This window comes from Lactuca saligna, chromosome 4 (assembly GCF_052625555.1).
Source record: "Lactuca saligna cultivar CGN05327 chromosome 4, ASM5262555v1, whole genome shotgun sequence".
In the NCBI taxonomy this organism is placed as follows: domain Eukaryota; kingdom Viridiplantae; phylum Streptophyta; class Magnoliopsida; order Asterales; family Asteraceae; genus Lactuca; species Lactuca saligna.
The window spans coordinates 239,954,905-240,026,993 of record NC_136420.1 but is presented as its reverse complement, the minus strand read 5'-3'; the positions used below and the strand labels follow the sequence as shown (position 1 = coordinate 240,026,993).

General features: G+C 37.3%; 2 protein-coding genes across 2 annotated transcripts; both read left to right on the top strand.

Annotated features, from left to right (window-relative positions):
- The first annotated feature begins 30,503 nt into the window (after positions 1-30,503).
- Positions 30,504-31,515, top strand: LOC145039066 (myotubularin-like protein). The gene is made up of 2 exons (XM_078987206.1): positions 30,504-30,569; positions 30,642-31,515. The coding sequence occupies exon 2, from the start codon at positions 30,670-30,672 to the stop codon at positions 31,369-31,371; it is 702 nt and encodes a 233-aa protein (XP_078843332.1). The 5' UTR covers positions 30,504-30,569; positions 30,642-30,669; the 3' UTR covers positions 31,372-31,515.
- A 5,415-nt stretch (positions 31,516-36,930) lies between these two features.
- On the top strand, positions 36,931-47,457 carry LOC145040555 (uncharacterized). The gene is made up of 3 exons (XM_078988470.1): positions 36,931-37,515; positions 46,640-46,890; positions 47,214-47,457. The coding sequence occupies exons 1-3, from the start codon at positions 36,931-36,933 to the stop codon at positions 47,455-47,457; spliced, it is 1,080 nt and encodes a 359-aa protein (XP_078844596.1).
- Positions 47,458-72,089: the final 24,632 nt, after the last annotated feature.

Sequence of the window (72,089 nt, the reverse complement as noted above, 5' to 3'; positions counted from 1 at the left end):
CTCGGACAGAGTTAGGATACTTTTGATTCTATCATCAGTATCTACACTAGGAGGAGCTAAAGAACTTGAAGGCTAAAAAAGATCAAACAAAATAAGAAGTGTGAATTTTAGGATTCTTAATACAGAAAAAGGAACCCTTATCCTTTTTAATCCAAGATTGTGATAGAAGATTTCCATCAGGAATCGATTTATAAGCTTGTACTAATTACTCGTTAAATCATACACAATAGCACGTTTTATAACATAATGTTATTGATGTCTTTTCACACTATCAATGTACAACCAACTCATAGTTAACAACTCATACATCTCGGTTTGAATACTATATGATATTATCGTCTCATAATCACTCGTTATAAATTCCATGAAATGATTCATGTAAGCGTCAGTTTAATCCAATACTCAGACCTTATCAGAACTTACGAATGTTGTAGCAAACTATTGTTATGTCTAAATACTTTACACAATCTACAAGCCAAATTCATGACAGTCTTGCCTCAATACCTACTTCCAAAGTATGATCGACTGTGGATAGTTTGAATAATCTTATTATTTTGGAAGTCAAAACATGCAACATGAAACAATAGTAAACAATTGACACAAGATAGTAACTTCACTCATAAATAAAACTCCTTTTATTTAATCATCAAATGTCAGTTACATTTTATCTATTACAAGTTTCTAAATAGCTACCTAATCATTAAAACTAGTATCGTCCTTCAGTCCAATACTCATCGCATGCTGCAAGTGCTTAACCCTTCTCAGTCCCTTCGTAAGGCGATCTACTCGGTTTTCCTCTGATGATACCCTATTTGCTACGAGGAGTCCTTCTTCTATCTGATGTCTTATGAAGTGATATGTAACACTCAATATTTAAGCCAAATTTAAAAATTTTAAAAACACGACAAATTCATCAAAACATTACAACGTTCTTTTCAAAATACATTTATATCAGAGTTTTCCCAAAAACATAACACAATAGGAGGAGCTGTACGATCAAGCCTTAGCCTTGCCGCGATCCCCAGAGGTACCTGAAACAATAAACTGAAACTCTAAGCCCGAGAGCTTATTGAGTTACCCCCAAAATACCGATACACATACATTTCACATAGAAATATCAACATTAGCATATCATATCAATCAAAACAGAACAGCGTGCACTGGGTCCACAGCTTTACAAGCTGGACTACCCCTGGGCCCTCAGTATGAGTCTGAATGCCTACTGGGCCCTTAGCTCGTATCTGGAATGCCATCGAGCCCTCAGTACGAGTCTGGAATGCCTACTGGGCCCTCAGCTCGTATCTGGAATGCTCTCGGGTTTGTTGGCTACCGCACGGAGCAGTACAACCTCAACCCACTCCACATAACATGTCGACATGTAACAGATAAATGCGCACACAAGTAATCAATCAGTATCACAAGCAGTCCTACAGTTCTACCCAACTAGCACATCAACTGGCATGGATTACTAACTCAAACTCTACATAACAATCACTACTAGGATATCAAATCCAATGGGCCGGCCTTGGTGCCTTAGACCCCTTAGTATAGTGAGGATAACTCACCTCGCAACTATTGTGACAATAGTCAATTCCGGGTCAAGTCTAAGTAGAACAAAGTCATCAAGTCAAACCGGTCAACTCAATTACACCTGGTACATTAGGGTTTTTGTTATGTAAATACAATATAACTCACTATTTTAATGAGAAAAAATCACTTGGAAAAATTCGTGTGTTTAATTTTCCTTAGCCTTAGTGCTAAATAATGAACAAAAACGATGAATCAATGTTGCATACTCATCGGGAGTGTGAAAGATCCGAAAACATGGCTTAACGGGGTTCACGGACCTTGCGTTGCGGAGCCACATACTCACAATTGTCACACATGAAACCTCTCTCAATCGTTTTCACTCTATCTCTCTTTATTGTCCAATCTCTCCCAAATCTCTCCAAGAATGTGAAATCTCTCCCAAATCTCTCTCAAAAGTTTCCGTAACTTTTTGAAGTCATTCGGGTCATTCTGACCCTTAACCGGGTCAAAAACGGCTTAAAACGGGGTAAAAACGAGTAAAATAGGCTTATGGACCCAAAACCCTCTTAAAAGGGGTGAATCCTCTTAGGACCCGAAAGTCCTCTTAGGGACGGAAACCAAGAAGACCTAAACCCTCCTGAGCCGAACCCTCCTGAGCCGAACCCGAAGCTACTGTTGATTCGGTCTATTTCGCTTCTTACTTCCGGAACCGAAACCTGCGAAAAGAAAGTTCCTTTCGGACCGAACCTGCTAAGAGCCGAAACTACACACTCGAGACCGAACCTTGCTCAGGAAGAACCGAACCCGAAACTACTGTTCATTTCAGGCTATTTCGGTTCTGATGCCTATGGACCGAACCCTTCGCTTCCTCGCCTCCCTTCGCTTCTTGCTTCGGACCGAGCCTGCCTTTCGCCTCTTACTCCCGGTTCGCTCCTTTTGCTTCCTGCTCGGCATCAGCAAGGACCCAATCTCGGCCTAGGACCGAGAGGTCTCGCTGGAAACTCCTTTTCTCCCGGTTTTCGACTAGTTTTGCGTTTAAGGCCCATTTTTTTAATCATTTTAACGCGGGATTTTCACCCAAAATCATATTTTAACATAATGAACCCTAAATATTCACAATTTAATCATATTTTCTTTATTTAAATAATAAAAGCTAGTGGGTAAAGTACAAAGAGGTGGAGTGTTGACTTTGCTTTACCTTATAACACAAGCAACCACTCCCATACCCACTCTATGACCAGCCACACCTCCCCACCTTACCTAGGTCACATCAATGTCCTTTCCACTCAATTATCACCCTTTCCCACGTTTTTGAGAGTTGGACATTCATCCTCTCTCCTTATTTTCTTTTGCATTCTCTCATTTCACCAAGGATCCAACTCCACTTTTCTCTCAAACTTTCTCTACCAAATTCGATATTCAAGGTTGATTATCAAGTGTTCTTCCACTCTTGGTAAGTATAATTCATCCTCCTTGTGATTATTGCACTTCATTCTACTCAAATCATTGATTGCTTACACAAACTCCATAACTATGATGTTAGATTCTTGAAAATCTTCAAGGCATCTCCAAGTGTTCTTGAGTTAAACACTTCCATTCTTCAAAAATCATCTACTGAAATCACTTAAGGTGAGTTCATAACCCTACATTTTAATGTTTTCTCAAGTTTTTAAGGGGAGGAATACAAGTTAAAACACCAAGAACATAACTAAAATTTTCTAACAGCCATCATCAGAAAAGTTCAACTCCATTCACGGACTGTTTTGGACATTTTAAACATTTTAGTTTTCAAAACTGTTTTAGGTGCAAGTAGCTCCACTTCTTAGATTTAAAATGACTACTTGCACATCTCCAAAAGATTTTTCTACAATTTATGGTGATTTTTACAAAACAACATGTCTTTTCAAACACAAATCCGGACCAGTATGTGAATATGAGCATTTTAATACAAGTTAAAGGCTTCCAAAAATCATAATAAAAATTATGAGTAAACTAGACACAATTTAGGAACTCTCAAAATTTATGGATCTAGCTTTTGACACCGTATGATTTTTCTATGATTTTTCCAAAACAGTGCAGAAAGGTTAAAGTTAGTTAACAACATATAAATTTCATAACACTTTGTATTATGTTGAGCAAAGTGTATAACAATAATTTCTAAATATTGAATGTGTTTCCTTGTTAGTTTATCATCATAAACTGAAATTTAGTCATTCATGATAAGATTAATCATTCATTTAGAACACGAATATTAAGCTATAATAAGCATGGTTTATGAATTATAACACTAATGCATTTTCATAAAAGAGTTCTTATACATTACAAACATTTTGGATAAACTATAATAGGTATAGTTTATGATTCATCACATAACACACTCGTACAAAAAGGGTACATTCATACAAAAAGGTTCTACACTTACGCACACTACACGTAAACTTGTTAACTCAGGATGTGAGACTATCTCTCCCCGTACGTCCGAGTACGAGATCCCTAAAATTTCTGTAAGTTATAACCAAAATCTCTTGTAGGGAGAGCGTGATAATTGTGTATAGATCTATATTGGAGTTGACATCCCACACCTCGCTGCTAGCTACAGCTGGACCGGCAGGTCTGCGGGTGACAAGAGTCATAGGATCAGGGCATCTAAAAGACGTTGTGCAGGTTACCTCTAGTCATAGTATGGTTATAGCGACTCACATAGGGAGCTAACAATACATAAAGTTTACGGGATTTTTATAAATCAAAAAGGGGTTTTATATCGATTTCAAATCACTTTTATATCAATAAATACAGGTATTACTATACACTCTCGGTCTAGGTATTTATGATTACACATCACTCGGGATATAGAACTACATACACACATTAAAGAAAATATTGGATTTTCTAAATACATATTTCACCGCTTTTACAAGGAAAATGGTTTACTTCTCTAAAGAAATCTCTTATGAACTCACCAACCCTCATGTTGACACACTTTTTCAAACAACTTGTATTCTCAGGGAATCACTAAACATGTAACCAAGTGCTTTTGAGGATGGGACGTTATGGTGTCAAACTTTTCATATTTTGTCATATTGTAATTGATTTTGAAACATGTAATTCATAAAATGGTGTAACTTCTTCAATTATATATATGTTGGTTGTGTTTGCTTAAATCACTATTGCATTTGTTGTTATGATACTATACATGAAGTCCTCCACCCCCGGACGTTTCCACCATCCTTGGTTTAGGGGTGTAACAACTGTCGTCGGAAATAAGAAAACTCAACTCCCGGGTCCAACACGAACTTCACCACCTAAAAGTCCAAGTCAAAGTCAAAGTCCACAGTCAGAGTCCACAGTCAGAGTCAACAGTCCATGTTGACTCGACTCACCGAGTGCAGGTCTCCGACTCGCCGAGTTCTTCCTGAGTTCGAGAAGTCGTGGAATCCTCGACCTGCTCGCTGAGGTCTCCTTTTCACTCATCAAGTTCATATATGGCCAAGATTTTAGGAGAAACCCTAGCCAACTCGCCAAGTTTTCTAACACTCGCCGAGTTCAAGGCAATCTTCAACGAACTCGCTGAGTTGTTCATCTAACTCGTCGAGTTTATGGCCATCTTCAACGGACTCGTCGAGTCCCTTAAGCATCTCGTCGAGTCCATGCAGATCTTAATCCATGCAGATGCTCTTTAAGCTATGGCAAGGCCCCAAGTTACAGATCCAAGCTCCTAAGGCACGTTTATTACGTAAAGTTGCAATCTTTACGTACATGCAAGGCTCTAAAGGCCCGAAATGATCAATCTAAGCTCTTTAATGGAGTTTTACACCTTGGGAGAGTTTCAACCTTGCACAATCTGGGAACTTTATGGATCTAGAGGTCAAGGGAAGTCCAGATCTGAAGTTATAACTTCAGATCTTAGCTTAAACATGGAGAGTCCTTCATAACACCCATCCAAGGGAGGTTCAAAGTGAAAAGAGCTTAAGGGAATAGCTTATTACCTTCCAGAGAGTGATGTCTGATGCAATCCCTTAGCTTTTTCCCGAGTTCCTGGCCTTGCTTTTCCTTTCTTCTTCAAATGCTTCCTTCCAAAGTTACTCCTTCAAGCTTGGACACCAAAGAACACACACACACGTTTTAGGCTTTGAGAGAGACAAGAGGCAAAAGGGGAGGCTGGTGGAGGCCAATGATCCTTTAAATAGGGTGTAAAACCCCAAAATTTAGGGTTTCATCTGGCAGCTCCTACTCGCCGAGTCCAGTGGTGGACTCATCGAGTAGGTCACTAAACTCGCGTTCCAATCCCACTGCTACTCGGTGAGTAGGGCAACCAACTCGTCGAGTAGGACCTAAGACCAATTATTCTTTAATTAAATTTATACCTGGAATCGGGACGTTACATGATATTTTCTATCGATATGTTTGGATCTACCATGATCCCTCGGTTTCTTGGCTAAGGCGACCGCACTCTCGCTGTCATAGAAAATCTCAACATGCTACTTTATAGCTGGTACAACTCCAAGGTCTCCAATGAATTTCTTCAGCCATATCGCCTCCTTCGACGCTTCGCTTGCTGCTATGTACTCTGATTCACACGTTAAATCAGCTAAAGTCTCATGTTTGAAACTTTTCTAAGTTATTGCTCCTCCATTCAGGGTAAATACCCAGTACAACTGAAAATGGAAATTGTCTCTGTCGATCTTAAAGTTGACGTCACTATACCTTGTCACTCTCAAGTTATCACTCCCACCGAGGGTAAGGACCCAGTCCTTATTCCTCCGCTGGTATTTAAGAATGTTCTTTACGATAGTCCAATGAGCTCTACCAGGATTTCCTTGATATCTGCTGATCATGCTCAAAGAAAAGGCCACATCAGGGCGAGTACAATTCATGACATACATGATCGAGCCAACTATGAAAGCATATGGTACTCGACTCATCTCTGCTACCTCGGCCTCTATACTCAGAATCTGAGTCTTACTCAGCTTGGTATTGCTTTAGATGGGTAAGTCACCTTTCTTGGAATTCTCCATGTTGAACCGTTTGAACACCTTATCCAAGTAGGTACTTTAACTAAGTCCAATTAGTCTTTTACTCTTATTTCTCAATATCCTTATCCCTAAAATATAGGCAGCTTCCCCAAGTTCCTTCATAGCGAAACACTTCCCAAGCTAGGACTTAACCTCCTGCAAGGTTGTGATGTTATTTCCTATGAGAAGTATGTCATCCACATATAACACTAGAAATCTAACTATACTCCCACTAGCTTTGACATATACACATGACTCATCCTCGTTTCTCGAAAATCCAAACTCTTTGACTTTATCATCGAAACAAAAATTCTATCTGCGAGATGCTTGTTTAATCCATAAATGTATTTCTCAAGCTTACACACTTTATTGGGGTACTTTGTACTGACAAAACCCTCTGGCTGACTCATGTAAACATCTTCAGCCAACTTCCTATTAAGAAAAGCGGTTTTGATATCTATTTTCCATTTTCATAATCATGAAATGCAGCTATGACAAGCATAACCCTTATAGATTTAATCTTCGCTACTGGAGTGAAGGTCTCATCATAGTCAACTCCATGAGTTTGAGTAAATCCCTTCGTAACCAATCGTGCCTCATATGTGTGTACTTTCCCATCCATGCCAGTCTTCATCTTGAAGATCCCTTTATACCCAACTATCTTACAACCTGGTACATTGTCAACCAAATTCCAAACATGATTTTGATACATGGACTGAATCTCGATTTCCATCGCTTGTTTCCGTTTAGCAAATTTGGGCCATCCATGGCTTCCTTGTAGTTGTTAGGTTCATCCAAATTTACCAATGTGCTATCACTGATAAATGTATCACCATCTATAGTAATATGGAAACCATATAACACATGTGGAACACTAACTCTACTAGAATGTCTCAGAGCTAAGGACTTGTCAACTAGTTCAACAGTAGTTTCCTCCTTAGGTTAAGAGCTAGTGTTTGAGGTTCCTTCATCACTTAACTCTTGAAGATCTTCAAGGTCAATTTGCCTCTTACTGTCCTCTTGGCATATGAGTTCTCTCTCTCTCTCTCTCTCTCTCTCTCTCTCTAAACCCCTCTCCTTCCAACAAAGATAACATTGTCACCTAGTCTGTAGAAGAGATATCCAAAAGACTTGTGTGGGTAGCCGATGAAAATACAACGCTCACTACGAGGTTTGAGCTTGTTGTGAGTCTTACGCCTCATGAAAGTCTCACAACCCTAAACCTTGATCTGTGCTAACGAGGGAACCTTCCCTGTCCACATCTCATTAGGTGTTTTGGAAACCTTTTTGGTTGGGACTAGATTAAGGATATGGGAGGCAGTCTCAAAGGCATAACCTCAGAATAAGATAGGTAATGAAGCTTGGCTTATCATGGAATGAACCATGTTCAACAAGGTTCAATTGTACCTTTCAGCCACACCATTAAGTTGTGGTGTCCTGGGTGGCGTCAGTTGTGAAAAAATTCCAGATTCCTTAAGATAGTCTAGGAACTCGATACTAAGATACTCACCACCTCGATCGGATCGCAACATCTTTATCTTCTAGCCCAACTGATTCTCCACTTCTTGTTTAAACTCTTTGAACTTTTCAAAGGGTTCTTACTTATGCTTGATTAAGTAGATATAACCATATCTGTTGTAATCATTAGTAAAAGACACATAGAAGCGGTTAGCATCCCTTGTGGAGGATATGAAGGGTCCACATACATCAGTGTGTATGAGATCCAATAAATCCTCACTCCTTTCACAAGTACCAGTGAAGCGTGACTTGGTCATCTTTCCAAGCAAACAAGATTCGCAAGTGTCATCCGACTTTAAGTCAAATGACTCCAAGACTCCATCCTTTTGGAGTTGGGCTATGCGCTTCTTGTTGATATGTCCAAGATGACAATGCCACAATGATACCTTGCCCAAACTATTGGAATAATCAATGTGCAACACATTATTTCCTAAGTTGTCTGCAACCATCACAGTTTCATATACATCATTACAAGGTAATGCCTTAAAATAAAATACACGATTATAAAAAAGCATTAATAGAACCAATTTCATTATCAAATGAAAATCTAAAACCTTCTTTGTACAAACCATGAAAGGAAATAATGTTTCTCGCCATATCAGATGAGTAGCAACAATTATTCAAATCTAATTCTAACCCACTACTAAGCAATAAAGAATAAACTCCAATCTTGGTGACATGTGACAATTTCCTATTCCCCATGATCAAGTTTATCTTCCTGTTCTCCACATCCCTACTTTTTCTTAGATCCTACAAATCAGAACAATTGTGGAAATCACAACCTGTATAAAGGACCCAAGAACTGGAATGTGATGAGTTATTAGATAGAATAGTGTAAATACCTGCATGGGTGGGCTTTATCTTCCCATATTTGACATCTTGCAAGTATTTGGGACAGCTTCACTTCCAGTGCCCTTTATCATGGCAGTAGAAGCACTCTGCTTCTTTTGGATTGGTAGAGGGATTATCAGAACCAACCTTGGTCCCACTAGAAGAGGAACTATCATGAGACTTTCCCTTGCAGCTCTTAGAAGGAGCCTTCCGCTTCTTCCCTTTCCCATGTCCAATTTCCAGAACAAGGGCCGCAGCAGTAGGAGTAGCTACAACAGATTTACCTTTGAGGCTACTTTCAGCAATTCTCAAAAGGTCTTGAAGCTTGCTAAGAGTGACCTCCTCCTTATTCATATGATAAGTCATGTGAAACTAATCATAACAAGGAGGCAAAGAGTGTATAATAATGTCAATGACCAACTCTTCATCGAAGTTGACATTCAACTTCAGCAAGTGGGCACTGATGGACTCTCCATCCTTTATCTTTATTGTAATCATGGAGGCAATGATTTCGTACCTTTCCTAACGAGCACTTTGACGGTATCTTTCCATCAAGTCTTGGTGCATCTCGAAAGGGTAGTAGTCCTCATAGGACTTTTGAAGTTCAACTGTTATAGTGGCAAACATGATACAAGACACCTTTGTGGCATCCTTCTCATGTGCCCTATACTCAGCAACCTCTTCAAGAGTAGCAGTGGCTTCATCAATCTCCTTAAGCTCTTTGTCGAGGACATATTCTTTGTCCTCGTAACGAGTGACCATCCTAATGTTTCAAATCCAGTCATTGAAGTTTGAACCATCCACCCCCCGCCCCCACAAGTTCGTGTGGGAGAAAGAGCCCAAAGGGTTTGAGCCAGAAGCGGTGTAGGAAGACATATGAAAAAGAAACACAATGTTTAGATTAGATAAGAATCTTTACTATAACACCTAAATGAAGTATTAAGGCTAGGACCCAACACAATATTTTCCAATTTTGAAGAGGGATGTTGTAATCCAATTACAAAATATTTTAAGGTAGGTAAATGACGATTTACCAAATTCTACCATGAAAAACGAAATTGATAATTAAGTTTTAATTGGATTGAAATTCCTAGTTTCTTTTGAGATTCATTGAAATTTTCAGTGGCATGATTAAATATTTATTATGCCCTTCAAGTTTTTGACTGGGATACCGAGGATCACAAACAAGGTGTGAATAACCATGCAAATGTGATTGGTACTCTTGATGTAATTTATCACCTAATCAATGTGCCGGTTAACCACACACACTCCATTGATCTATAACAAACATCAAACTACCCTTCTCCACCGTTGTTAGTCCAAGTTAGTTTGTCAATTAACTACACACGCTACACTCACGACTTGGCATGGTTCAAAGTGCAATTTCATGGAATAACATCATTTTCACATTTTCTTAAAGTAACTAAGATTGGGAATTTTTTAGAATATTTAGTTACTTTATAATTATCATCATAGTTTTAATGAGAATTAATTTCATATCCTACCCGTTCAGCTAACGACCCTTCACCAGTCAAGGAAGCGGTGGGTGAGAGTGGACACCCATTAAATCGCCATTTTATAGGCAATTTCCTTATACCCCCTATAGATTGGCTTCATGAATGAGGCCTACTAACTGTGAATTTGACTTGTCTTATACATATAATTATTAAACTTATAATATTATAAGAGTATAAGGGTTGAATTTTAAACTTTTAAAAATATAACGTTTGGAATTAAATGTTTCATAAGTGAGACTTTACAAATTCCAAAACTTGAGGGCAAGTTTTTAAACTCTTCAAAACTATTTAGTTTCCATAACTTATGAGTTACTTCATTTTAATGAATGAGACTCTTGACGTTCCACAACTTGAGGACAAGTTATGGAGTTCTTTAAAAACATTTAGATCAATATCTTAAAACATTTATCATTGATCTAGTCTAACTCATAAGGCAAGGCAATTCAAATCAAATAATACTAATAATCAACTTATTATCTTAAAATTTGATAATTTTCCTTTAATTGGATGAGGATAACCACATCCATGTCATAAAAATGAATTTTATGATACAACATAGCTTGTGGTGATGATCCTAGTCCAATCCTGGCCAAAAAGCTTGAAATCTGCAAGCAGTATTTTCTACTCGTCGAGTGCATGAACTAGACTCGCCGAGTTGCCAGTCTGTAAGTGAACTCGTCGAGTTAATCAGTCAGAGGCCAGAAATGTGATTTTCTTCAGCTTTGAAAAACAACCATGCATCAATTTAATAGAAAACTACCCTAGACTCTGATACCACTAACGGGTTTTGAGCACTATAACACTCCTATGGTGCATATACAACCATGCTTTGGATCTAAGTTTTCTCTATTTATACATGCAATAAAAAAATTTCCAAAGCATGAAGCCTAAAATAGAATACAACTTGATATATGAATCATAAAAATCCTTAGAGGATTACCTTTTGTTGTAGCTTGTTGTATTTGACCTTTAAGAACTTATCACCTCAAGCGTGATGCCTCAAATGGTTAAAAAAAACAACACCAATAATTAGAGAACTTGAGAGAGAGAGAGGTTAGAGGCACACAAGAATCGACTATAGTATCTCTAAGATGACTAGTGCCCCCATTCTAGGCCAAGGGGTTACATACATATAATGTAGAATTCCAAGAGTTATCTGTAAACCCTAATTCGTACACTTGGCCTTGTAATGGACTAACACTATATTGATACTTACATAATCTTAGCCAATCACTAATCAATCATGGATTATTAGCCTAACCTATATATATCATTGATTTACACAAACAACCCTTGTAAATTTAATTAGTCTCTTTTGATCACTAAATCAATTCCAATTTAATTCATGATCAATACTAATTAAATAATATGATTCCTAAATTAATATATTATATTTATAAGATATTAATAAATCAAAAATAACATATTTCTCAAACATCCATCCTATCAGATTGTTCTGGTGAATGCAACCCAAAATGGACCATGCCACTCTCGGGTCAAGTACAGACCAATTATAGTTATGGGCTTAGACACCTAATCCAACAGTAAGATCATAGATATAGGCTAGCTCATTTAAACCAATGGTAAGATACCTGGAGCAGTTCAAATGATCGATCCAATAGAGGATCCTCCAAATCGTTGGCATGGCTTGAATGTACGAGATTTCAGTGATCTTGAAAAATTCAGAAATGATTTCGGAGAAGGGTAAGAAAGTCCTAGGGTGAAGGGATATTCAGGAAAACAAACCTAAGAGGGAGAGACAAAGTCAGGTTAGATCCTAACATCAATAGCCCCAAAGATACTATAAGTAGGAAAAGTTCCAGCCAATTTTGGGGCCTCGATGTCATCGTCATTGAAGGTACAAGTTCCCTCGTAAGATAAAATCTTCTGGTCCTTGAAATCATCATCACGAACAACGATGATGTTGGAGCGAGAAAGAATAACTTTTTTTACTATGACTAAAGACAAGAAAGAAAAAAAGGAACAAGATTAGTACATTTGATGGTATACAATTGACGACGGAAGGAAAGCTAGAAGAATGAGAAAAATAAGGAGTTGGACATCCTATTATACAAGAATCACTATAAGGTAGAAGGGTGCTTTGACCCATTCCAATGGCTAGAAATCTACCCGTTGAAATTCAAATTACCCTATCCGTTAGAGGTTTTTACTTTGTGTTTTACTGTGACAACCGTCAAATTTCGTTCAAGTCAAAGTCAACTAAAGTCAACAAGTCAAACCGTTTGACTCAATTTGCCCTTGGGTACTAGAATTTACATTATGAAATTTTTACACAACTCTCTATTCTAATGAGAGATTATAAATCAAAAAGTGCAAACATCTAGATCTCCTTAACCTAAAACTGTGGTACGTGGCTAGCCAAACCGATAAAACAATGTTGCATACTCATCGGGAGTGTGTAACATCCTTAAACAAGGCTTAACAGGGTTTACGAACCTTACCTTGCGAAGCCGGACACTCACAAATGCCACACATGAAACCTCTCTCAATCGTTTTCACTCTATCTCTTCTTATCAAGAATCTCTCCCAAATCTCTCTAAGAATGTCAAATCTCTCCCAAATCTCTCTAAGAATGTCAAATCTCTCCAAAATCTCTCCCAAATCTCTCTAAGAATGTCAAATCTCTCCAAGTATGTGAAATCTCTCCCAAATATCTCTTTGTATGAGAAACCTCTCCAAGTATGTGAAATCTCTCCCAAATATCTCTAAGAATGTCAAATCTCTCCCAAATCTCTCTAAGAATGTCAAATCTCTTCCAAATCTCTCCAAGTATGTGAAATATCTCCCAAATATCTCTTTGTGTGAGAAATCTCTCCAAGTATGTGAAATCTCTCCCAAATATCTCTTTGTATGAGAAATCTCTCCAAGTATGTGAAATCTCTCCCAAATCTCTCTCAAAGTTTCTGTAACTTTGTGAAGTCATTTGGGTCATTCCGATCCTTAACCGAGTCAAAAACGGCTTAAAACGGGGTAAAAACGAGTGATATAGGCTTAAGGACCCGAAACCTGCTTTAAAGGGGCGAAACCTCTTAGGACCCGAAAGTCCTCTTAGGGACCGAAGCCAAGAATACCCGAACCCTCCTGAGCCGAGGGTCCTCTCAGGGCCGAACCTCGCCCAGGAGGAACCGAACCCAAAAGGTCCTCTCAGGGCCGAACCTCGCCCAGGAGGAACTGAACCCGAAAGATCCTTGCAAGCCTGAAACTCGCAGAAACACCCGAACCCGAAGGCTCCTGGAACCGAACCCGAAGGTACTGTTCATCTATTGTTCATTCGGCTCATTTCGGGTCTGACACCTTCGCCTCTCATCTCCGGACCGAGCCTTCCCTTCGCTTCCTTGCCTCCTCTCGCTTCCTCGCCTCCTCTCGCTTCCTCGCCTCCTCTCGCTTCCTCGCCCCCCACCCCCCCCCCCCCTTTCGTTTCCCTCTGTTTCGCTTCGTTTCCGGCTACAGTCCTCAGCAAGGACCGAACCTCGGCCTAGGACCGAGAGGTCTCGCTGGGAACCCATTTTCTCCCGGTTTTCGCGTAGTTTTGCGTTTAAGACCCGTTTTTAAATTATTTTAACGCGGGATTTTCACCCAAAATCATATTTTAACATAATAAACCCTAAATATTCTCAATTTAATCATATTTTCATATAAATCTTTATTTAAATAATAAAAGCAAGTGGGTAAAGTACAAAGAGGTGGAGTGTTGACTTTGCTTTACCTTATGACACAAGCAACCACTCCCAAACCCACTCTATGACCAGCCACACCTCCCCACCTTACCTAGGTCACATCAATGTCCTTTCCACTCAATTATCACTCTTTCTCATGTTTTTGAGAGCTGAATATTCATCCTCTCTCCTCACTTCTCTCATTTGCTCTCATTTCACCAAGAAGATCAAACTCTTTCCTCTCTCACTTTCTCTCTCTAGAAATTCGAGATTCAAGGGCTGATCTTGGGTTTTTCCTCCACATTTGGTAAGCATAATCCATTCTCCTTATGATTATCTCACTTATTTCCACTCGAATCATGGATATCTTACACAAACTCCATCATAATTGTGTTAGAGCTTCGAATCTTCAGGTGATTCTTCAAGTGTACATGGGTTGAACACTTCTCTTCTTCAACACTTATCTACTGAAATCACTCAAGATGAGTTCATACCCCTACATTTTCATGTTTTCTCAAGTTTTCAGGGGGGAATACAAGTTAAAACACCAATAACATAACTAAGTTTTTCTAACAGCCTTCATCAGAAAAGTTCAACTCCATTCGCGGACTGTTTTGGGCAACTTAAGCATTTTTGATTTCAAAACTGTATAAGGTGCAAATATTTCAAGTTCTTAGCTTTAAAATGACTACTTGCACATCTCCATACGATGTTTCTACAATTTATGGTGATTTTTACAAAACTGCCTATCATTTCAAACAACAATCCGGACCAATCTGTGATTATGGACTTATTCACCAAAGTTGGAGGCCATTAAAAATCGTGATAAAAATTATGAGTAAACTAGACACATTTTTTGAACTCTCAGAATTTTCGGATCTAGTTTTCGACTTCGTATGATTTTTCTATGATTTTTACAAAATTGTGCAGAATGGCTAAAGTTAGCCAACAGCATATAAATATCATAACACTTTGTATTATGTTGAGCAAAGTGTGTAATCATAAGTTCTAATTATTGAATGTGTTTCTTTGTTAGTTTATAATCATGAACTAAAACTAAGTCATTCATAATAAATATTATACATTCATTTTAGAACACGTACAATAAAGTATAAAAAGTATAGTTTAATGGATTCATAACATTTATGCATTTCCATAAAAGAGTTCTTACATATTACAAACATTTTAGATAAACTATAATAGGTATAGTTTATGATACATCACACAACACACTCGTACAAAAAGGGTACGTTCATACAGAAAAGATTTATATTCATACAAATTTCACGTAAACTTGTTAACCTATATTGTGAGACATTCTCTCCCCGTACGTCCGAGTGCGCGATATAATTCCTGGTAGTTATAATCAGAATCTCCTGGAGGGAGAACGTGATACTTGTATATAGATATATAATGGTTTTGACACCCCACACCTTGCTGCTAGCTACAGTGGGACCTGCAGGTCTACGGGTGACAAATATCATTTCAGTTTTCGCGACGCCTGAGAAACGTCGTGGCAGGTTCACATAGTCATAGTATGATTATAGCGACTCACATAGGGATATAACAATCCATAAAATTTACGGGATTTTATTTATAAAACCTAAATGGGTTTTATGTCGATTTAAAATCATTTTTTTTATCTCAATGAGTACAGATACTACTGTACAGTTTTGGTTTTGGTAGTTACGACTACACATCATTTGAAACCACATTTATACCTTTAAGTATGGTCAATACTTGTTATTTCTCGGTCCTCGGATTTAGGACTACATATATATAAAGTATTAACAAACATGAGAACATACGGAAATTTCATTTAATTCAAACGCATCCATGTCCATTTAAACACATAACATTTTCTATTAGTAAGAAAGGTTACTTATACATTTTGGTCTTCGGTCATAAGACTACATTACACAGATTTTAAAGAAAATATCGGATTTTCTGGATACATATTCTAATGCTTTTACAAGGAAAACAGTTTACTTTTCTAACGAAATCTCTTATGAACTCACCAACCTTTGTGTTGATACTTTTCAAAACTACTTGTATTCTCAGGAATTCAGTGAAAACAGGAAATCAACAACGTTTTGAGGAAGGGACAATAAATCGTCAAACAGTTCATTTCGTATCATAATGTAATTGATGTGAATCCTGTAAACATGTGCTTTGATGTAACGTTTTCAATTATATTTGTGATGGTTGTATTTACTTTGAGCACTATTATACTCATTGTTGTGATACTCTACATGAAGTCCTCCACCCCCGGACGTTTCCGCCATCCTTGGTTTGGGGGTGTGACATTCGATGTTTATAGTGAACTCAGTATATCAAACCACATAAGATATACAAACTATAAATGCATTGGGACTAAGTCTCTGATTTAAAGTTTCAAAACAACTATACTTTTATAAATAAATAGTTTCTTATTAAAAGTATACATGCATACATACATACTAAGGTCAACACCATTCTAGAACAAAACAAAAGTAATGATTGTTGGATATCACAGGTAAGCTTGGGGATGAATGGTCAGTCTTGGGAGTGGCATAGCCTGATCAACTATGTTCATCCGAGGAGTGATTAGCACATGCCCAAAGAATAGTTGTGATATGGCAACAAGTCTAAAAACTTACCAACACTACCACAACGAGAATATTATAACAGAACATGAGTTTAAAATACTATAGGAGTATTTTGTAATATCATAACTTATATGAAAACTAAATAGATCCTTAATAACAGGTCTATAGTCCCTAATTGGATACTTTAAGGTTATATATAACTTAGAAATTATAGACTTAGAATTTGTGGTCATTACTTTACTTCCTTTTCCTTGTTTGGATGTGGACCTAGAGTGGGATCAATTATTCAAATGTCTATCATATCCTGTTATATGTAATTAGTATGCACTATGTCATTATAGAAGTAACTAATAAGGATCACCCCCTATAAGTAATTGATAATAGAGTTAGACGCATAGTACTTATCTCCTCCACTCCTATTCTCACAAATACAGCATAGCAAAATCCTACTTGCCGGATGACCCTTACTTTCCTAATCCGAACTCGAGGAATGGTGAATGGTTATGAGAAGACTCAGAGGCGGAACCGGAGGTAATCGATCCTCCATGCATAGCAAGGATTCCGTGAACTGTTTCGACTATAACGACCCTGTGACCCGTTGGGCAATCGTGATCGAGGGTTGAATGTCGACAACAATGACAACAACCACCATGTGGAGACCAACGAGGGTGCTATGACCTCAACCACGGGGGACTGACGGACGGAGCCCACCCGGCAAAGACCCGGCGGATCGCGATCATCGGGGATTAATACAGGAAGACTACAATCCGAGTTCAGAAAACTGCACGGTACTCTAGACCCTATCGTCTTTCGTACCCGTGACTTAGAATTCGACTACTATTCCCGAGACCAACTCTCTTTTTAGGACCTTATCACCACTCGTGTAGAGGAAAGAGAGTAACAGGGTAGGACACACAGCATTCAAAGAAAGGATGATTGTAGCCAAGCGTTGATTGGCAAAGCTACAAAATTACATCGACCTTGCCTTAGGCATCACAAGGGATGGATCATCGTAAGTAGAGTTCATACCGCTCACCAGACCTGGAAAATTAGCTTCATAAGTATGCGCTGGTGCTACGCTATTGTAAGTAAAATCACGACACTACAAATTAAGTGGTCATACTAATCGAGAAATCTATCTACTATCAAAACCCGCCCATGCACAAATGTGATGTAGACCTGCATCGAGGTCAAAATTTTCTCTGAAACCATGATTTCTAGAGTCATATTAACAAGATGGGCTTAGGATGTACCTATCCGACTCGAATGTCTATTTAGCCTTAATTATATAACTAAGAATACATCAATAGGTCATGACAAGGACCTAGCTTGGGTTAATTGTAAGGTTTCACTTGGATACAGAACTACTAAAATACATGAGTTTATTATACAAAGAACCTCGTTATAAATTGTTTTCAGAACACCCTAAACAACCGAACTTTGATACAAATCGATATGAGATAAACTTAGTTAGAAAACTTGCGACATATAGCCTATGGACCTATGGAGTGCGAACGTTCCAGCACTAATGCACCGGATCCCATCAAAATTCCTCAGCCAAGTGTGTTTGGACAAACATGATTCTAAGAGGAGTAAAGCTTAACGTCTGTATGAAACCTACTCCTACTTACTGCCATAACTCCATCTCGGGAGCGTTAGCAGAAACACTAAGAATATTACAGTAATGTGCAAAAGTTTATATGCGTAAATATAAATTGTAAGGATGCACTTAAGACAATCATTTCCACTAACGAAGTCGTTTTTCGTCATGAAACAGAGCTATGTCTTCACCAAGAGGCAACAAACCAACTAGCAAGGCGCCAACACTGCAGATAGACACTGCTACTTTTCAGGCTGCAGTCACGGCAGCCGTGGCAGCCGTCATGGCGCAATTCAATACTAACAACATCAGTCAGGGGAGAAGCGGTACTAACAATACAAATTGTGGTAACAATCAGGTACACCAATGGGTACCTACCAACGAAAATACCTCAGGCCACGAAGCTACGAACAAGAAGAGAAAGTTTTGGAACATGAAAGAGCGCCACCAATCTCAAGGATACACTAAAAGACAACAACCTAGGGCCGCCCCTACCATTACAACAGCAGTCATGAGACATGCCTCGACACTAGCCACGGGGTCTGCCACCCAAATGCCTACCAGACCATATGAGGGATCACTCCCAAAGTGCAACCAATGTGGCTTTCATCACTATGGGGCTTGCCGGGAGATGCACTGTAAAAACTGCAACATGAAAGGGCATATCGTCCGTTTCTGTAGGGCCCCGGCCCATCACCTCCCTTCAATCACCTGCACCAAGGTAGGCCCAGTATGCTACCTATGCGGTGAAACGGGAAACTTCAAGAGAGAATGTCCAACTGAGAAGAATGACGAAGGAACGGGAGGAATGTGATGAACACACCAACAGGAGCAGCAAGGGAACCATGTTAGGACTTTTGTAATGTTCCCAAACGACAAAACGTTTAAGTAATAGATGTTTGTAATGAATTTGGTACGCTTACTAAAGTAACCTTCCTTCTAAAAAGTAGCTAAAATATTCTCTCTCATATAAATCAAACCAAAGACATTCATATATGACCTTAAGATCATTACCTGTAAGTTGTGATGACCTTGTCCATACATCGGGGTTAATTAAAATCAAAATACTAAAGTCTTGAAACAAATAATTCCATCCTGACTCCGATTCCATGTATAGTATTAGGGGTTGAGTGGGGTCACCCACCCTACAATTTCACGATATCAATTTACATACGACGATCATATACCGCTCGATCGTAAGGAGACCTGTCAGGAATCATGATATCAAGTATCATTACTGGCCATCGAAAACACACCCACTACCAGTGCTAGACACTGTGGTATGAATCATCTACAATAATCATAACATCAAACAAAACGGAACACACAGAAAAGAAATACAGGACATTCTATCACTCTAGTGATCTCTTCTTTCGAATACAACTTATCTCATGTTATCTAAAAAGATATTGTTGTCGTTGTCCAATTTTGATTGATATAACCCTCATCTTCTCGATTAAACGACTACAAAAGGGCCCTTTGTCAACAAGTCAAACCGTTTGACTCAATTTGCCCTTGGGTACTAGAATTTACATTATGAAATTTCTACACAATTCTCTATTCTAATGAGAGATTATAAATCAAAAGGTGCGAACATCTAGATCTTCTTAACCTAAAACTGTGGTAAGTGGCTAGCCAAACCGATAAAACAATGTTGCATACTCATCATGAGTGTGTAAGATCCTTAAACAAGGCTTAACAGGGTTTACGAACCTTGCCTTGCGAAGCCGGACACTCAAAAATGCCACACATGAAACCTCTCTCAATCGTTTTCACTCTATCTCTTCTTATCAAGAATCTCTCCCAAATCTCTCTAAGAATGTCAAATCTCTCCCAAATCTCTCTAAGAATGTCAAATCTCTCCCAGATCTCTCTAAGAATGTCAAATCTCTCCCAAATCTCTCCAAGTATGTGAAATCTCTCCTAAATATCTCTTTGTATGAGAAACCTCTCCAAGTATGTGAAATCTCTCCCAAATCTCTCTAAGAATGTCAAATCTCTCCCAAATCTCTCTAAGAATGTCAAATCTCTCCCAAATCTCTCCAAGTATGTGAAATATCTCCCAAATATCTCTTTGTGTGAGAAATCTATCCAAGTATGTGAAATCTCTCCAAGTATGTGAAATCTCTCTCAAAAGTTTCCCTAACTTTTTGAAGTCATTTGGGTCGTTCCGACCCTTAACCGGGTCAAAAACGCCTTAAAACGGGGTAAAAACGAGTGAAATAGGCTTAAGGACCCGAAACCAGCTTTAAAGGGGCGAAACCTCTTAGGACCCGAAAGTCCTCTTAGGGACCAAAGCCAAGAAGACCCGAACCCTCCTGAGCCGAAGGTCCTCTCAGGGCCGAACCTCGCCCAGGAGGAACCGAACCCGAAAGATCCTTGAAGGCCTGAACCTCGCAGAAACACCCGAACCCGAAGGCTCCTAGAAGCGAACCCGAAGGTACTGTTCATGTACTGTTCATTCGGCTCATTTCGGGTCTGACACCTTCGCCTCTCATCTCCGGACCGAGCCTTCCCTTCGCTTCCTCGCCTCCTCTCGCTTCCTCGCCCCCCCCCCCCCCCCCTCGTTTCCCTCTGTTTCGCTTCGTTTCCGGCTAGAGTCCTCAGCAAGGACCGAACCTCGGCCTAGGGACCGAACCTTGACCTAGGACCGAGAGGTCTCGCTGGGAACCCATTTTCTCTCAGTTTTCGCGTAGTTTTGCGTTTAAGGCCCGTTTTTAATTATTTTAACGCGGGATTTTCACCCAAAATCATATTTTAACATAATAAACCCTAAATATTCTCAATTTAATCATATTTTCATAGAAATCTTTATTTAAATAATAAAAGCAAGTGGGTAAAGTACAAAGAGGTGGAGTGTTGACTTTGCTTTACCTTATGACACAAGCAACCACTCCCAAACCCACTCTATGACCAGCCACACCTCCCCACCTTACCTAGGTCACATCAATGTCCTTTCCACTCAATTATCACTCTTTCTCATGTTTTTGAGAGCTGAATATTCATCCTCTCTCCTCACTTCTCTCATTTGCTCTCATTTCACCAAGAAGATCAAACTCTTTCCTCTCTCACTTTCTCTCTCTAGAAATTCGAGATTCAAGGGCTGATCTTGGGTTTTTCCTCCACATTTGGTAAGCATAATCCATTCTCCTTATGATTATCTCACTTATTTCCACTCGAATCATGGATATCTTACACAAACTCCATCATAATTGTGTTAGAGCTTCGAATCTTCAGGTGATTCTTCAAGTGTACATGGGTTGAACACTTCTCTTCTTCAACACTTATCTACTGAAATCACTCAAGATGAGTTCATACCCCTACATTTTCATGTTTTCTCAAGTTTTCAGGGGGGAATACAAGTTAAAACACCAATAACATAACTAAGTTTTTCTAACAGCCTTCATCAGAAAAGTTCAACTCCATTCGCGGACTGTTTTGGGCAACTTAAGCATTTTTGATTTCAAAACTGTATAAGGTGCAAATATTTCAAGTTCTTAGCTTTAAAATGACTACTTGCACATCTCCATACGATGTTTCTACAATTTATGGTGACTTTTACAAAACTGCCTATCATTTCAAACAACAATCCGGACCAATCTGTGATTATGGACTTATTCACCAAAGTTGGAGGCCATTAAAAATCGTGATAAAAATGATGAGTAAACTAGACACATTTTTTGAACTCTCAGAATTTTCGGATCTAGTTTTCGACTTCGTATGATTTTTCTATGATTTTTACAAAATAGTGCAGAATGGCTAAAGTTAGCCAACAGCATATAAATATCATAACACTTTGTATTATGTTGAGCAAAGTGTGTAATCATAAGTTCTAATTATTGAATGTGTTTCTTTGTTAGTTTATAATCATGAACTAAAACTAAGTCATTCATAATAAATATTATACATTCATTTTAGAACACGTATAATAAACTATAAAAAGTATAGTTTAATGGATTCATAACATTTATGCATTTCCATAAAAGAGTTCTTACATATTACAAACATTTTAGATAAACTATAATAGGTATAGTTTATGATACATCACACAACACACTCGTACAAAAAGGGTACGTTCATACAGAAAAGATTTATATTCACACAAATTTCACGTAAACTTGTTAACCTATATTGTGAGACATTCTCTCCCCGTACGTCCGAGTGCGGGATATAATTCCTGGTAGTTATAATCAGAATCTCCTGGAGGGAGAACGTGATACTTGTATATAGATCTATATTGGTTTTGACACCCCACACCTTGCTGCTAGCTATAGTGGGACCTGCAGGTCTACGGGTGACAAATATCATTTCAGTTTTCATGACGCCTGAGAAACGTCGTGGCAGGTTCACATAGTCATAGTATGATTATAGCGACTCACATAGGGATATAACAATCCATAAAATTTACGGGATTTTATTTATAAAACCTAAATGGGTTTTATGACGATTTAAAATCATTTTTTTATCTCAATGAGTACAGATATTACTGTACAGTTTTGGTTTTGGTAGTTACGACTACACATCATTTGAAACCACATTTATACCTTTAAGTATGGTCAATACTTGTTATTTTTCGGTCCTCGGATTTAGGACTCCATATATATAAAGTATTAACAAACATGAGAACATACGGAAATTTCATTTAATTGAAACGCGTCCATGTCCATTTAAACACATAACATTTTCTATTAGTAAGAAAGGTTACTTATACATTTTGGTCTTCGGTCATAAGACTACATTACACAGATTTTAAAGAAAATATCGGATTTTCTGGATACATATTCTAACGCTTTTACAAGGAAAACGGTTTACTTTTCTAACGGAATCTCTTATGAACTTAGCAACCTTTGTGTTGGCACTTTTCAAAACTACTTGTATTCTCAGGAATTCAGTGAAAACAGGAAATCAACAACGTTTTGAGGATGGGACGATAAATCGTCAAACAGCTCATTTCGTATCATAATGTAATTGATGTGAATCCTGTAAACATGTGCTTTCATGTAATGTTTTCAATTATATTTGTGATGGTTGTAATTACTTTGAGCACTATTATACTCATTTTTGTGATACTGTACATGAAGTCCTCCACCCCCGGACGTTTCCGCCATCCTTGGCTTGGGGGTGTGACATTCGATGTTTATAGTGAACTCAGTATATCAAACCACATAAGATATACAAACTATAAATGCATTGGGACTAAGTCTTTGATTTAAAGTCTCAAAACAACTATACTTTTAGAAATAAATAGTTTCTTATTAAAAGTATACATGTATACATACATAGTAAGGTCAACACTATTCTAGAACAAAACAAAAGTAATGATTGTTGGATATCACAGGTAAGCTCGGGGATGTATGGTCAGTCTTGGGAGTGGCATAGCCTGATCAACTATGCTGATCCGAGGAGTCATTAGCACATGCCCAAAGAATAGTTGTGATATGGCAACAAGTCTAAAAACGTACCAACACTAGCACAACGATAACATTATAACAGAACATGAGTTTAAAATACTATAGGAGTATTTTGTAATATCATAACTTATATGAAAACTAAATAGATCTTTAATAACAGGTCTATAGTCCCTAAGTGGATACTTTAAGGTTATATATAACTTAGAAATTATAGACTTAGAATTTGTGGTCATTACTTTACATCCTTTTCCTTGTTTGGATGTGGACCTAGAGTGGGATCACTTATTCAAAGGTCTATCATATCTTGTTATATGTAATTAGTATGCACTATGTCATTATAGAAGTAACTAATAAGGATCACCCCCTATAAGTAATTGATAATAGAGTTAGACGCATAGTACTTATCTCCTCCACTCCTATTCTCGCAAATACAGCATAGCAAAATCCTACTTGCCGGACGACCCTTACTTTCCTAATCCGAACTCGAGGAATGGTGAATGGTTATGAGAAGACTCAGAGGCGGAACCGGAGGTAATCGATCCTCCATGCATAGCAAGGGTTCTGTGAACCGTTTCGACTATAACGAACCTGTGACCCGTTGGGCAGTCGTGATCGAGGGTTGAATGTCGACAACAATGACAACAGCTACCATGTGGAGACCAACGAGGGTGCTATGACCTCAACCACGGGGGACTGACGGACAGAGCCCTCCCGGCAAAGACCCGGCGGATCGCGATCATCGGGGATTAATACAGGAAGACTACAATCCGAGTTCAGAAATCTGCACACTACTCTAGACCCTATCATCTTTCGTACCCGTGACTCAGAATTCGACTACTATTCCCGAGACCAACTCTCTTTTTAGGACCTTATCACCACTCGTGTAGAGGAAAGAGAGTAACAGGGTAGGACACACAGCATTCAAAGAAAGGATGATTGTAGCCAAGCGTTGATTGCCTTAGGCATCACAAGGGATGGATCATCGTAAGTAGAGTTCATACCGCTCACCAGACCTGGAAAATTAGCTTCATAAGTATGCGCTGGTGCTACGCTATTGTAAGTAAAATCACGACACTACAAATTAAGTGGTCATACTAATCGAGAAATCTATCTACTATCAAAACCCGCCCATGCACAAATGTGATGTAGACCTGCATCGAGGTCAAAATTTTCACTGAAACCATGATTTCTAGAGTCATATTAACAAGATGGGCTTAGGATGTACCTATCCGACTCGAATGTCTATTTAGCCTTAATTATATAACTAAGAATACATCAATAGGTCATGACAAGGACCTAGCTTGGGTTAATTGTAAGGTTTCACTTGAATACAGAACTACTAAAATACATGAGTTTATTATACAAAGAACCTCGTTATAAATTGTTTTTAGAACACCCTAAACAACCGAACTTTGATACAAATCGATATGAGATAAACTTAGTTAGAAAACTTGCGACATTCAAACTCTTTCCTCTCTCACTTTCTCTCTCTAGAAATTCGAGATTCAAGGGCTGATCTTGGGTTTTTCCTCCACATTTGGTAAGCATAATCCATTCTCCTTATGATTATCTCACTTATTTCCACTCGAATCATGGATATCTTACACAAACTCCATCATAATTGTGTTAGAGCTTCGAATCTTCAGGTGATTCTTCAAGTGTACATGGGTTGAACACTTCTCTTCTTCAACACTTATCTACTGAAATCACTCAAGATGAGTTCATACCCCTACATTTTCATGTTTTCTCAAGTTTTCAGGGGGGAATACAAGTTAAAACACCAATAACATAACTAAGTTTTTCTAACAGCCTTCATCAGAAAAGTTCAACTCCATTCGTGGACTGTTTTGGGAAACTTAAGCATTTTTGATTTCAAAACTGTATAAGGTGCAAATATTTCAAGTTCTTAGCTTTAAAATGACTACTTGCACATCTCCATACGATGTTTCTACAATTTATGGTGATTTTTACAAAACTGCCTATCATTTCAAACAACAATCCGGACCAATCTGTGATTATGGACTTATTCACCCAAGTTGGAGGCCATTAAAAATCGTGATAAAAATGATGAGTAAACTAGACACATTTTTTGAACTCTCAGAATTTTCGGATCTAGTTTTCGACTTCGTATGATTTTTCTATGATTTTTACAAAATAGTGCAGACTGGCTAAAGTTAGCCAACAGCATATAAATATCATAACACTTTGTATTATGTTGAGCAAAGTGTATAATCATAAGTTCTAATTATTGAATGTGTTTCTTTGTTAGTTTATAATCATGAACTAAAACTAAGTCATTCATAATAAATATTATACATTCATTTTAGAACACGTATAATAAACTATAAAAAGTATAGTTTAATGGATTCATAACATTTATGCATTTCCATAAAAGAGTTCTTACATATTACAAACGTTTTAGATAAACTATAATAGGTATAGTTTATGATACATCACACAACACACTCGTACAAAAAGGGTACGTTCATACAGAAAAGATTTATATTCACACACATTTCACGTAAACTTGTAAACTTATATTGTGAGACATTCTCTCCCCGTACGTCCGAGTGCGGGATATAATTCCTGGTAGTTATAATCAGAATCTCCTGGAGGGAGAACGTGATACTTGTATATAGATCTATATTGGGTTTGACACCCCACACCTTGCTACTAGCTACAGTGGAACCTGCAGGTCTACGGGTGACAAATGTCATTTCAGTTTTCGCGACGCCTGAGAAACATCGTGGCAGGTTCACATAGTCATAGTATGATTATAGCGACTCACATAGGGATATAACAATCCGTAAAGTTTACGGGATTTTATTTATAAAACCTACATGGGTTTTATGTCGATTTAAAATCATTTTTTTTATCTCAATGAGTACAGATATTACTGTACAGTTTTGGTTTTGGTAGTTACGACTACACATCATTTGAAACCACATTTATACCTTTAAGTATGGTCAATACTTGTTATTTCTCGGTCCTCGGATTTAGGACTACATATATATAAAGTATTAACAAACATGAGAACATACGGAAATTTCATTTAATTCAAACGCGTCCATGTCCATTTAAACACAGAACATTTTCTATTAGTAAGAAAGGTTACTTATACATTTTGGTCTTCGGTCATAAGACTACATTACACAGATTTTATAGAAAATATCGGATTTTCTGGATACATATTCTAACGCTTTTACACGGAAAACGGATTACTTTTCTAACGAAATCTCTTATGAACTCACCAACCTTTGTGTTGACACTTTTCAAAACTACTTGTATTCTCAGGAATTCAGTGAAAACAGGAAATCAACAACGTTTTGAGGATGGGACGATAAATCGTCAAACAGTTCATTTCGTATCATAATGTAATTGATGTGAATCCTGTAAACATGTGCTTTGATGTAACGTTTTCAATTATATTTGTGATGGTTGTATTTACTTTGAGCACTATTATACTCATTGTTGTGATACTCTACATGAAGTCCTCCACCCCAGACGTTTCCGCCATCCTTGGTTTGGGGGTGTGACATTTACTTAAAAAATATACCTCTAAATATCTAAACACTAACGTTTATATTTCACAGGCATAATTTGGGAGCAATTATTAGGGGCAAGATCCTTGAATCGTATTCAAGATCCTCAAATATTTCTAAAGCCTCAGGATCCTTGAACATATCCTGAGATCCGAACTATTACCACTAATATTTCTAATATTTTTAATGGTTATATTTTCTTTATTTTTCTCACATATGCATAACTCGTCACCACAAGACTTATTCTCGACGGAGAGTCATCTCAACCAGCCAAAAGACCTAGACTACGAAGTCAAATAACGTTCATATGTTAATTCTAGAGGATCCCGAAATTATCATACTTCTTGTTACTTACACTAGAATATAAATAACATATGTATCTAGCACACAACACACATGATTAGCCCTAGCAATACTCTTGTACTCGTATTACTTTCACAGTCTTTGTAACCTCAGATTAAAATCAATAAAACACATCAATACCATAATAATAATAATAATAATAATAATAATAATAATAATAATAATCGTGAACTTAAAGGTACGCTTTTTTTATTTCTTAATCGACCATTTCAATCTTTTTCTTTTTAACATAAATACCAGTATATATATCATGGGTAAAAAAAACTACAACACCTTGTCAATAAAAGTTTGGCAAAAGTTATAAATGTCTATATGGCGCCTATGTGACACCCTTTACCATTGATAAAAACATCACTACACCTTTCAGCCTTAACAGCAAAATCGTATGCGAGAACCTAAAAATTGAAACCGGAATAGGGACCGATGGTTTGGGTTAGAATCTTTTAAAACCGATACAATCGAAATTATAAATATATAACATTTATGTAAATACTATATATGTTTTGATCAAAAACCGATCAAGTGTAATTCGATCAAATCGTATAAGAGGCTGTGATGTTATTGTAATGTAAGTATCAGATGATAATCAAAGTCAGACAAATGAGTTAAAAGGAAAACCCTTGATTATTTGTAGGATCTCTGACATAAAACCCTGGGAGGTGATATTAATGATAAATGCCACATAGACTTTTAGCATTGATAAAAGTCATACATCATAACCTAAGACTACTAGGTGTGGGTAACATGTTATTACATGTTATCACACCCAAAATGTCCACCTCATCATTCTAGTCACAATTTGGTGTTATAACACCAATGATGGAAATGGGCAACACCAAATAACATGGGATAATACATATTATTTTCTATTTCTTTTTTTACTTTTTTTTGGTTGTTTTTAATTTATATTATTTTAATTTGTTTTATTTTTTTATTTACTTCATATATTTCTTATTTGTTTTATTTTTTTAATATACATATATTTATAAAAAACATATAAATTAATAAAACATAATTTCATTAACTAGAAAATTAAAAATACCACACAAACTTAAAGAAAAACATTACAAACCAAAAAAAAAAAGATTGAAAAAAAACACACGATTGTAATACTAAGTAAAAAATAAAAAAAATAAAAAAAATAAAAAAAAAACACCGACAAACTATTCTTCACCCAAATATTTTCTCTCTATCTGTGCCTTCATCCTCCGTATCACTTCAACTCATATCGGTGGTAAACTTTCTTCGTTTGTCGTAAGAATTGTTAAATCATTCGATATGCGATCTTCTTGGGCTTCTTGACGAAGGAAATCCAAATGCTCTCGTTGCAATTCGTATCTTTTATTTGCGATTTCCGTGTGGGCGTCAATTTTTTTTTTCATTTCCTCGTGCTCTCGAAGTCGACTTTCATTCTTCTCCGCATGTCGTTGAGTGCGCTTCGCTTTGTCGCGCCCCATAGGTCGTCGTGGCGGAGAGATTTCCTCGATGTCGTCAAACTTGTCCGGGATCTCATCGGTGTCCGCGTTGAGGTCGATGTTCGTGTGTGCATCAGAAACATCAACCGAACCCGAACCACGAGACCTTTTGGATTGCTGTTCCGATGATGTTGGCGTTTTTATCCATTTTGGATCTTTCATCACTAACTCCCATACTTTTTCATACTCAAATACGTGCCCCATTTGCACGTGATATTCCTCCCTCGCGGCTCTAAACACATCGAAATCATTGGCACCACTTTGATGTTACGAAGAAAGTTTGTTGTATATGGAATTGAATTTGGTGCACTTCCGACTAATTTTGAGTCCATTTGCCACTAAGCATATCATTATTACGATACGTGTCACCATTTTTCAAAATTGTGCGGAATTTGACGATTACGGCATCCCAAAAAGCAATTCTCTTCATATCGTTCTCCATAGTTGGTTGTTTTGAAGTACCGCACCAAGTCGTCGCCAACGCATGCTCTTCCTCCGGTGTCCACCATGTTGGAGGTGCTTCCGTTTCGTCCGTCCCGACAACGACCTCTTTCCCTTTCTTTTTTGGTCTCCCTTTTTTTCCTGATGCTCTCTGACTACCACCAGCTTGCGTCTCGACAACGGGTTATTCCGTGGGTATGGGTTGTGTGACTGTTTGGCGCATGGGACCGAATGTGGTAAAAAGGCTTTGTTGAATGTTTGCACATTGTTGCATAAATGGCGATGTAGGGAATTGTATTGCGGGTGAGGTGGTATTGAAAAAATTGTCGGAATATGGAATCTGTGGTGAGTTTTGGGAGTTTAGAAGGTTGATGTATCCCTCGTATCCCGCAAAACCCAATGGAGTGGATGTGTTTGTCTTCGGAGGAGGGGTATTCGGGTTTTGATTCATAGAGGGTAATTTTTTTTGAATGAAATAGAGATGGATATAGATAAATAGAGATAGATAGGTAAAATGATATATATATATATATATATATATATATATATATATATATATATATATATATATATATATATATATATATTTGTTGATATATATATAAAGTAAATTGAAGAAGTAAATTTTTTTTTTTCAGTTATACCGTATGCAACGGTATTATTACCGTTTTTCTACGGCTAAAAAAAATAAAACGTTCGAATTTTATACATTATGACTAGTTATCGTGATAACATCTAATGACGTAACGCGCCTTAACGCGACCCTATGACGATGTTCTGTGCCATGGCGCCGTTAAGGACTTACGCCACGTCAGATAACGCGGTAGCCGTGTTACCCACACGGGAGAGACTAACAAAATTGCTATAACAAGTTATAATTGCTGGTTCCAAAAAAAAAATTAAAAATTAAATGTTTAAAATTTTAATTCGCGAGAAATTATGAGGTGTGGAAGACTTTGATGCGTAATCAGGTGACACTCATTTAATAAACCTGATCTGTTGACCAGTGAGAAAATAGAGATTCTGTTTGGAGATTGCCTTGGAGCACGCATTGTTGTGTATTGGTATTTCCCGATGCTGATCGAATACTTTCTATTTACCTTTTGTCCTCTTTCTCACTCCATCTTATTTTTCAGATCAGAGATACAACCACAAGTACAACCCATGGGGAACAGATCCTGTAATCAACAAGTTCATCACCACCCCAGCACCGGCAACGGCAACACCACCAGCCCTAGGTATAGGAACACCTTCTTCCCAATGTTATGTCGTCTCTCCATTAACGACGTCGCCAAACCTACCAGATTGGCCGATTTGACGTCTTCCTCTTCTACTTCCACTTCATGTTCGCCGGATCCTACATCCCCGAAAATCAGCTGCATCGGTCGGATCAAGAAGAGATCCAACTCCAACTCCACCTCCACATCCACCGCCAACCACCACATCTCCGCCTCCAGAATATCTACTGCTACCCCCGGAAAATCAGCTACCAACCTCAATTACAATAAGCTTCGGAAACTCTTCTCTGGTAAAAACCTAATCTCGCCACCTACTGACACTGCTACAATTAGCAATCACTGCGGAATTCGAAGCTGCAATGGTAATGGTGGTGTTAAGAAGCCTAGTAAGCAGAAGAAATATATGATTAGTATTGGGGATCCGGAGGTAGCGGTAGAAGAACTAGATCCCCCATTGCCGGTGGTGAAATGTCGTCCTCGAGATCAACAAGTGAATGTGAATCTAGGAAAGAGACGTGGCATTGAATTGAAAATTCTACAGATTCAGCCATTTCAGTTGTCTACAGTTCACGGTACCAAGTTTATCAATAACAGAGACATTTCAGCTGATAATAAATTCTTAAGGTAAATGCGGGAACAATCAGGATGAAGTGATTTTTCATAGAATTTTCAATTTTTTCGGTTGTTAAAGTTTAGATATACGACTGTAAGTGAAAGTTTCCTGCACATCAATTTATGTTAAAATATTACACCGACTCGGCCATTGACAGCATTTGTCCAGTATTTTGAAATTTACTCCAAATCAATTTTTTATGGGTTATGTAGAATCTTCTTAATCAATTTTACCCCTATAATTAATCTAATTAGACTTTTATTTTTGATTTGATATTATTTTTTTCCATTTTATTTTTGATTTGTTTTTTTCTTTTATTTTATATTTTATTATTATTATTATTATTATAAATTTTGATAACTATATAAAATTCGGACAACATTATAAAATCTGAACGACAATATAAAATAGAATAAAAGTAAAACTTGTCTTTATTTTAGAAACAATCCGAACGACTATATAAACGGCTCCTCGTAGCATCACTACTCTCTCTCTCTCTCCCTCTCTGACGTGTGAGTACTACGGCTCCCCGTAGCATCACAACTCCTTCTAACTGGTGAATACTATGGCTCCCCGTAACTTCACCATATACTCTCATTCTCATTACAATGTCACACTAAGCTCACTACTCCTGCACTGAAGACTATCATAGGTAGTTACACACACACTTGCCCTGATATGCATTACAGACTCTGGCGGCAACTGCCATAACACAGAACCTACCTCTGCGGAGATCCACTTCCTTAAATAGTCCGTCTTGATGACAATACACGAAGGGCTCCCACTGGAATCGTAGATACATGCTACATCACTCGTCGACTTAAACCCAAGACTCTAAATAACTCCGAAATCGGGACGCTAAACGCGGAAATCACGGAACACCATAACAGAGCACCACAATGTCCTGCCCCTACCACTAATTCTCGCACTCCCAGCACCATACACATACATCAATACATTTCCTCTGAATCCCATAATAATTTCCTATTTTACTCAATGCGCAAGTCAGTGCATCCAAGCACTCAATTGGAATACAAGGAAGGCGCTAACCCTTCAGAACACATTGATGATCCTCCGAACCATTTCCACTACTGCTCAAAATCCAAGCAAGAATACACAGCCCGGGAGTTGGCTACTCAATAATCCTCCACCCATATTTCAACCTAGAAGTTCTCAACTGCCCATACCATCATTACGAGTCTTCCACTTGAAACGAATCTGGCCACCACCTGATTCTTGACCATTGACCTCCTGCCGCGGAGAAACCCACCCTTTTCTCAGACATATACCACATGCATTATCCCGTCCTGCACCTTTCCTTGATCACCAATGATCCTGATCTCATGAATTCAAGTCACAGGTTTCTGTATCCAACCCCTAACCGCTCTTGCACAAATCTATGGTTCTCTCAATAAACCACCCGGTTCTCCCTCACTTAGGGTTTGAACCATCACTATCTGACACATCAACAATCTCACGAACTATTTTCACTAGCAATAATGCACCTGCCCCTAGAAAGTGCTATGCAACGCCCGATAATCCCTTTTTAAGGAAATCAATCGATCTCATATACTCTGAACCTCAGATGAAATCCTCAAGAACTTCTCGTCACGACTGCCTCTGGTCGTTCCAACTCTCGTACCATTCCAAAACCAAACAACTCAACTGACCAATAATATCACTGACCCATAGACTGGACCACGAAATCGTCATACTCCCCCACCTCGACTCATCAACCGACGTTCCATCACATGGATCTTCCCAAGAATAGGGACCCACTCCCATATTAAATACCTAATATAGATAGAAAAACCATTGCACTGATAAATTCGACTGGACTCCCCACTGATACCTCTACAATGCTCCCTACTATACTCAATAGGTGTAAGGTGGTCCTTGACTATCTCAGTCCCAAATGACTATCTGCTCATAGTAAATCACTACCTTGTGGCACACATGCTACCTGATACTCTGATGGAAAATCATCCTCAATGACAACCTGCAGGGTTTACCCCCAAACCCGAAACTTAAACATCTTGCCTCTCATGTCTCGTACACAAACATAAATAGCACCACCCATGTCATAGAAGGTGACATCTCCTCTATCGACTGATTGCTCAACTCAAACCGAAATTTTTCCTCCATCTGGCTCCTTACCAAAATACTCTGAAAGGCTCTCGACCTCCCTCTTCAAGGGACGTCTCTTTGAACTCAATCATGGTCCACTGGCCTAAGGCCCATAACGTCCAATCTCTACCTCATCAATCATGATCGGATAACCAAAGAACCACGAGCATCATTCAATACGAACCATGGTACTCGTCCCATGACATTTCTTCTCAATATGCTCCAATGTATGATACACAAACTGTAACTTCACTCCTCAATCCGCTCCGATGTATGGTACTCGAACCATAACATCACTCCTCGATCCGCTCCGATGTATGGTACCCGAACCATAACATCACTCCTCCATCTGCTCCGATGTATGGTACTCAAACCATAGCATCACTCCTTCATCTGCTCTGATGTATGGTACTCGAACCATAACATCAATCCTCCATCTGCTCCGATGTATGGTACTTGAACCATAACATCACTCCTCATTCTGCTCATTAGAACCTTCAGAATACTCCCTGTATCAAGTATGGGTCCTCTCCTTTCAGTGGTACGGGCCCATACTACCTGCCACATCTACCCATACTTTCCACACGGACTATCCCGGAGCTCCTAAGTAGCTGCTCGACCTTCTCGTTCACCAATTCCGTCGCGCGTGCTCGCTCCCCAGCAAAATTCTCTATTCTTCCAGCACACTCATCTGGCAAAGGTTACTCCCTAGGCTCTTCCTAGATTCCTACACTTCTCTGCCATCAGCTGCCGAAGAGCTCCTAATGATGCCAGCCATCTACCTCCTGAATATCATCATTTCCGCTTGGTAGCTAACTCCCATCATCGAGAGTTCCACAAAGCACGAAGCAAGCAACATTCGAGCATCGAAGAATACATAGGACTCACTCTGGGTGATAACTCCACTTGCTCTGCTCATCCTCGAAAGTACCACCGAACTCTGCAACTATTTCCCTCGTGGGTTCTAACTATTCTTTCGCAAAGTACCACGGTACTCATCTAGGTATCTCCCCTAGATTACTCCTCTACTCAAATCCCATAAAGGATTCCAACTAAATATTCTCACTCATCACATACTCAAAAGCACATCGCATATAACAACAATTCCTAGGCTAAGGCATCACAAATCAGGCCACTCTAGTCCTAACATATGAAATACCTAGCCTGTCTCTAGCATGCAATAATATCTCATAAAGTGCATCATAAATATCTCATAACACAACAGTAATGGTATTTTGGGAAATCACCGTTCGAGCTCTGGCTGATTGTACACATTGCTCTTTCTCGCTTTCTCTTTGAACTCTTATTCGCTTTAGAAAATTATTTCTTTGAAAACTTTTCTTACTTCCTCAGTTTGAGTCCAGATTTACCCGAAGGTGCATCCGAATCCCTCAAACCAAGGTCTGATACCAAATTGTAACACCGTAAATTTCAAAACAATTTTTCATTTAAACATAATGGGTTAATTTAAAAAAAAGCACTTTTCTTAAAATCTCATTCATAATCAATTTACAAAACATAACTCCGTTTTCACTTGCATAATAAACCAGGATCCTCAAAATATGACTCTTTCGCTGTTGTGTAAAATCAAGCCGGTGCCGTCCCGTGATCCTGAAAGAAACTTGAAACACATAACACAAAACACTGTAAGCACGAAGCTTAGTGAGTTCCCCAAAATACCACACATAACACATATTAGCCACTCGAGGCTATAACTATGTGGGTCCGTGCACCCAAACTCTGTGAACCCTTAGGTTCTAACTCTTGGAACCTTCCGGTTCTAACTCTGTAAATATGCACAACATAAATCACATAGAAATAATGCAGTACAACACATAACATACATAGCATACAAATACTCTGTCACATAACTCTGGTTACCTACTCAAGGTAAAGTATAGTGAGAAGACTCACCTGGCAAGCAGGAAGTATATATCCTCACGCATGCATCCCGAACTCGCCACCATCTATCACATAAGGAAAATGCTCTCATGAACATAACTCTCGAGACTAGACTCTATCCTCTCTTGGCATCCTCTCAAGGGTAAAAGACCATTTTACCCCCTTCTTGGCCCAAAGGCCACATTGTTGACCAACCCTAAAAGTCAACAAAAGTCAACGGTCAAACTTTGATCCAACTCGCCGAGTGCACTCCGGTGACTCGGCGTGTACACACATGTCCACTAACTCTTTGGGATCCTCTCTCGACACATCGAGTGTTTTCCTAACTCGACGGGTTCCACCTGGCATGAGTCGCGCGGCCACCACGATTCAACTCGCTGAGTCTCAAGAACAACTCGGTGAGTTCCGGCTTGACTCAATCCACCCGTCAACCCTCTCTGACTCTCCCTGACTCACTGAGTCAACCCCTTAGCTCGGTAAGACCACTCGCTGAGTGGTTATGGACAATCTTCATGCTACTCGCCGAGTCTGTTCTTCAGACTCGGCTAGTCTATGCCATGCATCAAGTCAAACTCACTCCTGAGGTCAGATCCGTTCCAATAACTCATAGATCCAGTCCTTCCAAGCTCATACATCACGTAAAGTTACTATCTTGGTGCTCATGCAAAGGTTAAAAGGCCTTATTTGAAGATATGGTCTCTAGAATGCTACTCTAAGCTTATGGCCTCCATTAACACTCATAAAGCTTGAGGGAAAAGGGTCTCTGGACCTCTTTGGGTCTAGATCTAAAGCATCAACACGAGAAGAGGCCATTTACTCCATGGATCATTCCAAAAAGGCCACAAAGAAACCCTATCTCTAAGATTTACACCAAGGACTGAGAAAGGAACGAATGATTACCTCAAATGAAGTCTCTGAGCTCAGAAATCACTGGATTAGCACCTTCTTAGGTCTCCTCTTGCCTTGGTCCTCTTCTATAAGCAAAACACCAATAAATAATCAAGGATCTTCCTCTTCTCTCTCACAAAACGCTCAAAGACTCTTTAGGGTTCTCTCTCTGGGGTTGGTGGCCGCAAATGACGTCCATAAGCCCCTTTAAATAAGTCTCATACCCTGCAAATTAGGGTTTCATTAAACAGCGTGGACTCGCCAAGTCCACTTTTGGACTCGCCGAGTCCGGACGCGAACCCGCGCCCATAACCGTGATCATACTCGGCGAGTTTGGACTCCAACTCACCGAGTCTCCTCACAAATCACCAAAAAAAATACAAAATAACTATTACCTGGGAACCCGGGCTGTTACACATACATGCATCATAGTGGTATCAGAGCCGAAGCAATCCTGCATTCACTATAGATTTTAATGATCCCAATTTTCTCTACAATCTTCAAGAAGCACTAAGGAACATCCAAGATGGCCAACCTCGATGACAAGCATGGTGTAAACTTAGGTCAAGTGAAGAATTCAAAGTCAACGAGTTGCCGGAATTTGCGGGTGGTGCGGACCCGGAAAAATACTTAGAGTGGGAAAGAAAAATTGAACGCATGTTCGAGTTCAAAGATGTAGATGACGAAAAGGCATGTAAGTTTGCCATCCTAAAACTTTGTGGTGGTGCCTCTTTGTGGTTCGAAGAGCTTAAGACCAAGAGAACACGAGAGGGTAAAGACAAAATTGCATCGTGGGAATCATTAAAAAGAAAGTTAAGAAAAAGATATGTGCCAATTAATCACCGCATGGCAACCTATATAAAAATAGCCGAGTTGAAACAAGACAAAATGAAAGTGGCTGAATATATAGACGAATTTGAAAATTTGTCACTTATGGGTGATATTGATGAAGTTGAGGAGCAGAAAATGTCTTGGTTTTTACACGGGTTGAACATGAATATTGCTAACATTGTTGATTTGTATCCATATTCTGGTTTTGACACTCTTTGCGGCTTGTGTTTAAAATTGGAAAACCAAGAAAAATACAGGAAAACTAGTGTCCCTCAATCTGAGTTCGGGAAATCTAAGTCTTGGGGTAAACCCGAGAACGCAACCGTCAATCCTTTTTCTGCGGGTAGTTCTTCCGGAGTTCTCAAAACCACGACTCCTTCTAAAGATTCCAAAGAAACTAGTTTGTCCAAGGTGCGATTCTACGAGTGCCAAGGTTATGGGCATTTCCAATGTTCGTGCCCAAATAAACGAGTCGTAACGATACGGGAAGCGATTGAATTCTGGGACTAGTTGCTAGAAGAAGAAAAAAAAATACAAAGTTCCATTTTTTAGGAAGAGTCTGAACATGAAGAAGAATAGGAGAAAGTAAGCTACAAAGCTCCCGTCTATGACACGTTGTTGGTCCTTCGGGCATTACAAGCAAATGTGACACATGAAGAGGCCGAACAAAGAACTCAATTGTTTGATACTAAATTCCTGGTGAATGATAAATGGTGTAGTGTAATAGCGGACGGTGGTAGTTGTACTAATGTAGCATCAAGCGAAATGGTGGCAAAACTGGGATTAGTCACAATGAACCATACTAAACCTTATGTGCTCCATTGGCTAGATGACAATAAAAATATAAAAGTAACAAAGCAGGTAATGGTAGGTTTGACGATGGGCTCGTACAAAGATGATATCCTTTGTGACGTGGTCCCCATGGATGCTTGCCAGTTACTTTTGGGTCGTCCTTGGCAATATGATCGCGACATGATTCATAGAGGGCCGAGCAATGAATATGAATTGAAACATAACAATAAAAAATCATACTAAAACCCATATCGTCACATGAAATCCGCTTGGTAAAGACTAAAGAAAAGAAGCCGAATTCTATGATTTTCGCCACTGAACGGGAGGTTGAAAATACGGTTGACGACAGTGGCATCGTGTACCTAATGGTAGCCAAAGATGGTGAGGCGGGAATGTTGGGTTTTGAGCAATCTAACACTTCCTAAGTGTGCATGTAACCCTAATAAACCTTGGGTCTATGTTTGTCTAAATACATGCAAAATAATAATTTTTCCAAGGTTCATAATCTATCTAACATGGCATGGGGTACTTTTAAACATAAAAGAATTAGATGAGATTACATACCTTTTGATGATGAGTTTAATTCCTAAGGAGTTTGAGGGCTAAGTACCAATAGTGTGAATGCCTCAAATGGAATCACAAATCACCACAAACTCTTGGAAAACTTTGAGAGAGTGTATACACACTATAAATTTCGGCCGGGCCAGGACTGATTTGATTTGTTCAATTAGTCAGTCGTCATAAATCAGAAATCGGGAAACAACAAATGGACAAAGAGAATGATTATATTCCATGTCTCAGTCCATATGATATCTAGAATGGAGGAATATATGATCCCTTATCTAATGGACAAGTCATTGACAAAGATCAGCGTTTATCGACAAGGTCAAAGTTCGACAGAAGCTTTTGAGAGCTACGATTGCCAGTTGGTTCCTGAAGTCATACGCAATAATAGTTTTAGACTTATCCAAGTAGGAGACTGTTGGATTAATGTCTAAGTCCATAACTATAATTGGTAAGACTTGACCCGACCCGGCATGGTCCATTTGGGTTGCATGGCATCATGCACTTGGATAGACTATAATAAGAGAAATAAGACACTTACGGTTATTAATATATTATAAGTTCTAGTATATTAATAATAAGAATAATAAGATTATTTAATTAGTATTGATCAAGAATTAATCTAGGATTAATTAAGTGATCAAAAGAAGACTAATTAAATATATGGGTTAATTGTGTAAATCATTCATACTTGTATAGTGGGCTAATGCTCCATGGATAATCAAGTTGGGTTAAAACCCATAGGATGGTCCATGGATGCTCCATGGTGTATTTGAACCCATGGATCCAAGGAAATGGAAAGTCATGACAATTAGGGTTTACCCTAATTGTAACACTATATAAAGATATTATTCTTCCCAAAATCGGCCACTAGTATTATTCTAGAGAGGGCTAGCCGATTTTATGAAGTGTAGAATTCTCTCAAGTTATTCCAAGTGTATTTGGTGTTGTGTGAACCATTTGAGGTGTCACACTTGAGGCACTAGGCACTCAAGCTTCATGAAGACTTTCTACATGAAAAAGGTATGTATTCTATCTTGTTATATCCATTATTTTGTATGCTAGATTAGGATAATACCTTGGATGTTCATATTTGCATGTATAATAGAGAAAACATAGATCCAAGGTATTTAGGGTTGCATGTACACTTAGGAGTGTTAGAATGCTCATAACCCAACAATTATAACTTACAATATATTAATAAACATATGTGCATAACTCTCATAAAATTATCCATAAATAGTTTGGATGAAATGCAACCCAAATGAACCATGCCGGGTCGGGTCAAGTATATACCAAATAAGTTATGGACTTAGACACCTTATCCAACAGACTCCCACTTGGATAAGTCTAATAACTGTATTTGCGTATGTTACTTCAGGAACCAACCATCAATCGTAGCTCTCGAAAACTCTGTTGAACTATGAAGCACCATTTTAGATAAGTGATCATATAATCCTCTGTTCTCATGATATCAGCCGGACAAATACATGGAACAACGTCGTACTTACTGTCAAACAGTTTGTTTCCCGATTTTCTATTTGTTTGACAAAGAACTTAATCGAACACATCAATTTAGTTCTGACCGGCCGGTACATAGGTCACAACAAAATCATCGAGGGGCCCAGATATCACTTCTATTTCTAGAAGGAACAGATAAACTTCGACTCATATACTTGTTCTACTACTTGTTGAATTGTACACAAAGGCACGTTTTATAATATCAAGTTACTGATGCGTTTACGTGCAATCAATGCACAACCAACTCATAGGTAACAACTCATATCTCTAGGTTTGAAGATTTATATGATATTACCGTCTCACGATCACTCGAGATAAATTCCATGAAGTGATACAAGTGAGCGTGGGTTTATTCCAATACTCATAACTTATGAGCACTCATGAATGTTGTAGCAACCATTGCTATGACTAAACCCATTTAGCCATCTACAAACTCGATTCATGACAGTCTTGATTCATACCTACTTCCAACATATGAACGACTGTGGAGTGTTTAAATAACTTAGTCATTCAGAAAGAATAACCTAGCTATTTTGGAAGTCAAAACATGCAAAGTGAAACACAATAATAATCGAATCCAATATGGTCTCAGAACCCTTTTGAATATAAATAGAACCACCTTTTATTTATCACCATATTGATTACACATTATTCATTGTATAATGTTTCAAATAATCAACTTAAGACTTGAATAAAAACAACAGTCGTCCCATGCTCCTGGCATGTACACTTTGTTTTCTAAACAATAGTTATGCCATACTCCAAGTATGCACACTATGTTTGTATATGATCCTTACATTGTGATGTAGATCAATTGAACATGATTCCAATGATACTCATTTCACAATCCCAAATCCTTATTGTAAATGTGAGAATCCCCGATTCCTATCATTTACCAAAAAATCTGTTAGATTTTAAACTTTTATGCAATGTTCCTCTTGTAATGATTATTCACAAAGTCACCAAAACCTTGTCACCAGTCATTACAGAGTATTCCAAAGAAGGTCAACTTCTATGGAACGCAAGTCTCATATTCAAAGTACATTGCTTTGAACATCCTCCTTGCATTAAGGTTTTCTAATCTTACATAGATTGAATAATATCCACCTATGGAGACATTTCCATAGTCCCATTTTGACTATCACTTCCGAACAAGAGTTACTTCTTTTCAGAATATGTCAATATGGTCCTGCCAAAATTAACACTGTACTTCCAAATGTCCCTGAGCGACCAATCTTTGGCAACCCTCAGATTGTCCTCGACAACTGCTTAATCACTTTAGTCATATTCTGTTCTAGACATTTCCCTTCTCAATGCCTTAAGCATTTGGAAAATTTAGAAAAGATGAATATTATAGCACATGCAATCGATCCTATATCCGAAGCATATGGGACAGGATTCATGATGTTTGACATAAAGACATGATACTAGACCAATCTTTTGCTACAATATTTTTTATTTTCCATGTTTTCAAAATTTAACTATGAAGAGGGATGCCGTAATCATAATCGAATTTTGAAAACGCAATATATATAGAATTTCCTTAAGTCGAACCATTCAGACATAAATTCATATATATTCTTGACTAAAGATGATTAAAATCTCAATCTAAGCTTTAGAATTGAAATGAAGTATAATTTCCTCTCCCTTAATTATAGCAAAACAAATTTTCAACCCCTGCAACTTCACGAATTGAAACTTTGTTTTCTATAATTAACATTGCTAGCTTGCAATACTAATCATAATAATCATGCTCCCACTAACATGATGATTATCAGCATAACACTTATGCTCCCACTAGCTCTGACATATTTCCATAAATCTGTTGGACTTCTGAAATTTAGATTCATACACCTTTCCGTAGATAGCTCACCTGTGTGTCTAAGAAATTTCAAGAACTGTGAAAAGGGATGCCGTAATCATAGTCTCAATTTCTTAGACCTTTTCCATTTCTCACAAGTCCATGTTAGTGTTCCGGTTAACCACACGCGCTCCACTAACGACTTTTGAAAATGCAAATAACACAATTGCTATCTACGTAAAATCTACTTAATGAAAGCGTTTCTTCACCATCATTTTCATGAATCGGAGAGAAACCTTATGACACTTAGATTTTATAGTGTATGAGTTCCTATCCATGTGAATTTGTCAAAACCATAATCACAAGATAAGGTTAGTGAGAAATTCAACCTTACATGGATTAAACTTGTTCAATCTTAGTTTCTTGTCACCTTGGTAGCACAAGGCCCACCAATGCTTCCAAGTTGAACTCTGATAACTCACATGCAAATTCAACTTATTTGAAGTAGGTACAGAAATAAGAATTATGTCAAAACGATAGGTTGCAAACCTTAAGTCGTGTGCTAGTGATGAATTACAGGTTTTAGTCTTGATTAAATCTTGAAACTCTTTCACGATCTTTAAGGCTCCCACTGTCCCCTTGACATATAAGTTTCCCCAGTCAAGAACCATTCATGGACAAAAAAATATTCAAGGGATAGTGCGGATTCTTATCAAGACTAACACTTTACACAATTGGTCTTGGTTGGTCCGTGTCTCATCCAAGACATCACAACTTACCAATCTCAAATGTACAAGAGTAGAAAACATTTTACTCTTACATTTGACTAGTGTTAATAAATCTTCCTTTATGTCACTCAAGGTTACAATCTTGGAGTATGACTCTAAGAATTGTTTTGGAACGAAGTATGACTCATCTTCTTGATCTTAACCAATCCAACAATTCATGACCTCTCTTCTTAGCCATAACAATGCACTAAGACGTCCTTAGAGTATGAATTTGTGATATGGTTTCATAATCATTAAGATGATCATGAAATATGATACTAAAGTACTCTCCCATCCTTTCAGATTTGAGAAACATTTATCTTCCTGCCTAATTTGATTCTTCTCATTTGTTTTGTCATACATTGTAACCTTTCCAATGTTACAGAATTATACTTAACCTTATAAGTATAATCATATTTATTAATCTTTAGTAAATCATGACAAATCAATCTTTGTGGTGGACCTTGACCAGCGCACACCTAGTGTACCTAATTCCTTAGTCCTTCAGTTGACTCACATATACATGTGATCAAAGAATTAGTCTTAATTTTCAAAGATGAAAATTCTCATTCATCATACAATACAACTTGTATGATTCCAAGTTTCTGTCCAATTGAAACTTGGGTGATGAAAAACTTTCTTCATTTGGTAAATCCATACACTACCACAAATGAAAGAATCAAATCCACTTTCCAATATTGCTATTACTGGAAACATATAAGCAACAATTTTCCACAGATGCCATTGTAAGGATATAAATAAAATTAAAACCCTTTTTTTTTCTTTTTCTTTTTTTAAACTTTGCGGAAAACTTATCCTTACAATCCACATGAAAACCTTGTTGTTATCTATTCCTAAGTAATATATCATAACTCTTAAGCAACAACTCAAAATTCTGATCACTGAACCATGCGATCGAAACCCACATTCGCAATCAGAATCAACATATACTTATTTTAAGCTTCCTATCTTTTCTTTTATTCTTAAAACATCAGCATGTGACCCATTCACATTATGTAATAAGAATCTCCAAATAGGAACTTAATGGAGTTAGATAGTGGACTCTAACTGAAGTAGAGTCAAACTTTTTGACTTGATCAATCTTATGATCTTTCAGGTAAATATGGCAGCTTCGCAATCAAAGTCCTTCCCTTTGGCAATAAAACATATAGACCCTTTGGTAATGACACATGAGACTATCTCAGACTTAGCCTTTCTCTTTACCATTTGGTCAACCCAGTTGACTATGGTCGATCCCTTTCCATTGGGAAGAGAAATGCTTTACTAGATATCTAATGCTACCATTGCCAATGTCCATTTAAGGTTTGGGAAGTTGATCTTCTAATAAAATTTACTTTACTAGTGTTCCAAATCATTGCTGATTCCACAGCACAAAGCAAATAGATAAGATCATCAAGGCTTGTGTCATCATCTGTCTCATAGTAGTCCCAAAGAGACTCACTATGTTACTAAGAAAGTGATTGAACATCCAACTTTCACGAGACTTTGACACCCAACTCTCCCGGCTTGTCAATATGTGACTTTACCTTCAAGATGTGAGCACACATAGACTATGCTTACCAATAGGGATTGAGTGACTTTAAACTTTTCAAGAACTTGTGGGTGAGGGAGAATAATTGGAGGAGGTGGAGGAAGTGAAGCATGATGTAGAGGGACACCATCTTCAAGAGATTTGGGAAGATCATAGTTGTCTGAACCAGACATCTATAATGGGAGAAAATCAAGTTAGTTGATTCAAAATCCTTAATATAACACCCAATATGAAATATTAAGGCTAGGACCCAACACAATATTTTATAATTTGGAAGAGGGATGCCGTAATCCAAGCTATAAAATATTTGAAGGTAGGCGAATGACAATTCACCAATTTCCACCATGAAAAACGAAATAATTTATTAGGTTTTAATTGGATTTGAAATTCCTAGATCTTTTGAGATTCATTGAACTTTTCAATGGCATGTTTCAATCTCGAGTGCGCCCTCTCAAATTTTGTGACTGGGATGCCGAGGATCACAAAACAAGGTGTGAATAACCATAATTGGTACCCTTAATATTATCACCTAATCAATGTGCCGGTTAACCACACACGCTCCATTGATCTATGACAAACATTAAGTCACCCTTCGTGGTCCTTACTAGTCCAAGTTAGTGTGCCGGTTAACCACACACTCTCCACCAACGACTTGGTAAGGTACAAAGTGTGAATTCCATGGGCTAGCACCAAATTCACATTTTTCCTAAAGTAACTAAGATTGGGAATTAAAAAAAAATATATATTTAGTTACTTTATAATAATCATTATACTTTTAATGAGAATTTAAAGTCATTGTCCTACCCGTTCGGCTAACGACCCTCCACCGATCAAGCAAGCGGTGGGTGAGAGTGGACACCCATTAAGTCGCCATTTTATAGGCAACAACCTTATACCCACCTTATAGACCGGCTTCGTGAATGAGACCTACTAACGGTAAAACGACTTGTTCTTATACATATATATAATAATTAACCATTAATGTTATAAATAGTATAAGTGTCGAATTTTAACTTTTAAAATTCTAAGTGTTGGAATTAAAGTTTATTAAAGTGTGTGAAACTTTTCCAAATTCCAAAACTTGAGGGAAAGTTTTGTAACTCTTCAAAACTTTTGGATATTCATAACTTATGAGTTTTAATCAAGTGTTTAATACTTTTAATGAAGAGTCTCTTGGAAATCCATAACTTGAGGACAAGTTATGAAGTCCATAAAACATTTATGGGAAAAACTCTTCAAGAAAATGTAACCTACAACTTCTTAAAAAACATTTAAAAGAAAAAAACTTTTGGAATTTCATAACTTGAGGACAAATTATGAATTCCATTGAAACACATTAAGATCAAGAATTAACTAACAAACAATTTGCAAATAATTCCTGTGATCTAACAAAACTCATATGAACATGAACATCCACATCAACAATTTCAAGAATCATATGAACACATATAAACTTGAAATTTTGATTATAACTTTGAAATTGGTCCACCATCATCATTACCACATCAAAAACAGGTTTTATGAGTCCAAAACAGTTTAAGGTAATGATTCTAGACCAATTCCAGCACCAAAACTCGAAGATATGCTGTCTGGGGGTCCAACTCGTCGAGTGCATGAACCAACTCGCCGAGTTGGATGAATTTTGTCTTGGACTCGTCAAGTACCTTCATGGACTCGACGAGTCTGCTGTGCAGACAACACATAAACTTTGATTTTCAGCAATTTGCATCAAGTATTCAAGAAAACAAGCCTAGGCTCTGATACCACTGTTGGGTTTTGAGCAATCTAACACTTCCTAAGTGTGCATGCAACCCTAATAAACCTTGGATCTACGTTTGTCTAAATACATGCAAAATAATAATTTTTCCAAGGTTCATAATCTATCTAACATGGCATGGGGTACTTTTAAACATAAAAGAATTAGATGAGATTACATACCTTTTGATAATGAGTTTAATTCCTAAGGAGTTTGAGGGCCAAGCACCAATAGTGTGAATGCCTTAAATGGAATCACAAATCACCACAAAATCTTGGAAAACTTTGAGAGAGTGTATACACACTATAAATTTCGACCACACACAAACACACACACTAGTGACACTAGTGGCTATTTCAAGCAACATAAGCATGCTTATATAGTGTACATGATTAGGGTGAAACCCTAATAACCCATGACCTTTCCTTTTCCAAGGATCCATGGGTTAAAAGCTCCATGGATCATCCATGGACTTCGATACAAGCCTAGCCCATTAACAAATGAGTGTTAGCCCACACCATATAAAACCAATAGCCCACAATCTAATTAGTCTTCCTTTTAATCTCTAAATTAATTCATAATTAATTTAAGACTAAGACTAATTAAATAACATGACTTCATATTAATATATTATAACTTACAATATATTAATAAACATATGTGCATAACTCTCATAAAATTATCCATAAATAGTTTAGATGAAATGCAACCCAAATGGACCATGCCGGGTCGGGTCAAGTATATACCAAATAAGTTATGGACTTAGACACCTTATCCAACAGGGAAATCCTCTCTATGATGACGTGACAGAATTCTTACAAGGGTTTAAAGACGTTTTCCCTAACGATTTACCACCAGGCTTGCCGCCTATTCGCGACATCGAACACCAGATCGATCTCATCCCAGGAGGTCCATTACCAAACAAGGCGGCCTATCGGTGCAATCTTGAGGAGACGAAGGAGATGCAAAGTCAAGTTGATGAACTCGTGGCCTGGGATATGTTCGAGAAAGCCTTACTCCGTGTGCCATACTGGTATTGCTCGTACCCAAGAAAGATGGAACATGGAGGATGTGTATAGACAACAGGGCAGTTAACAACATCACCATCAAGTATCGTTTCCCGATTCCCCAACTTGATGACATGTTATATGAACTTCACGGGTCGATTGTATTTTCAAAAACCGACTTACGAAGTGGGTACCATCAAATCCGAGTACGTGAAGGGGACGAATGGAAGACGGCGTTCAAAACAAAGCATGGCCTATACAAATGGACCGTGATGCCGTTTGGCCTGACGAACTCCCGAAGCATGTTTATGAGACTTATGAATGAAGTTTTTAAATGTTTTCTTGGCAGGTTTGTGGTGTTATATCTAGATGACATCTTGGTGTATAGCAGGAGTCGTGAGGAGCATGGGAGTCATTTGAAACAAGTGTTTGAGACCCTAAGAGCCCAAATACTCTATGGAAAAATGGAGAAATGCTCATTCTTCGTGGACGAGGTGAAGTTGTTGGGGGCATGTGGTGTTCAAAGCGGGCGTATCGGTGGATCAAGCCAAGATCAAAGCCATGAAGACATGGCCGGCCCCCAAAACCGTTAGCGATGTTTGATCGTTCCATGGTTTGGCGTCCTTTTACTGGTGTTTCATTCGTGAGTTTAGTACGGTGATGAGTCCGATTACGAATTATTTGAAGAAAGGTGCCTTCGTGTGGGTAGCAGATGCCCAAAGGGCATTCGAGGTGATTAAATAGTGATTGTGCGCTACTCCTGTTTTAGTGCTACCCGATTTTTCCCAACCGTTTGAAGTAGAGTGTGATGCAAGCGGGGTGGGTATTGGTGCCGTGCTAATTCAGGCCAAGCGGCCCACTGCTTACTTCTCGGAGAAATTGGGAGGGGGGGGGGGGGGGGCTCGTATGAATTATTGCACCTACAACAAGGAGTTTTATGCCATTGTGAGGGCTATGGAAAATTGGAGTCATTATTTACATGCTAACCATTTTGTTTTGCATTCAAATCACAAGTCACTGAAGTATATCAATGGTTAGCAGAAGTTTAGCCCGAGACATGCCAAGTGGGTGGAGCTCTTACAGTCATTCCACTTTTCCTCAAAGTACAAAAATGACAAAAGTAACGTGGTGGCGGATGCACTATCTCGACATTACGCTTACTGGCTACACTCGATATTCACTTGCTAGGCTTCGAGGCATTGTAAGACTATTATGGAAATGATGTAGATTTTAGTGATGTATTTTTAAAATGGAATAGCGGTTCACAGGGAGAATACTTGTTGCAGGAAGGATTCCTATTTAAAAGGAACTGTCTTTGCATCTCAAAACACCCCATTAGGGAGTTATTGATTCGTGAGGCACACGGGGGTGGGTTAGCAGGCCATTTTGGAGTATTCAAGAATTTGGACGTGCTGAAAGAACACTTCGTTTAGCCCAAGATGTTGGGGGATGTAACTAATATCATGAGCAAGTGTGTGACGTGCCACTTCGCTAAAAGCTCATTCAAAACGAGCTTATATACTCCCTTACCCATCCCAGTTTTCCCCTGGGAGGACGTATCCATGGACTTTATTGTGGCCCTGCCCCAAACTCAATGGGGGTAAAGATGCAATTATGGTAGTTGTGGACTTGTTTTTGAAAATGGACCATTTTATTGCTTGTCACAAAACCGATGATTCAAGTATGGTTGTAGATTTATACCATCGGGAGATCGTTCGACTGCACAGGATTCCCAAAACAGTAGTTTCTGATCGTGACTCCAAATTCTTGAGTTACTTTTGGAACATATTGTGGATGAAAGTTGGGACAAAGCTTTTATTCAGCACATCACACCACCCACAGACGGACGGCCAGACCGAGATCACGAACCGAACCTTGGGCACTTAACTGCGCGCGATGGTGAAAAAGACACAAAAATATTGGGATGTGAAATTAGTGCATGACAAGTTTGCTTACAACCGTTCGCATACCTATGCAACAGGCCATTCTCCCTTCGAGGTTGTTTACGGCATGAATCCTTACTTACCATTGGATCTAATCCCTTTGCCCAAGGAAGAGTTAGTCCACAAAGACACAGATGCCAAGCTGAAGTCCATGATGAAGCTGCACGCTCAGGTTCGTGATCGTATCGAAGTCATTAATGCCTCGTACAAGAAGAAGTCCAATAAGAACAAAAAGGCTCAGATATTTTTGGAAGGCGATTTGGTTTGGGTTCATCTAAGGAAAGAATGGTTCCCTGAAAATCGCAAGAACAAGTTAATGCCACGATCAGACGGTCCTTACAAATTATTCGCACGTGTAAACAACAATGCCTACAAGGTGGAACTCCGGGGAGAATACGGAGTGCACACAAATTTCAACATCGGAAATCTCTCTTCTTATCTTGATGATGATGGCCTTGCGGAATTGAGGTCAATTCCTTTCAAAGGGGGAAGCGATAATATATGTTTGGACCTAGATAGCCCAATTAAAAATGGATTACTTGCCAAGGAGATTGGCTTCACTACTTTGGGCTTTGGAGTGTGCTTGATTTCGTGGATTTGGGCTTGAAATAGGGTGGGCTGATTTGTTTTTGCTACATGGAAGTTGTGACCAGGTTTTTTTGGACTTGCTGGTGATCATGGAAGAAATTTGAACCATTTCCTTGTCTTGTGTGTAGCATGGACGAAAATTGAAGAGTTTTTGGGAATTTCTAGTAGTTATTGGCTAGTAGTTAATGAACTAGTTAAATAAAAGCTCGCCTTTTCACTTTTCTAACTTATGGCTCCTATCAACTATATATAGGGCCGATTTCTATGAATAAATCATCACTTGAACTTGTTTCAATTTGCTCTATTTCTCACATAAGATAGGTCTTTTATCATGTGTTGTGTTGTGTGTCAATAGGTCTTAGCATTCAACCTAGTTCTTGCTTCAATAGGTCTTGAGGTAAGAACTAACCCTATCCTCTTCTCTAACCCTCATAATCTCATGTTCTACCTCTCTCTCTCTCTCTCTCTCTCTCTCTCTCTCTCTTTCTCTCTCTTCCATTCGAAAATAGCCCCCATACACGCATCATACATTATGATGATTGGAAGAAAAACTACAACAAACTTTGAACCAACACCTAAAGCATTCTAACTTCAGAAAATTAACAAGTAGTGTTATCAAAATATAGTGTTATAAAAAATGAATGTACATTGCTATTTGTTAATCGCGTTGTTATAATTGAAAGAGATTTTCAAAATATATTATTCTAACAATTATGATTCGTTATTTACATTATGATGGTTGGAAGGAAAACTACAACAATCTTTGAACCAACACCTGAAGCATTCAAACTTCAAAAATTAGCAAGCAATGTTATCAATAATAATCAAAGAGTGATATTTTGATGACCAAGTTTAGCTGATTTTTCTGGTTTTGGTTGCTAGAAAAGTTGTGTTTGTAATTTTGGTCCTTATTTCAAACATAAAAATAGCAAAAAACTTTAAAAGTAAGCTTGTAAAAAACAAAAAAAAATTAAACTTCTGTCACACCCCCAAACCAAGGATGGCGGAAACGTCCGGGGTGGAGGACTTCATGTGTAGTATCACAACAACGAGTATAATAATGCTCAAAGCAATTAAAACCATCATAAATATAATTGAAAAAGTTACATCGTAGTATGTGTCATATATTTCATAATCAATTACATTATGACAACAAAATGAAATGGTTGACGTCTGAGCGTCCCATCCTCAAAAGCTGTTGTTTATCTGGTTCACTGATTTCCTGAGAATACAAGTAGTTTCGAAAAAGTGTCAACAATTAAGTTAATGAGTTCATAACATTTTGTATGTGGTGTTTGAAATTCTTTCCTCATAAAAGTAATGTTTGTTCCAGAAAATCCATTATTTCCCTTTAAAATATATTGTAGTCTTAAATGTCAAGACCAAAATGTACAAGTAATTTTTTCATACTTCAAGAAATTTATGCACGTTTAAATTGACATAAACTCGTTTAATTTGAAAGTAAAAATCGTAAATATTATGTTTTGGTAATACCCCATGTGAGTTATTATAACCATGTTACGACCCTATCGGCCTTGTATACGATGTTCTTCAGGCGTCGCAAAGTTAAATGGCATTTGTCACCTCAGACCTGTCGGTCTAGCTGTTGCATGCAACTCAGGTGTGGGTTTGTCAGACCCAATATAGATCTATACACAACTATCACGCACTCCCTACAAGAGAATGTGGTTACAATTTACGTGACTTTTGACTTTGTTACTTTGGAAGTAACGTGAAGCAAATGTCACACAAATTTATTCATTAACAGATTTACATAAAGTGAACTGAAAACCTATTTTTTGTAAAAACCCGATACTTTGTATTGATACCCCATTGATACAAGTTGAAAATCTTTTATAAAGTGTTCGAAGTGTAAATGAAACATAAACTATACTTATTATAGTTTAACATAATTGTTTATAACATATGAAATGCAAACTATACTTACTATAGTTTCTCAGGATTGTTTGTAATGTATATGAAGCATAAACTATATCTATGGTAGTTTATCATAATTTTTTGTAATGTATATGAAACATAAACTATACCTATTATAGTTTACCCAAAATGTTTGTAATGTATATGAAACCTTTTCTATGTAAGTCGAATGTATAGCAAAAACATATCTATGTATATCATGCCTTATCTCGTATTATTTGTAATAATAAAGGCACTTAAAATTTAGTGAACATTTTTCTATTATATATTTATATCCCAACAGAAAAAACGTGAAAAAAATATGAATTCATCAAAGATTTACACTTTGTTCAACATGTTACAAAGTGTTATGAAAGTTGTAAACTGTTAATTCGTTTTTATCATTTCTGCACTGTTTTAGAAAAATCACTGAAAAATCATACGAAGTCAAAAATTGAATCCGTAAAATCTGAGAGTGTATAAAATTTGTATAGTTTGTTCATAAATTTTATTATGATTTTTAGATGTCTCTAACTTGTGAGAAAATTCCCATATCCACGAACTGTCTGAATTCGTAGCTACAATGATAGACAGTTTTGTAAAAATCACCATAAATTGAAGAAACATCATATGGACATATGCAAGTAGTTATTTTAAAGGTATAAACCTGAAATATTTTAACCTAGTACAGTTTTGAAAATTAAAAATTTTAAGATGTTCAAAACAGTTCGTGAATGAACATTAACTTTTCTGTTGAAAGCTGATGTTTGAGTTTAATTATATTGTTGGTGTTTTAACTTGAATTCTCCCCTTAAAACTTGAAGAAAACATGAAAATGTAGGGTTATGAACTCACCTTGAGTGATTTTGTTAGGATGATGATGAATAGAAGAAGTTTCCAAGTCAAGAACACTTGGGAGATGCTTGAAGATTCGAAGATCTAACAACAATTATGATGATATTTGTGTAAGGAACCCATGATTTGAGTGAAGGGGTGTAAGATAATAAAGTGAGGGGTGAAATTTACTTAGAAAAGGAGGATGAAGAGTTCAATATCTCTGTAGAATCTCGAAATCTTGGAGAGAAGTGGAGAGAGAAATTTTTTTAGCTTAATGTGAAAGGAAGGACTTCTTAGAGGTGAGACAAGAAATTCCCAGCCCTTGTGCAAGATAAATTGTTGGGAAAGGGTGTGAGGGGACAAGGAATAGACTAGGTATGATGATATTAGTGACTTAAAGCATGAATAGTGATATGGAGTGGGCATGAGAGGTTGCTTGTGTCATAACTTAAAGGTAAAGTCAACACTCCACCTCAATAACTTACCTACTCTATTTTATTCTTAGGCAATAATTTCCCTTAAAATGTGTTTAAATTATGAATATTTAGGGTATTGTATGTCAAAATATGAGTTTGGGTGAAAATCCTACGTTAAAATCACGAAAAAGGGCTTAAGACGCGAAAATGGTCGAAAACCGAGAAAAGCAAGCGAAGCTGCGAAATTCTGAGCTTAGGACCGAAGGGTGCTTCGGTTGTATGATGAGAACCAAGAGAAGAGTTCGGTCGAGTAATCTTGCAGGCAAGAAGGAAAGGAGTGAAGGCGAGAGTGGGAAAATAAGCGAAGGCGAAGGTAGGACTAGAAGCGAAGGCAAGGCTCGGTTCGGTCTGCGAGGTTCGGTCCCATCTGAAGTTTCGACCTATGCAGTTTCGGTCCTCTGGTCTTCGGCTTCGGTCCTATTACTTTCGGTTCCTCATAGTTTCAGTTCTAATAAGGACTTCGGTCCTATAAGTCTATTTTCGGTCCAAGAGGCTTCTAAGGGTTTCGCTTCTTAGGGTTTCGCCTCTAAGAGGGTTTCACTTCTATTGAGCTGTTTCACTGATAATCTTCCCGTTTCGTGTGGTTTTTGGCTCTGTTATTGGTCGGGATGTCCCCAAATGATTTTAAAAAGTTGAGGGAGGTTATGAGAGAGATTTGGGAGAGAGAGAGAGAGAGAGAGAGATTTGCTAAAGAGAGATTGAGAGAGACTTCGTTTGTGACCTTTTTGTGGATGTTTAGCTTCGGAATGCAAGGTTTGTACACCCCGTTAAGCCTCTTTATGATTGTTATATTCCCCCGAGGGTTATGGAATAATGTTTTATCGAGTAGTTTCATCACTTACCCTGATTAAGGTTTAGAATTTCTAAACATACGAACTTCCCAAGTGATAACTCCTTATTAAAATAGTGAATTGTACAATAGTAACATAATGTAAACCCTAATATACAAGGGTTAAATGAGTTGAGCGGTTTCACTTGTTGATTTTATTTGACTTTGACTTGACCGGAAATTGACGATTGTCACAACTTCATTGCTATTTTAAAATACAAATACAGATTTTTTGAGAAATTAAAAATTGTTTCAATAAATTTATGATCAATAAAACTTTATAATAGCAATCAACTTAATTTAAAATGTGAACATTCCAAAAACCAGTTTCTAGGTTTGATGTCACAAATAAAATATACCAACTTGTAACATCATATGGTAAGCTAGTCATTACACCTCTTTTAACACTACCAAATTATAAGAGTTTTTAATACAATATTAAAAGTGTTTGGTAATAATTTAGTGACATGATGAAAATATTAAGAATGAAGAAGTGTAATTTTACCTTATTGGAACATGGGACCATGCCATTATTATAATCCTTGGGTGAATAACATTGGCTCCATGAAAAATCCTAACAACCTTTTCATATCGAGGCTATAAAACTAAAGGTAAAAGATCAAGTAATGCACTAGAAATGTTAATGTTGTGAAGAAACTATATAAATCATATACCTTATAATTTCTGCAAGCTCAACCCTTGCAAAGAGTAACGTGATTTTGTCCTACCAAGTGTTATAAGTTTCACACTATGGAACAACGCCATCTTGTAGCTTCCACAACCCTGAAAGGCTTATGCCTTAGAAGATTTTGTACACCAACTTAAGAACTAATGAAGTATAAATAACGATTTTTTTGATTAATTATATACCTAAGATTAATGATTTACTTAAAACATACATTACTAAAATAGCCAAGAACCCTAGAAATACCTTCAATGGGATCATCAATCCCTGGAATGAAATCCATCCTAGAGCCAATACAGTTGAAAGGTGCAAAAAATGATGAATTCAACATCATTTTCAGTACCCTCAATAGCAATGAGAAAATCAAAGTGATAAGATGGATTCACCCAGACATCTCACTTAGATTCAATAGCCTCACAATCTTGAGTTTGACCATTGTCGGAATTATTTACCACTAGATCAGAAATCAGACATAATTATACCCATATCTGCAAAAAAAAAAAAAAGTTAAGTTATTTTCAGATTCTCAAAGTGACCAACATTTTATAATCATCAACATAAAATCACAAAGTTGATTCTCAAAATCTATGAAGACCTTTTCCTTACTTAATGGTGTTATCAGTGTCATTCACTAGATTAAAAAAATTCATACACACATGTTTATTGAAGAAATGATAAAATTCCAGTAAACCTTGACTAGAATAGTCCAAGTGTTGAAAATGCTGAAATAGAGTTTCAGAACCGTCTAGTGGCAAGTAGTAAGGAAAATAAAGAGTTATGAATCAATCAAATTAATAGAAAAATGTTTTTTAGAATTAAGATCAATGATTCAAATGTGTCTCATATTCATGAAGATTCAATTACAAGTGTTTAAATGTAAAACACACTAAAAACTCTCAAATGGCTCTCTGAAGACTAGTCTAAGTAGTAATTGTGCAGAATGAGTAGGAATGATAAAAAAAATAGCAACTTTATGATGGATCCCAAAGGGCCTATTTATAGGCTTTGGAAAAGCCCATGACATGGCTTGATCAATCAGGTCTTCACACATCACCATGACTTAGTCTTCAATTGACACCTTTGCCTACTTAACGGAGAATGGATGGAATATTCCAATTCCATTAGTATTCCGTTAGGGTTCCATCCAAGTTATGAGTCTTCATAATTCTTGAACCTTCTTGATCAATATTGAAAAAGTAATGAGCAACATGAGCATCATGTTGCTCAATTGTCTTCTTAGATGTCATCAACTTCCAGAAGTGTCGTCGATCAAGTTAAGTTGTTTCTTGAACTTTGAAATGTGTCTTGGACTTGAAGATGTACAACTCCTTGTTCAAGATGGACCATGGATGAAATTCATGTGCCTTCGAGCATTTGGACGTGCCTTCATTATACATGATGTGCCATGTGCAGTCTTGTTTAGCCATCAATGTGATCATGTTGATCCATTGACTTGAGTTGAGTCACCAAGTATTCATGTTAAGCCATCAACTCTTTTTGAGCCAAAGAGTTTTGGCTGAGCCAACAATGTTTCTGATGATCCATCAATATTCTAGATGATCCATCAACATCTTAATGCTCCACATATGATCTAGATGTGCCATCTAAGATCATGATGATCCAACTAGCTTTCAGCAAGTGCTCCATGTCAACAACAAGTGCTCCAAGTAAGCTTCAAGTGCTCTAACATCTGATTCTTCAAACACTTGTTGAATATTCAATATCTTTCCAACCTGAAACATTTTGATAATGCTTATTAGAAAATGTAAATCAATACTTTACTTATTTCAAGTGACAATCGCATAAAAATATTTCCAATAGTTTCCCTTTATGTGACGGTTACTGAAATAAGGAGTTGTAAAGAGTGTGTAAAAAGGAAAAATATTGATTTAACATTTTCCCCCTCTACTTCAATGAAATTTTCTATTGAAGCAGATACACAAAAAAAAACTTTAAAATTATTCGAGAGAATGTGTTCCTCGAACTTGAAAATTTTGGTTAAAGAAAATTTTAACTGTCAACATGACAACTGAGAAAAAATGGAATTGAAAAAAAAAATGGAATTGATAAAAATATGTTCGAATTTGCACGGTCTATAAAAAAATTTGTTTTGTCAAGATAGGAAAGTAAAGTGACAGATAATAATAACTTGGAAACTCGTGTTGTGTTTTATTTAGACAAGAAGTTTGAAGAAAAAATCAAGTGGAATAATAATGAAAGACTTGATTGTCTTTCTACAAACTGAAAAATAGATAAAAACTTTGACATTTTGCGAAATCATACCGAAAGTGTTATGATAAAGCAAAATAATTAAGTCTTTACCTTAAAAGACTTGTAACAAACATAAAAAAAAATAGAAAAAAAAAGAAAAAGAAATAACATTTTTTTTTATCATAAATGATATATTCAAAATAGGTTTGTTGATACCTTATCCGAGAGATAGCTATACAATAATAATAATAATAATAATAATAATAATAATAAATAAATAAATAAAATAAAACAAAACTTTAAAATTTAAATGAAGATAAGCTTAAAATATATATATATATATATATATATATATATATATATATATATATATATATATATATATATAAATTCAAATGAATACATATATAAAACTAGTTTTAAAAAAAATCCAACAAACAAATAAAAGGAAATGAAGTATGAAAAAAAACTATGGACGTGATATCTGTGAAACAAAAGGAAATTGCATGAATGCGTGGTTTATTTGTGATAGTAAGACTGTCACAAAAAATCAGACAGATGTTCATGCAAGTGTCACAAAAAAAATTCCAAACGTCACAAAAAAAACTTTGTGAATTTTGTTTGTTCTTCACAGCAACTCATTGAATTTTTCTTCATAGCTTTGCTGTTATGCCTCCTGGTTGATGGGCGGTGTACTCCTTGTTGCTCAAATACGTTAATGGAAGAGTTCGACCCAAAGTGATGCTTACTGGTTCATTGGTGTACTGCCAAGTGATGATCGTCTGTGAAGTTGGGAGGGAATCGACGATATATGGTGGATGCGCCAAGGGTTAATCTTTGATGATCGGTGCCAAAAAAACTTCCACACCTTATATGGATGCGCCAAAGAGTCGGATGTTAACAGAGGATATTGACACACTAAGGGAGGTGAACAAAAAGATTTTATACTAACTCTCAGTCATATTCTTGGCATACCAGGTGAAGAGATGGCACATCAGGTGCTTAAATGGCACACCTGATTTTATCTATCATGTAAGTTGAAGCAAGCATGCATATGGACTATAGAACAACACACAAAAAAAACTTGAGAAGTAGGGTTAAAAAACGTGATGCTCATGAACAAAGAAAAGACTACTTACTTGCGTGAATTTGCCAAGTAGGAAGTCACATGTACTGTTTGGAGATCACATACACAAAATTACAAGAGATGAACAAGGTAAAATTCTGATCATGTACATTGATCAACGTTAACAACAAAAAAACTCGACAACTAGTGTGATAAAAGAAGAAAAAAATGTTCACTAGGGATTTGTGTGTGTACGGTGAATGCTCCAATTGTGGTTTGACGTGAGGGGTTTGAAGATAGACGCACCGAATGGCACAAGTAAGAAAAAAAATATGGATCATATTCACAACTTGGAGGTTGAACTTGCGCCAAAAAGAAAATCCACCAAACTATTAATTTAATTAATTCACAACTTTTTATTTTCCGCACTACTTGCCACTTGACGATTCTGAAACTATTTTTCGGTATTATCAACACTTGGATTATTCTAACCTAGGTTAACTGAATTCTTCTCATTCCTTCAGTTTTACAAGGAAACTTACAACAATTCCTAAGAATCAACCTTGAGGAAATGGTTTTCTTGGAATGTTTGAAGATGTTTCTAGGAAAGTTTATGAAGTTTTGAAGATGTACTAAGCTGAACTCGTTTCATTGAGAGAAAATGTAAGATGTTCTAAGATGGAAGTGAATATTGTGAGGAGTTTTTGGCCTAATAAATATAAAAGGGGGTGAGGGTGATGTGATGTTTGCATTGGTTCATGTATTTTATCACATTGGGAAAATCACCATTGAATCAGATTTGTGATTTCGGCCTAAGCACCACCGGAATCACCTTTAGACCACTGAAATCACATGTGCTTTCAGCCAAGGCATGAATTTGGTCTTGATTGATTTCGGCCTAGATGTGATTTTGGTCTAGGTATGTGATTTCGGTCCATTACAACCGAAATCTCAATGTTTTTGGGTCCCTAAACTGAAAACCCTAAAAGCAAGGCATAATTCATACTTTATGTCCTAACTATTTGACTTTTGTTGACTTGTTTGACTCTTGTTGACCTAGAATATCCGGTTGTCATATTATCCCCCCGTTAGAGGGAAATTCGAACCAAAATTAGTTCTAGTGTGGGTACTCATGAACTATGGAAAAGATGTGGGTACTTTTGTTTCATCTGGTATTCTCGTTCCCTGGTGAATTCAGGCCCTCACTTGGCGTTCCAACTGACCTTCACTATTGGTATACGACTTTGTTTAGTTCTATTGATCTCCCTGTCCATGATTTCCACAGGTTCCTCTACGATGTGTAGACTCTCGTTCACCTCGATTTTTTCGAGTGAAATTACAATAGTCTCGTCAGATAGACACTTCTTCAGATTAGACATATGGAAGGTGGGATGTACGTTACTGAGTTCCTGCTGTAGTTGAAGTTTGTAAGCCACCGGGCTGATTCTAGTAACAATATCGAATGGCCCGATGTACCTTGTATTTAGTTTTCCACATTTTCCAAAACATATCATTCCCTTCCAGGGTGAGACCTTTCATAGAACGCGGTCACCAACCTGGAATTCGAAGGGTTTACATCGCTTATCTGCATAGCTTTTTTGGCAATCCCGAGATGCCTTTAATCGTTCATGGATCTGAACAATCTTCTTTGTATTTTCTCGTATGATTTCGGGGTCGGTGAGAGTGCTTTTAGGAACTTTCCAGCTTGCTAGCTGTGTGTCTCCAATTCAGCCCATCACAGATGTGATCTGCACTTGCATCTGTAGAGGGCTTCGAATGGAGCAACCATGATGCTAGTGTGATAATTGTTATTTTATGAGAATTCGATGAGTGGTAAATAGGTTTCCCAAGCTTTACCAAATTCTATTACACAAACTCTCAACATGTCTTCCAGCATCTGAATGGTTCTCTCGCTTTGCCCATCAGTCTGGGGATGGTACGATGTACTCATGTCGAGCCTGGTTCCCAAGGACTTTTGTAGTGATTGGCGAAACCATGAGCTAAATCTACTATCTCGGTCGGAGATAATGGATATTGGCACACCATGTAATCGTAGGATCTCTTTAATGTATGTCCTGGTTAGCTTCTCCATCTTGCTGGCCTCTTTTATAAGTAGGAAGTGCACGGATTTGGTTAACCTGTCAACGATTACCCAAATGGTGTCAAGACCACCCGTTGTCTTTGGCAACTTGGTTATGAAATCCATGGTTATCCGCTCCCACTTCTACTCGAGTATATTTGGTTGTTGTAGTAAACCCCAGGGCTTCTTGTATTCTACCTTAACCTTGGCGCAATTCAGGCACTTGCCAACATAGGTAGCGATTTCTGCCTTCATTTTTGGCCACCAATAAAGTTTTTTGAGGTCCAGGTATATCTTGTCTTGTAACGCCCGCAAATCCGGGCTAGTCAATTTAGAGGCAATAAGTGTAGAAAATGATTTTTCGACAAAAGATTATTTAGAATAAATAATCTTAACAGAGTTGTAGAATATGTCTCAATGGTTCTGTACATATAATGAACGTCGAAATCTGAGTTATAACGAAGAAGTTATGACTTGTCGAAGTTTTACGGCAAAACTGACACAACACTGGGAATCATAAAAAGTGAATTTATGATAAAATACTTTCTAGCCTTAGTGATCTAAATGAAAGTTGTAGTATATGTTAAACCGAGAGCGTGCATAAAAAGAACGTCCAAATCTGACTTCCTATGAGGAACTTACAATTTTTCTAATATTTAGCATAACAGTGCACAACCCGGAAATTCGAATTTTAGATCGGTCGATTTTTTGCTAAAATAATCTAAATGAGAAATGGATATATTGTTAATAGGAGTTAAACAATAAATGACAGTTGAAAATGGAGCTCGTATGCGAAAGATATGGACGAAGCTTAGTCCCTACTCTTCGAGCGCGGCGAATTCGATACAGTTTTGTAAATCCGAGATAGAATGAGAATTAGCTGACGGGATCTAAATGAAAGTTGTAGTACTCATAAATACCAACATCTGGATATAAATAACGTTGAGAATAGAGCTCATATGTTAAAGATATTGACGAAAGTTAGTCCCTACTCTTCAAGCGCAACGAATTCGAATACGATTTTGTAAATCTGAGATAGAATGAGAATTAGCCGACGGGGTCTAAATGAAAAAGTTGTAGCACTCATAAATACCAATGCGTGAATATAAAGAATGTAGAAAACGGAGCTCGTACGTTGAAGATACGGACGAAACTTAGGGCCTACTCTACAATAAAACCCCTATAAATAAGAGATGAACTCTTCATATTTTCTTCACACCATAAGCCTTTCTTTCTCTCTATAACTTCTCTCTAGACTCCCTAAACTCCCCTAAAGCCTAGGAAACTTCCCTAGTGCTAGAAGAAAGCCCCAGAGCGCATGAAGGCTCCAAGAAAAAGAGCTTTTCGACTCAGAAGCACCGCTCCAGCGGAGCCTGATTTTTAATAAAACCCATTGTAAGTGAAATAAGCCTAACATACTTTAAATATAGCTTATATTAAAATATAATATCATTATTATGAACATATAAGTAAGATTTATCAGTGATTCAAATTCGTTATACTGATTAATCTACTTACAGGGATGATGTCTTGGCTGTTATTTAGTGAGGTGTTCAAAGTGGGATTTACAAACAATATACTTCGTATACCAAATGAACCCTACCTTTGATATGATCCTACCTGGTTGTTCCTTACTTGATAGATCATGAAAGTAGACTTTGAGTTAATGATGAATCCAGAGTAATAATTAGTCTCAATAAAGATTAGACTAAAATTTAGCGATAAAAATGTTAGGTTTCGCCGAAAGAAAAATAGAATCATTAGAAGCGAAGCGCTGCTCGGGGTTAGAATCGTCACTTTAACAAGTGAGTGCATAGTTACTTTCATCTTACACATATATATGAAAAATTTTATATAAATTACGTGCTATGTGTGCATATAACTTGTATACTTGCTATCTATGCTAGATGAACGATTTTAAACATGTTTTAAATAATTTAAACTGTATATGTATTTTACATTTACGAATATGTTGGGTAAAACATGGGTAGATAAATGATGAGAGATGAAAGATGATATGAGTAAACATTGGCAGCAATAGACTTAGTGCCTAATAAATAACTTCGGTAGTTATGGACTTAATGCCTATTGTATAAACGCTGGTAGCTATGGACTTAGTACCTATTACATAAACGTTGGTAGCTATGGACTTAGTACCTATTGGATAAACACTGGTAGCTATGGACTTAGTACCTGTTGGATAAACGCTAGTAGCTATGGAGTTAGTACATGTTAGATAAACGTTGGTAGCTATGGACTTAGTACCTGTTAGATAAACGTTGGTAGCTATGGACTTAGTACCTGTTAGATAAACGTTGGTAGCTATGCAATTAGTACCTATTAGATAAACACTGGTAGCTATGGATTTAGTACCCGATGAATGAACTTTATCAGCTATGGAATTAGTGATTTACGAATGAGCATTGGTAGCTATGGACTTAGTGCCTGTCGTATAAACCCTGGAAGCAATGGACTTCGGATTGAAGGAACGTATGATAAATGAATCTTAGGGTTGACACTTAAGAATAAAGAAGATATAAGGGATGGATAATTGGGTTAATTGTTTGAAGATTAAAAATAATAATTATATTATTGTGGGTTGAAAACCCTATGTACTCACCAGGTTTCCCAACCTGGCCCACTCAGTTTATTTATATCACAGGTGTTGATATGAAGTCACATTACACTGAGAGATTAAGGAGATATAAATCACTAGTGATAATGAATGTAAGTTCTGTTTATGCTTATGTTTATGTATTGACGATGACATCCCAAATGTTTTAAAATGAATAAAAATACTTTTCTTCGGGAATGCTTTGATAATGTATTTATCATGTTTTACTGGGAACAAATTCTGCAACATTTTTATTAAAAGAGGTACTCTGATTTTTATAAAGCATAAACAAAAGTGGTCTTTTTTAGCTGTAAAAATGGGGATGTCACATGTCTAAACCAGGACGAACGGAGTATCTGCTCTTGTGAGCTTCGTTCATGACCACGTCTCTGTACCCGCCGAATCTCGGTGTCCATATTCGATCCAGGAGGTAACGAGCTCCGTCATCCTTGACTTCAAGGTTTTTATCCGTTCCCCACAAGGCTTCTCCTCGATGTTCTCCAATTTCAAAGCTTCAAGCTGCACCTCCTTGACCTGCATGGACATGTATGAATGGATGGTCATGGTCAATGATTTTACTCGAAGGCCCAAGTATTCCTTTCAACTGAGGGCATCTGCTACTACATTGTCCTTGCATGGATGATAGTGAATCTTGCATTCATATTCATTTAGTAGCTCTACCCATCGTCATTTGCCTCATGTTGAGTTCCTTTTGGTCGAAGATGTGCTGGAGAATCTTATGTTTTGTGAAGACTGTGCACTTCGTGTCATAAAGGTAGTGTCTCTAGATCTTCAGAGCAAATACTACTGCTCCCAGTTTGCGGTCATGTGTAGTGTAGTTGACCTCGTGATTCTTAAGTTGTCTCGAGGCGTAGGCAATGACCTTTCCTCGTTGCATGAGTACATAGCCTAGCCCTTGCTTGGATGCATCATAGTAAACCACAAAATATTTCGTGAATTCTGGAAGGGACAAGATCGGAGCGTTGCATAGGGTTTGCTTTAGTGTTTGGAACGTAATTTCTTGTTTCTCCTCCGAGTTGAAGGTTAGACGCTTCTGAGTCAAAGTGGTGAGTGGCTTTGCGATCTTGGAAAATTTATGTATGAACCTTCTGTAGTAGCCAGCGAGGCCCAAAAATTGACAAATTCTAGTTGGTGTTCTTGGTGTCGCCCAGTTTTCGATTACCTTGATTTTGGAGGGATCCACGTATATCCCTTCCTTGTTGACCATGTAACCTAGGAAATCCACATTTCGAATATAGAATTCGCATTTTGAGAACTTCGCATACAATTTCTCTGTCCTTAATGCTTCCAAGAATTGCCGTAGGTGCTGACTGTGTTCTTCATTACATCGTGAGTCGACTAATATGTCATCGATGAATACTATCATGAATTTTTCTAAGTAAGGTCGACATACATGGTTCATTAGGTCCATGAATACTGTGGGTGCATTTATTAATACAAAGGGAATTACTACGAACTCGTAGTGGCCATAGCAAGTTCTAAATGCGGTCTTGGGAACATCTTCCACTTGGACTCGCAAATGATGGTACCTGGATCTTAGATCGATCTTTGAGAAATAAATTGATCCTTGTAGTTGGTCGAAGAGGTTTATTTAGTTCCCGGTAGTCTATGCACATGCAGAATGATCCATCCTTCTTCTTTACAAACAATACTGGTGATCCCCAAGGTGAGAAGCATGGTCTGATGAATCCTTTGCTTAGTAGTTCGTTCAGTTGATTGGACAATTCTTGCATATCTGCCGTTTCTAAACGGTATGGGGATTTGGCTATGGGATTAGTTCTGGGAATCAAGTCGATTCTGAACTCGACTTGGCGTTCGGGTGGTACTCTTGGGAGGTCTTCAGGAAATATGTTACGGAAGTTACAAACTTCAGGAATATCGTTGATGTGTTTCACTTCTTTTTTCTCATCCACCACATGGGCTAAGAAGGCGTGGTATTCCTTACATAGGTACTTTTGCGCCTTAACGCAAGAGATGATTCAAAGGTTCGTGCCAGGTTTGTCTCCATAAATGATGAGGGTTTCATTACTTGGTAGATTAAGGCAAACAACCTTTTCGTAACACTGGATATCGGCATGGTGAGGACTTAACCAATTGATGCCAATGATAATGTCAAAACTTTTTATTATGACCGACATTAGGTCCATTTGGAAAGAATAGTTGTTTAGAGTGAGGGTACATCCTATGTATATATCATTAGTTCTCTCTGCCTTTCCATTTGCCATTTCTATGGTGAATGTGTCATTTAGTGATTCCAGATTTTGTTTAAATAAGTGTTTAAACTTGTGGCTCACAAAACTTTTCTCCGTACCACTATCGAAAAGTATGCATGCATATGAATTATTGAGGAGAAACATATTGATAACCACGGTAGGATTATTCATGGCCTCCTTGTGCTCCATTGTTAAAACCCTTCCCATGCCTTTGTCATTCCTTGCCTTTGGACACTCCCTCTTGAAATGCCTCGTTTCACCACATCCGTAGCAAGTCTGGCTCACCGCTAGCATTAGTGGCTTGGGTGGTTTGTTGTGTCGGTGTCTTACAGAAATGGGCAACATGCCCCTTCTTGTTGCAATTATTGTAATGTGTCTCTCGGTAGGCTCCATGGTGATGAAAGTTGCACTTGTTGCATTTTGGGAGAGTTCCAACATATTGTTTGGCGGGTGCTAGAGCGGAAGGAACAGTAGTAGCGTGGACTGCCATAGTTAGTTGTTTCTTTGCGGGCTCTTGCATTGGATGGTCCTTTTTCTTGTTCCAGAACTTCCTCTTATTGTCACTCCCTTTGGTTTGTTCGGGGATGTCCGTCATAAAGCCCAGGCGGACTCCATGATCCACAAGTGTTTTGGCCAAGCATTTGGCACCGTCAAAGGTGGATGGGTTTGCAGCTATCACATTTCCTTGAATTTGAGAGGATAGTCCCAAATTTATCGTTCCATCTTTTTACTTTCCGGGGTGACCATCCTAGGGCATAGTACTGCTAGATCGCTAAAGCTGGCAGTATAGGCTGCAATGTCAGAGGCTTTCATGGTGAGGTTCGAAAGCTCCTATTCCAGATTTTGTACATCGCCCCTCAGTTAATATTCCTCTAGCATCATGATCTTCAAGTCCTCCCAGCTCATCGAGTTAGCTACCAGCAGGGTTAGTGATTTGACATGGCCATTCCACCATGAAAGGGACCTGTCAGCGATAGTGCAGACCGCAAATTTGAGTTTGTTTCCCTCTGGGCATGCGCAAATGTCGAAGACTGATTCTGTCTTTTTAAACCATAGTGTCAAAGAAATGACACCTCCGCTTCCATTGAAGGATTTGGGTTTGCCATTTGTGAAGCCTTTATAGGAGCATTCCATTAGGTATCTCTGTCTATCTCCCTGGTTAGTATTATTGCTACTGCCTCCCATTCCACTGGTACCATTTGTGCTAATTTGTGCCATGGCGGCTGCCACAACGGCTATTATAGCAGCTTGGAAAATGGCAGTGTCCATCTGTGGTGGTGGCGGTGGTGGAGTTGTTGGTGTATTGTTTTTGTGCTTGTTTGACTTCTGTGGTGGCGTACTTCTACCATAAGGTTTAAACGAGGAATGATGGTAAGTCTTTGTTAATGGTCATGAATCGAGCATTATTGAAACAGAGTGTCTTAACTATATGTTTGGTTATGTCGACTGCGTAAGAATAGCAGTATAAAGACACATAAAGAGTCTAGTTTATGGCCCTATAGTATCATAAAATACACCTATAGTATTTTAAACTTTATGTTCAGTCCTAGAGTTTCCTTGTATTGGGTGTTGGTATGTTTTAGAATCGTTGTTCACCACGACCATTCCCGAACACATGTTTGTCATATCTCGCGTAAACATAGTTGATCAGGCTATATTTATCCCATATATGATTACATAACTATCTCGGCTTAATCGTAGTGCTCAACTTATCATTTTACTTTTGTGTTGTTCCTACTATGACACTATTCTAGTATGTATGTGTGTACGTATAATTTTATAAAAATATTATTATATTTATAAAAGTATATTTCTTATTCAGAGTGTTTTAGCCGCTTTTGTATTTATACTCGTATATCTTACGTGGTTTGATATACTTTGTTCATTATAAACAATGCTCTGATACCAATCTGTCACACCCCCGAACCGAGAAAACGGCGGAAACTTCCGGGGATGGATGATGTCATGTACAGTATTATAACAATTGAATAATAGAGATAGAATCATTACAACTATCATATTGATAAATTATAAGTTTTTACATTGTATTCGAATCATTTTTTGTTTGATTTCCGAATACATATGACCAAAAATATGTGACTTGATGCTGCTACGCCCCATCTTCAAAATCAAATCCTTATGAGTACCTATTTACTGATTTCCTGAGAATACAAGTAGTTTTGAAAAAGTGTCAACAATTAAGTTGTTGAGTTTATAAGCGTTTGTAATAGAAAATTTTTCCATTTTTTCTTGTAAGATGAAAGAGTGTGATTCCAAAAAATCCAAAATTTTCTTGTAAATGAACTATAGTCTTAGATACCCTAAGACTGACTTGTGTAAGTATTCCTATACTCAAAGTAGTAGTTTGTAGTTTTAATCCATATAAAACCATTTGAATGTATGTTTCCCGAAATACCCGTTGTATTGTACTTGAAAATAGTGTAATGTAGTTTTATCTGTATAAATCAATTTATATGTTTGTTTCTAGAAATGCTAGTTGAACTATACTAGAAAATAATATAGTGTAGTTTTCTAATTATATAATACCAATTGAACATAGTGTATGTTAGCTCCGTAAAACAAATATATTGTTAATACCCCATGTGAGTTATTATAACCATGCTAGCAACTAGATGTCCTGCTACGACGTTCTTCAGGCGTCGAAATGTTACGGCATTTGTCACCCAAGACCTGCCGGTCTAACTGTAGCTAACAGTTTAGGTACGGGATTGTCATTCCCGTGTGTGTACTCTAGTAGGTATGGTGAATGATGTCTCACAAAATTGTATTAACCGGTTTACGTATAGTGTAATGAAAGCTCTTTTTCTTGTAAATGAATGTATTATTATTCCATGATGTTTACATAACGTAAAAATAATTATACTTTTAAATACTTATTTCTTTGTCCCTAAAGGGTAACATAGTGTGAATGATCCATAAACTATACCTATTATAGTTTATAAAAATTGTTTCACTAAAATGATAAACCCTTTGTATGTACCAAGATATATATATATATATATATATATATATATATATATATATATATATATATATATTGTAAGAATAAACTAACGTATTTGTGATCGTTTTTCCTGGCTTTGTGTTTTTAGCAAAACATTGTATGAAAAGCTCACGAGTTTTGACGCAAAACTATTTATGAATTTAGTACCTTTTTATAAACGGTAGGAAAATGTATTTAACCCTTTCGTATTTTTAACACAAGTTTTCTTGTGTTTTACTTGTATCCCCCCCCCCCCCCCCCCTCAAACATTGAAAATCTAAAAAAAAAGGTGGGGGTATGAACTCACCTCGAGTGTGTTCTTGGCTGGATAACGAAGTAATGGTGATGATCTTCAAGTTAGAACACTTGAATGTGATTGTAGCCTAATAGTTTTTAACACATAATAGTGTGTGTAAATTTGATGAACTAACATGAAAATGTTATCTAAACACTCATTTTAACAAGGAAACTTAAAACAACACCTAAGAATCAACCTTGAGGAAATGGTTTTCTAGGAATGTTTGAGGATGTTTCTGGGAAAGTGTATGAAGTTTTGAAGATGTACTTGTTGGATTAGTGTCTAAGTCCATAACTATTTTGGTATGTACTTGACCCGATGGTGCATGGTCCTTTTGGGTTGCCTTCACCAAAGCAACTTGATAGGATGAATTATGGAGAGAAAGGATTAAATATGATTTATTAGTATATTATGGGAATAATATATTAAAGGAGAAATCATATTGTTTAATTAATATTAGTCAATAATTAATTGGTAATTAGTTTTGTGACTAAAAGAGATTAATTAAACTTAAGGGACTGGAATTGTAATTATAGGATAATTGCAATTTGGGCCATGGATTGCCTTGTATTAAGGGATGGACGAATTCTAATGGGAAACCCATAAGGAAATCGTCCATGGGCTTGATAAAAGGAGTCTATGGGTTGCTTAGGGCTCAAGCATCCAAATTAGGGTTTCCTTGTTAGATAACCCTAATAGCCCGACTATATAAAGACCCCTTAGGGCTCAAAAACGTGGCTAAGCTTCTTGTTAGGGTTTCTACATGTTTTTGGCAGCCTCCAACCTCTCTCCTCTTCATCCTCTTGCTTATGGTGTTTGTGAACCATTAGAGGAGTGACACTTGTGACTCTAAGCCTTCCAAAGTCAATTCAAGGAGGAATTGGGATTGTTATTGCTACATAACAATCAAGGTATGATCTTAAACCTAATTACATATTAATATGATTACTTCTATGCTAGAATTAGGGTTTATAGTCTTGGATTCAAAGCATGTACAATAGAGAAACCTAGATCCAAGCATTAGGGTTTGTATGAGCACATAGGATGTCTTATGACTAAAACCCATCAGTGGTATCAGAGCCTAGCTTGGTTTCAATTGTCTTGATGCATTGTATAACTGAAAAATTCGATTTTTTGGATTGTGGAGGCTGGACTCGCCGAGTCCATGGCTGAACTCGCTGGGTCCATGCAGACTCAACGAGTCCATGCCTGACTCGACGAGTCAACTCGTCAGATAATGCTTATCTCGGGATTTCTTGCTATTTTTGCATATGGATAGTTACCTTATCATGTTAGATCAATATAAATCCGATTTTATGATATATATGACTATATTCTTGATCTAATTAAAGATAATTATCAATTTATAAGATAATTATTTCCTTATAAGATAATTAATTAATTATTTTGAGTAAATTGATAAATTGTTTTGCAAGAAATCATTAAATAAATCAAATATGGATAATTATGTGATTAAATGTTAATTTAAAATTATTTGTTATTTGATCCTTATTGTTATGAAAGGTTTAATATTTTCCCCTTTAGGTTTTATAGTTTAAATTTGAACCCAAAAGTTTTGGAGTTTTGAAATTTAAATAGTTAAAACCCTAATGTTTTGAAAAAGGTTTCAAAACTTGCCCTCACGTTTTGGAATTTAAAAGTTGATTAAAAGTTTAATTAGGAATGTTAAATTCTAAAACCCTAGTAATGTTTTCAAAAGTTCAAATCACACCCTTATGGTTTTATTAATTAATTAAGGAGTATAATTAAAAGAGGTTTAATAAATCCATAAAAGTTTAGGTTAACCATTTAATTGAATTAAAAGTATAATTCTTAAAGTTAACCATATAGTATTTAAAAGTATAAAATACACCCTATACTATATATATAACATTAAAAGTCTAACATTATATATATATGTATGAGTAAAAGGCAGTCTTACTGTTAGTAGGCCTCATTCACGAAGCTGGTCTATAAGGGGTGTTTAACGAAATTGCCTATAAAATGGCGATTGAATGGGTATCCACTCTTACCCACCGCACTCTTGACTAGTGGAGGGTCGTTAGCCGAACGGGTAGGATAGGACGAAACCTTCCATTATAAGTATAATGAAAAACAAAGTAACTAAATGTTTTTCAAATTCCCAATCTTAGTTAATTAGGCAAAAGTGAATTGATGCAATTCCATGAAATTACTCTTTGTGCCCTTGCGAAGACATTAGTGGAGCGTGTGTGGTTTACCGGCACACTAAATGGTTCTAAGCAAAGGTTGCAAAGGGTGACTCAATGTTTGTCATAGTTCGGTGGAGCGTGTGTGGTTTACCGGCACATCGAATAGGTGATTGTAACATGTGAGGGCACCATGTAGTTTGCATGGTTATTCACACCCGCTTTGTGATCCTCGGCATCCCAGTCACAAACAAGAGGGGCATATCGAGATTTAAACATGTCATTGAAAGTTCAATGAATCTCAAAGGATCTAGGAGTTTTCATAGATTTAAAACTTAAAATTATTTTTTCGTTTTTCATGGTGGAAATTAGTGAATCGTCATTCACTTACCTTCAAATGTTCTTCAATTTGGGTTACGACATCCCTCTCCCGAGTTGTAGAATATTGTGTTGGGTCCTAGCCTTAGTATTTCATTTGGGTGATTTACCAAGGACTCAATCAATCAACTAACTTGAATTTGTTTTTCTCCCGATGTCAAAATTCGACAACTATGGTCTTCTCAAATCCCGTGGAACAAGTATTCCACATGAAGATGATATTCCACGATTCGATCGAGGAACAAGAAATCATGCTTCACTTCCTCCTCCTCCTCCAATTATTCTCCCTAACCCACAAGATTGTAAAATTGAAAGGTTAAATATCACTCAAGCCCTTTTGGCAAGTAAACGTAAAAGGGGAAAGTCTGTGTGTGCACACGTCCTAGGGATGAAGTCACACATTGATAGGTTAAGAATGTTGGGATCCATTGTCTGTGAGGAAATGGCTGTTGATTGGGTTCTTCAATCACTTCCCAACTCATATAGTAAGTTCGTAAGAGAGTACTATATGATGAGCTACGACGTGACCCTTATAGATCTCACCTATATGCTTGTTGCTGCTGAATCAGCAATGGTTTGGCGCAATAGAAAAGCAAAGTTGATTGGTGAATCTTCCTTCAAGACCTCTATGGATATAGACAATGGAAATGAAAGACATGCAATGATCGAAAAGTTTGATCATAAGAGAAAGGCGATGTCTGAGGTAGTTCCATGTGTTGTTCCAAAAGAGTCAGTTTGCTTTTATTGCCAAGAGAAGGGGCATTGAAGATGAAGTTGCCCTATTTACCTATGAGATCTAAGAGATGGGAGAGTCGAAACGTATGGCTCTAAATTAGGTAAAATCCATTGACTAACTCTTTTAAGCTTCATCCTAGATTCTGAATACATAATGTGATAAGATTACAATTGATGTTTAGAAGGATCAAAGAAAAGAAAAGAAGCTTAAGGGAAGAAGTAAGCAGAATCTAACCGTGAAGGAATGGATTTCGATCGCGTTTCTCGAAGATTAGATTCTTGAGCTACTACTTAGAGTTAGAATTAGATTGCTAATAAAGACGTATTAGCATAAGTTTTTCAATGAGTTGCATTGTAAGGACAAATTTTTCCGCAATAAAATAAATTTTTGATTTTAAATTTTATTTATTTATCCTTACAATGGCGTGTATGAAAAATTGATGTTAAAATTATTAGCAATAATGGATTTGTTTCTTATTGTGTTAAGGAAAGTCAAGAATTTACCAAATAGGGAGAGTTTCTCATCGCCCAAGTTTCAATTGGACAGAAACTTGGAATCACGCAACTTGGTTGCATGATGACTGAGAAATTTCATATTTGGAAATTAGACAAATTCGTTGACAAAGTGTCAAGTGAAGTACTAGGAGATCGAGTACACAAAGTTGTGTGTTGATCAAGTTCACCATAAGAGTAACAAAGATATTCGTCATGATTTACTAAAGGCTTAGTAAATATCATTACACTTACAAGATTAAGTGTAATTTTGAATTGATTAAAGGGTTTAGATCAATAGCAAAACGAATAAGAAGAATCAAGTAGGCATAAAGATAAGAGTTTCTCCATTCTAAGAAGAAGGGAGAGTAGCTTTTATGCTTTATGATAGGTCTTAATGATTAAGAACCATATCTCAATTGATCCTCTAAGTGAGTCTTGGTACAATTGTATGTCCAAGAAGAGGAATCAAAGATTGAAGAAATGGTCTAATCAAGAAGTCAATCATATTTCGTTCCAAGACAAGTCTTAAAGTCAAGATTGTGACATTGAGTGAATAGTATTAAGAAGGTTTATAACATTCATCAATTGTGGAAAGTTGTGATGTCTTGGATAAGACAAAGACCAACTAAGACCAAAATTATGAAGTGATTTGTTTTGAAAAAAGCTA

Excerpts from the sequence above, each read along its gene's own strand:
- LOC145039066 (XM_078987206.1), top strand. The coding sequence starts at position 30,670 with ATGGGGAACAGATCCTGTAATCAACAAGTTCATCACCACCCCAGCACC.
- LOC145040555 (XM_078988470.1), top strand. The coding sequence starts at position 36,931 with ATGTTCGAGTTCAAAGATGTAGATGACGAAAAGGCATGTAAGTTTGCC. Across the intron at positions 37,516-46,639 it reads AAGAAACTAGTTTGTCCAAG|GGAAATCCTCTCTATGATGA; the intron begins GTGCGATTCTAC and ends CTTATCCAACAG. Across the intron at positions 46,891-47,213 it reads TTACTCCGTGTGCCATACTG|GTTTGTGGTGTTATATCTAG; the intron begins GTATTGCTCGTA and ends TTTTCTTGGCAG.